The following is a 70,191-nucleotide window of genomic DNA, read 5'->3' on the forward strand; positions in this document are numbered from 1 at the left end:
TTCTCTTTTATATGCATATGTGAATAAACCCCAAAGTATTAAGAAAATACCAAACCCATAAAGTCTGAAAAATGGAAACATCTGGTTTCTTCTGGCACATTTCTAATATACAACTATGTACAGACTGCTACGGCCTTGGGGGTGGAGAGGGAACACACACAAGCACTATTACTATAAAACTGTAAACAACTGCAGGGTTTTGGTTTGGGTTTTTTTGAACCTAACCTTTCCATCCCTTAATATGGACAGTTTAAGTTCATATGAACAGTATAAGTTTATATTAACTGTAGTGTCAATCAGGATCAAGGCTGTATGAGAGAGAAAATTTTCAGTGTGATAAGATCACAGACCTGGGACCACCTCTCCTCAAAACAGACCACAAAGAGCTGCAGTTTTTACAGTTTTATATGTCAATTAGCAAATTCACAAGCCACCTAGGTAAACACTGCTAGAAAGCAAAATAGCATTAAAGGTTTTATGTAACCACCTATGTTCATATCAAAACTGAATGTGTGAGAGCAACATTAGTATGTTTAACTCACTGAATGCAAGATTAGGTTGAGGCATATGCAAGACTATTGCGATGTTTTTAAAGACAGCATCAATGTTTTCATTGTAACATTATCTTTAAATATTGCTGAACACAAGACTTTCCCTGAGGTGTAAACATCAAATAACTTGAACAGCTTTACACATCAGCCCCATTAAACAGTTTATTACAACACTACATCTACTGTAATCAGTGGTGCTGTGTACAGACATTATCATATGAACAGTTTAACATGAACAAACTACTATAAAAACAAGCATTTACTTGACTTTTTCCAATTGCTTGCACATTATAATTGCCAAATGTATATAACCAGTAATAAAGTTGCAAAAGCTATAAGGTTTAAATCACACAGGTTTCCCTCAAATAAAACAGTTAAGCAACATAAAAAAGTAAAAGAGCTACTGGTTACCATGTATGCAGATTTGCTTTATTCAGATCTATTCCTGTTCATTTTATCCATGAATCCTTACAGGCTCAGTTCAATCACATGAAGCAAACTGCTGGACAAGCATCTTTCCTTGAAGAACGTATCTTGTCTTGCACGCTGTTCCTCTTCCTTCAGCTGTAATGTGTCAAAATTTGTGATGTAGATTTTGCTAGTCCCCATAATACACAGAAAATTGTTGGCTTATCTATACATACACAAGTCGTGCATCTACTTCACCGTAATGTAAACTAACACAAAATGCCCAGAAGCAGTAGCTACTTGTTTGTGCACGAAACTGTTTTCTAATACAATAGTTAAAAATTAGTGTTGTTGTACAACAAAGTTGAAAGAATATAAAATTCACAGTTGAAGTATTGAATGATAAAGGAAGAAATAGCTACTGTTCCTGTGACTGATGGAAACATTTATATAGAACATTTCCTAAAGTATGCATTCTGCAAGAGTGAACGAACAAGCACGTAAGGTAATTTTGCCACAACTAGGTTTTTACATTTTTACCTGCCCGCTTACAGAAGTTTTAAGCTGGTTTGACATTTAAGTAATGCACTGATTATATAATGAAGTGGATGGCTCACAGCTCAGTAACATTTAAAAGTGCACAGAATCTGATACCAGTACTTCAAAATTTTCAGACTAGTGGCAAGCAGAATGGGCTTCACATCTAAAAATACACACTTGTAGTTTAATCACAAGAACCCACTTTTCAAATAATACAATATAGATTTGCAGGTTTCCTTGCCTACTTGCCTTAGAAAAAACCCCAAGCCCCTACTTCCTACTCTCATCTATTTTGGCAAATTAAGGAACCACACCATTCAGAGTTAATTACTGTAAGAGTTCACAAAATACTTGGGATGGTATAATTCCATACACTGGATTTCAGTTGAATTCCATTACAAAACAGTTAGCTATCTTCATTTCATTAATAATTCACAATTTCAACATTCAATAATTTCAAAATAGTTTAAATCAAATTGTTCAAAAAACCAACACATTAAATTTTTCATTTGAAAAACAAGACATTTAGAGGAGCAATTTCATGAACGTGCACCAGTACACAGCTGTCAAATATTCTTCAACTATAATAATTTCAAAGCAGTTGGGAAAACAAAGCACTCAATTTTTGCATGAGCAATTGACACACTTCTTCCTTTCCTCAAAGTGACTGTTAATAACAACTTTAAAAATAAACGTATAACCAAGTAGGCTCTATACACTACAGTATTCACATAAACTAACTCAAATCCAAAGCAGTGACCGGAATTTCTTTTCTTATTCGCAGACTTTGTTCCCAAATCATGAATGTATCATCCAGTAACTACTTTTGGGGAAGTTCCTTCCCCAGAAACCAAAATTTCCATAGCTGTTACGTACATTTAAAATTAATTAGTAGCAAAGTGACAAAGTGCTGCCTCCACAAGAAGACGTGTTCAGAGTTGCGAGCTAAGTTAGCACAAACAGACAGGGGAGAATCTCAGTTTTTTAAGTGGAGAAAGGAAGTATATGACAGCTGTGAGACTGCGTGTCAGAATTTGCTGCTCTCATCATACAATTGCTGTGGCAAGAATAATGGATCTTTATCACTTCTATGGCGACAGTTAACAGATCCAAAGCAACATATATATGATTTATAATACTAGCATAAGAAAGCTTCAGTTCCTGGGAATAATTTGCTAGATTTGTAAGGGTGCTTATGGAACTACAGGAACTTTAAAGAATGCATGATAAACTGGACTTAGGATTAATACTTTTCATTATAGCGTTCTTAAGATGGTCAGCAACACACTGAACCTTCATTTTAAAAAACATGACCAACTAAAATCCAAAGTGGTGTACATTTTGGTTCCAAGTATTCTGCCACTGTTCTTGGCAAAACTGGAAGCCTTTGTGGTTCCAAAAGGAAGAAATAAATCTGTATGGATTATACCTTCATGCTCAGCCCTTTTCAGTATTCTACAAGCAAGTAGAATATTGAAGTAAGAAACAATTAAAAAAAAAAAAGAAAAAGATTAAATCTCTAGTCAGTACTTCTTGGCATTGCTGTTTTCCATCTGCCTCAAGCTTGTATAAGCTATCTGTCCCAAGCATGTTTTAGGTTTGTAGAATTTAACACCATACAGCAATCGGTTTCTCAGCATTTCTACTAATAAAGCCCAAATTTCAGACTTATCTGTTAATAGTTATTTTGTGGTTTAAAAGCTAGGGGTTTATGCCAGAACATTTCAAAAATGAAATCCCAGAACTTAAGTGATCACACATTTTTATATTTATGCAAGATGCAACTTGAGCACTTTTTTTCCACAGACTCTTACAACAAAACCCAATAGATTTCTTATATATAAAGCATCTTGCAGTAGCAACTGATTTTTTCCCTTTAATTCCAATTATCCAAATAAGCATATAAAAGCTTTAAACAGCTTTCAGACGTATGAAAATTCTACAGTAGTTTAAAGCTGTATGTGCATACACCCGTCAAGTTTTTTTATCGTAGTGTAACTTCTGATATTTTCAGGGATTGAATTTCAATCTCCCAACATGTTCACATTTCAGTAAAATGCATGATACACACTTGTTATTATATCCTAATAGCTCCTAAGAGTTACTCCATGTAATTCTCCTTTATTTTATTCTATACATAAAGAAAAAAATACACAAAGCAAAAATCCCACAGAAAGCCAAGATTTGTTTTAACTTAACCTACATTCCAGAACATCACAAATCTCCAAATACTGTGATGCTTTAGCTATAATACAGTGAGAAAGAAGGAATTTCAAGCTTGACCCTATATTTGTCTTTCTGCATGTAAGCTGAGATACATATGCAACTCTGTTCATCATACATGTACAGATTATTTTACCACCACTAGCACCTTCTTCCATTTGTTGCATATCCCCCCCGCCCCCCATAATTAATGTACTTACCTGGCATCTTTGTTCAATCTTAGTGTATAATTTAATATCAACACTAGAACAATTTCCTGATTTTATAAATAATTTTACATGGGAAGAAGAAGAATGGTCCCAAACTAGTTTCATTCATTGTATGTCTTTCTCCTACTATCCCTGCCTGTCTATTCACCAAAAATAACTGATGAACAGAGGAGTGTGTTCGGAAAACTCAATCTTTAGTTTACAAATTAAAAAGATGTTAATTATTGGCAAGTCTTTCACATTAATATATGAGGAAGACATAAAAAGGTAGATCAGGCTGCCACAGGAAAACATAAAAATGAAGATCTCTCATTTCTCTCTCTCTCTTTTTCTTTTTTGTAAAAAGAAATCTTAGTTCTCAAACCACAATGAGCAAAAGGAAAAAACGGAATTTTTTCATTCTTTGGAGAACACTGCATCAAACCAACATTTTCACTTGCAAGTAACTTCTTTATGTTTCAAATACTATAAAGCTTTAAAGTTTCTTGGGGAACTTTCACAAGCTCAAATTTGTCAAAACTACTGATTTCACAAACAAAAGAAAAAAGCACAGGATGTGGGGAACACGAAAATACAAGCGTGTCTAAAGACACCTCAGAGGACAACAAAATTACAGCAACATGTTCATGGGAAAAAATTAATAGAAGTTATGCAGTTATGCATTTGAAAATAAACAATGGCATAAGATTTTCAGTTTGTTTTTCAAACCATCTTACCACCCTCAAGAAAATTAGAAATCACTAAACATTAAGAAACAAGCTATATGTTTCTATAAAGCACCAGAGTAGCCATAAAATACTTTAAGAAGCACATAAAACAGTGGCACTGCTTGCCTCTTTCACTCTATGGTGGATTTCAAATACTGAATCAGATGCAGAAATCATTATTTCTCTGATGAATGCTAGATGCAGTAGAATAGTGCCAGCCCCACATATGTGCTTCCTCAAAAATACACATTTTAAAAAAAGAGAGATTAGGTAGATAAGGTTCATAATAGCTTAATACTAAGAAGATCTGAAATAATCCTAGACAGGTACATATACCCAGGTCTTGAACAATGCTACCACATGATTCACTTAAAATTCCAGTATTACCTAGAAGCTCATTATTAAAGTAACTTACAAAAATAGACATTTTTCCTATTAATTAACAAGGTTTCTTAAAAGGCTAATTTCATACTTCACTTGATGTTTAAGTGGTTGCTAACACACTGTTACAGGACAGTTCCTACTCATACAAGCAAAATATAATGAATCTTACTTGAACTATCAGTACCATTTCCCCTCCTACTGACACCAAAAAAAATTTCAACCATGTTAGTTCTTAGATAGATCACTCCAAAGCTGAAACTATTTCAGAGAAAGCTGAGAGCAGTTTTTGAAGCATGTGAGCCTCCAACTTCAAATTATTTTGCTTACAGTGGTTTGAGAGCAGAAAAATCAGAGAAAAAACATGAAATATGGAGTACAAAGTCTACATACATATCAACTGTTACAATGCTGTGGTTTTGTCTTTGCAATTCAGTCCAAATCCAGTTTAAATAGGAAATAATCAACCCAATAACAAAAACATAAAATGAAAAATTTAACATTCAGCAGTTATAGAAATTCAGACAGATTAAGATTGGGACAATGTATCAGCTAGAAATACATCATTGAGTATCAGTTAACCTAAAAAAATAAAATTCTGTCTAAAAAAAGTCAGGACTCATGCTGATGAATTTACATTACTATTCTGTTTGTACACTAATTTTGCTTTTAATCCTTCTAAATGTCATTCTGTTGGATTCTTAGTTTTCTTGACTAATACAGGTTAGACATTTGTCTTAAATCCATTGTTCTCTTTTATCTCTATAGGCTTTCTACAAGCAAAGGCAAGATGTTTCAAGGAAACATTCAGTTCATAGTAATACTGTAGAATGGATTAACAATGTACATAAAACCTTACTCAAGCGAAGGCACAAAAATCTTGCAAGAATTTAATTTTACATCATGAAGTGTACAAACAGAAGTGTAAATACCTGTTATGGTACATCTAAACTTTATTTAATAGAGTTTTATTATTATAAACACATTTAGTAAGTTATCTCTATAAATGTAATACAGTACAAACTGAATTTCACTGTATACAAAAATGTTCACAATGGACCTTTAAAATCCTTCTAAACTAGATGTGCAACACTTTAAAAAAAATGCCAGTACAGTATCACAGTTATGACTATAGGTACACAATAAGGAGAAGTATAGGTGCCATTCATAGGGTGCAGGCACAGAGGCAACTTCATGTTATCTGGCAAAACACAGTAATATGGGGAGTAACTCTTTTCAGCACTGCTGATATTTATTAAATGACTGAGACTGTTAAATCCGTTTATGAATATTAATCAATGTAAAGAACGAAACAAAAAAATGTATGGCAACATACATCTTAGTGAAAATGAAACATACAAACCAGGAGATAACTCTATTTCCTTTATATAGGTGTGTGTGTATAAATATATAAAACCAAAACTACAATAAAGCTCTTCTTCATTAAGACAGCAACAAGACAAAATGTTTACAACTTAACTTTAAAAAAATACCAAATGCTTTCATTTACACGCAGAATACTAAATTTGCCCTTTAAATCAAGTTCTTGGGACCTATTTTCTTCTTTGCACAAGGGAACCTTACCTACACAACCCCTCTGAAAGAAAAGAGAAGTCCCAGCATACAACAAAGTTGAAGGATGTTGCGTATATAAATCTCACCCGAACAAGACTGAAACCACAGTCTCATTTTAAAACTGTGCTTTGGAAATTACAAAATGCAACCTAATGCTATTTGGTATGTTTTCTTGGGGTGACAGGGTAGGGAATCTGTACTTGGCACAGATACTCTGTATCTACATGCACAACACTAAATACACAAAAATTAAAGCTACATTAATAAAGTATGCCAAGGGTAAAAAAAAAAAAATAAAAATCTTAAATTCCAGGTTATTAACAATTTTTAGTATGGCTTGCTCATCTCCACCAGAAGGAAAACACTCTGGAAATGCATCCATCACTCAGCTCAATGGTTACCTCCTATTAGTAACAGCTATTTGCAAATATCACAAATATTTATGACAAAAAGTAAAAATCCAGTTCAACAAAAGAAACTACATTTACTTTTGTTAAATCTGTATTTTTATGCTCTGATATTTTACAGTTAAGAACCACAGTTGCTATTTTTCTGCAATTCCAGAAATATTTCTACCAATCCATTTTTTATGACAAAAAGTGGCATTAACAGATATATATTGCCAACTTAATTTCAGCTGCCACATCTCACCTTCCTATTTAAGCCTTTGACTCCCCTTCTCTAGGTCAGTTACTGCTTTGTGTGTCCCCTGTTAGTATGTGAACCCAAGACAACAACCCACTTAATACTCAATAGACTACAGCATTTAGTATCAGTTTGTTCTCTCCCAAAGGAGTTCATGACACAAAAACCTGACTGAAAAACTGACATTTAACTAATACAAAATTATATTTTCACTTCAGACTATACTACATTTTATATGATTTCTAAAAGGTTTTGCTCCATTTAGCTTCTCTAAATGAACTTCCATGAATAAATACCACATGCAAATCCGGAAACTAAACCTGAGGGTAAATATAAGAAATTAAAGTTGGGCAGACAGGCAAGTCTGCAAGCTTCAATTTTAATGTAGATGTAGTGGGAAGTTCTTCTAAAAAGGGAAAAGACCACTGCAGACAAAAGAATAGGTAGGGGTTTTTCCAATTGTCAAATGTAAGGAATCATGGGTAGCCTGAATTCCCAATCCTCAAAATGGTACATTACATAATGTGATGAACATTTCTATGTATTTTAAAGCTCTCAGCAGCACACTGAAAAAAGCATTATTTAGCATGCTACTCTGTAGCTATCTAGACATTTGATGCATGCAGGACTGCGGATATACGAGATAAAAGAACACATTAGTTTGTGAACAACCAGAAAAGAAACAATCCTTGTGTCACACATTTGTTTACTAGTCTTCATAAAACGACTTTACTGTCAAAGAGGGGAGGGGATGAAAAATCAGGGTGGTAGGGAACAACTGATCATAAATCCTATTGAAGATAACACCTGAATTTAGCTATAAGGCAGAAGATACTGACAGGTCACATGTCATAAAATAAAGAGCAAAGTCTGGCTATATTTCCTCAATTTGAGTAAAACTCACTGGGAAAAAAACCAACACAAAAACCCAAACCAAAACCCAAAAAACCCCACCGCCATACTTGTGCAAGGACAGCAACTGTATATACATGTGTTCCCTAAATTGAAATAATCCACACATGACATATGAAGGGCTAAATGCTGCAGTCCTTACACAAAGAGATTTTAAAACACAAAATTAATATTTTAAAATACAAGTAAGAAATACAACCATAAATTTCATATAATCTTCTAAGATTACAGAGAGCAGACTTACCAGTCTGGCTTACTGCTTTTTTAAGAATTGGTTCAATCACATTTCATAAAAAACGCAAACATTAATACCACCTAAAATTAAAAAGGCAGCATGCAAACTGCAGAAGATAGTCACACAAATACTCCCTCCCTCCCAAGACCAGTTACCTGTTGTTACTTACCTATGTCCATGTCAGATGCTGCAAGAAGAAAGTGATTCAGTACATACTGCAGGACCACTTAAACGCAGACATTAATGGTGTAAATAATCCCAAACCTATAGTAGTTACTTTTAGTAAGTCAGTAACAGTAAAATTCAAGAACACTCACCTTCTTTAACGATGACGATATTCTCTCTCTCTGTCTCGTTCTCTATCGCGATCTCTGTCACGATCACGATGCCTCTCTCTTTCACGGCTTCTTTCCCGGTAATAGTCATCGTGACGATCTCTACTACGTGATTTGTGGCGCCTACTTTTTTCTCGTGACCTACTGTGGTCCCTCTCTCTGGATCGCTCACGTCTTCTAAAAGAAATTACTTCATTAAATTTTTCTTCAAAATACAAGCCATCCCCATGCCGAATTTAATCAAAAAGGGGTATGAGAGAACTATCTGTTCACTGTGATGCAGATATGTTTTTGTATATAACACGAAAGATAGCTGGTATAAAAGGTGGTGGCTAAGAACTCAGTTACAGATAGTAAGGTGCATCCACTTTCTAATCTATCAAGTCAGAAAGTGCATGCTCAAAATGGAGGATGAGATAGCTGAAATCAGCCAGGGGAATGCACCATACCTCAAATGATCACTACAACACGGCTGCTAATCTGCGTACTGAAAGCATGTGCCAAAACCAGCTGTCTGTGCTTTTAATATTCAAGGCCAACTACACTACTGCTACAATATCCAAATGAACTAGAGGCTCAGTGTTTGTCCTAACACTGAAAGGGGCATTATTTAAGCTTTGAAAGAAATACCAATCTCTTACTTGTACTAGGTAGAAGAGTCCATGAATTTTAAATCTACCTACTCTCGATTTTTAGATTGTATGACAAATGACGACAGGCAAAATCATTCTGACCAACTTTTTTTCCACAACTTGAGTGTACTTCTACTGCGACAAACGTGGAGAAGATTACTTTTAAGCAAAATGAAAACTGGCATCAAATATCCTCAGTCTTAATTTTCAATAGCGAATTCTAATAAAAATTATGCACTGGACATCTTAATTGCAAGAGTACCGTGTAGGAAAGGATACTAACTAAAACTAAGAGTTCAACTTAAGCTAGTCAGATCAGTTTTGAAAAGAGGGTTAATTAGAAGGCGGCTAAGTTCTGGAAACCCCTGTTTGGTCTTTCACAGATTTCTTGTGCAACTCAGCAAATCATTATGCTTCTTACATAACTTAGTTTCTTCTCCGAGAACTAGTCCTGTGCTACACCTTCCCTTTTGTAAGTAAGGGCAGATGGAAGAGGAAAGTTTTACCTGGATCCAGAACCATAAGACTTGGACTCAATTCCATGAAGGCAGTCCTGAAGAGAGCTAATCAGAACTTTACAGCGATCATCCGCAGACACTTTGGACTGTTTAATTAAGGAAATGGCAGTTACCAAGGTCTCTATAGCACTTCCATAGTCCCCTGAAAATGATACAAGATCACGATCAGAAAACTATACAAATTAAATCAAAGATTTTTATCTGTGATAGTATTACCATTTTGAGTATCTTCTCTTCAACAGCCATCCAGATCATTTACTGTAGAACCAAATACTAAAATACTGTCCAGATCAGTACTCAGAAGGCATTCTCAGAAACTAACTGGAGCACAGTACAAAATCAGTCATATGTTGTACCTAAATTCAGCCTCCTATTAGGAAAATGTGGCTTCAGGGCTGCCAGTTTCCTAATAGAAAAGCTATAAACTCTTTTCAGTTGGGTAGAATAGCAAACACATTAATTGAGTTTTACTAACCAGCACTGGCATCCGATACAGCTCTCGAAATGGCACTGCTTGAGATCGCCCTATTTCTATTCATGATTTCTTCAAATTCTGCTTCACTTAGAGGTGTCCTTGCAGCATCCATTTCTCTGCAAGCAATAAAACTAGTATTTAAAAGGTTAAGAAAAACTCCAGCAGCTATCATTGCAGTTTTAACAATCCAAGTTTGCAACTTTAAGCAAAGTGACAAACAGAAAAGAAAGCAGGATCTGGGTTTGGTTTTGGTTTTTGTTAAGGACCATGTTACAGTATAAAATCCTGAAAGCTAGAAAAAAAAAAAAAAAAGAAAAAAGGTAAAAAACAATTAAGACATTGCTGTATAAATAGACTTATATTCTTGTTCATCCCATCTATTTTGAAGATTCAGCAGCACTTCAATACTGTGCTTTACTAATATTTATAATTTTCATAAAATCCTTGAAGGTATGTAAGTAGATATTATCCCAATTGAATGAATGTGGAAATACATGTACATAGGCAATGCGACTTTGAGCAAAATTAGAGATTATTTTTAAAACAATACTGGAATTAGAACTATATGATCCTGTTTCCCAGATCTTAACTAAGACCAGAATGCTGTAACTTATGAAAAGCAAATATAGTCTATCATCTTTAAAACACTCAATTTTCTGAATGATACTTCAATATTTTACAGCTAATTTTGTTTTTTTTATTTCTGGTCAAGTTCAGTGTGCTCCAATTTGATCTCCAGACTGGTCACAGTAAGGAGGAAGCAATAAAGCAGAATCCTCATACTCATTACACTTTTTTACTTTAATTGTTAGCTACCTATATAGGGTTTCCAAAGTAACAGAAGTTAACCTATACAAAAATTTTTCCAAAAGTTTTGCAGTGTCCTATTAGCCAGTCTCTGTATCATATAGAAAATCTGGAGAAATACGTTAGAGACAAATGTTGAGACTGTTGAACTGGCCCACTGCTTGATATTTCTAGAACAGTGTTAGTTCTTCTGGTAGAAAGAAAATGCAGAATAATAAGCAATGCTATCCTCTTAATTGCAAGAAGTGGAACAAGATCCTATAGCCAGTTTAGCATAAGAGGAAATGTCTAAAAATTCATACCTCCCTGAGTTTTGAGTATTATTTTTCGTGTGCCTCCCATAGAATGGAATATGTAATTTTTCTCTTATGGACATGTTATTTCCAGTGAAACGCCTATGATATATAATTAATGACAATTTAAATAGTTATGGATGATAGTTTTAACATTATTAATGAAAATACTGGACAGTAAGTTATACTGTCCTATTCCCACTCCTTCCCTCCCCAGACATTCTATAAACTGCAGACAACCTCGATTTTGTCCATCAAAAAACAACCAACACCTTATCATTCTATTATATTTCAGGCAATTAAGCCAAATACTTGAATTTCTATAGTTTCTGTAGGAACACAGAATGTACAGATGCGTGGTTTTTTTTAAAATTTGTGGTAAAAGAAGAATCAAAGCAAAGTGTCTTCGCAGAAAACATTTTAAGCAAGAGAAGCATCTCTCATGCTAGCAGTAAAATCACAACTGAAAAATCCAAACGTAACTATGTAAAAAAGTCTTTCTTACAATTTATCCCAAAATGTTCTATGACAAATACAAATATGGTGAAAACCAAGAACAGGAGCAAGACAGAGATACTTGAAAGCACAGATGAAAAAGATGTTTCAAACAAGATGTGAAAAACTTGACAAGTCAAGTCAGAGAGACTCAAAAACTCTGTCCCAGATAGGATTAACCATAGGAAAAGCCACTGCTACAAACATAGCAAGATTGCACCAAATGAGCCGCAGCATCTTGACAGAACAGGAAGATGAAAGTCTTGCAGTAAAATCACGCCTGGTTTTTGAGACAAAGACTAACTTTGAATTGAATCTGGAAGAAAAAAGGGACTAGCAGAGCTACTGAAAGATGAAAATGGTATGAGCTTGGTATGGCACTGTACTCAACATACACACATATTCAAAAAGGAGAGCTCCAGAGCATTCTAAAAAGACAGCTTGCAAAGCACAATGGTAAAGGTACAAGTCAGAATTTCAAGTTAAGGCAGAAGCGCAACCAGAAGCTGCTGCATAGGAAGCGATATATAAGTTTGCATGTAGAACACATGGAATAAAGACACTGCCAAATACAAACAGTGAAGACAAACAATTCAGAGCTGAAAAGGGAAAGTGAGATTACTAGTATTGCATTTCAGGATTTTCTTACTGCTACAAACATGCTTCTGAGAGGTATTTCACCGAGAGAAGTGAAAAGGGGCAAATTAGATGACTGCTGGGATCCCTTCCAGCCTTATTTTGCGTCATTTTTAACATTTGCATTAAAAAGGAAAACCAAATGCTTCCTACAAGAGTAAAATCTGCTACCAAGCACATCACACCAAAAGTACTCACCTTCCGGGTGGCCCATAGTCACCTCTGTCATATGGTGGAGGTCGGCCATATGGATCTGTCGGAGGTGGGCCACGGCTGTCTGAAGTAGGTATGCCACTGTTGGCAGGTGGGGGGAAGAAAGCTGGATTCACATGTGGTGCAGGTGGTGGAGCACCTGGAGGTGGCCCAGGGAGATGTGGAGGAGGTGCAAGAGTCAGGGGTGGCCCAAGAGGGCCAGGCGGACGAGGGGGAAATGGACCGGGAGGTGGAGGTGGACCCTGCTGAGGTGGTGGTGGACCTGGTGGTGGCCCATATCCTGGTACTGGTGGTGGAGGACCTGGAGGAAGTGGCCCAAGTGGAGGCTGACCAAAAGGCTGTCCTGGAAACAGAACTGGTGGTGGTGGACGGTCACCACGATTAGGAGGTCCAGCTAATGGAGGTGGGAGGACCTGACCAGGAGGTGGAGGGCCTGGTGGGCCTGGCGGGCCAGGAGGACCTAAAGGTGGACGTGGGGGAGTTTGTCCAGCTAAAATAAAAATAAAAAATTAAAAAAGTTAATAAATACAAAGAAAGAAAACTTAGTGAAATCATTAAAAATCTTGCTTTTTTTTATTCTTAAAAACAACAAAAAACCAAAATCAACCCCACTGAACAATTTGCAACTTACACAAGACATGCATGGTCCCACTTTGGGTCCAATAGCTTAGAAAATTTTTAACAGTTGCTTGACTATCAATATTTAAAGAGAACATTAACTTGAAAACTGGCAACCCACCCCCGCCAATCACTTCATCACCTGCTGTTGTTATCAAAACCCCCAAAAGCTTACAAAACCTAGAAAACACTGCATCCTACTTATACCTACAGCTAGTCTTTCATATGGGGCATAAGATACAATATATATTAAAAATATAGGAAAAACTATATTGGAGAAGGTAAGGTAGATGCTGTACCCAAACCGACTTTCAGGTCCTCATTAGTAATTTTTCAATTTGACCACATCCCTTTGACTGTTAGTAGACAATCTACTCAATGACATTCATTAAAACTAGTTAAGCTGAAACGAGAACTTCACTGCAATGCAAGCCTGATTGTTAAACAGATCTCTCCCGTATCAGAAACCTGACTAAACGTTAATACCTCCTCTTCAAATTTGTGGTATCAAAGCACCAACTAACTGACTTCTCAGTAGGCATGAATCAAAGCTGAATTTCTGATGATGTGCAAACCCGTAATGCAGTAAGGAACAGAGTTACTTTATGCTCTGCAACACAGGCATTCTCACCACATACAGCAAATCAGAAAATCTGAATCACACTGCACTAAAGACAAGTCTACTTGCTAACATGATCTATCTTAGTTTTTTCATACTTTAAAAATATGTACATCAACACATTATAAAGAACGTCTCTAAAAAATGTTATGACATTGCTATGAAATTCAGGAAGTACAACTCCCTGTTTGAATATCAACAAAGAAATATTGTCAAATCCTATAATCCGGCGGTGAACACCGATTATAGCACATTACTGAATTGCCTTGATCTTTTTAATTCCCCAAATAAGTATGCTGCATTAATACAAGAAAACACAAATGAAACTGGAACTCCATATATGAATTATTTTACCTGGGAAAGGTGGTGGTGGCCCTCCTGGCCCTGCTGGTCCAGGGAATCTGTCTCCACCTGGAATGGCACCTGGAAAACGACCTCGCCCTCTATTACTAGGGGGAAATGCTGCTCGTGAGCTTCCTCCTGGGGGACCAGCTTTACCTTCCCCAGACATCTGGCCAGACTGTGTGGCTGCAATGGAAAAGCAAAAGTGTAATTACATAAATCAAAATAGGTTAAAACTTTTCAACTCAATCTAAAGTTTTATGCGGCACTAAAGCATGACCTTATGAGCACCAACTTGTTTCTCGGTACCCAAACCCAAAGCTATTCGGGGAGGAAAAAGCGCTTTGCTAAAATATGACAGTGTTCCAATATCCACATACTAATGGAATAGCATCTGGGGAGACTGTCAGTCCTTCTAATGCAGCGCAAGGCCACAAAGGAACACATTTACACATGAGGACTGGGAAGCACAAGACAACGTGCTGGAGGAAAGCACAACACAGTATCTCTCTTCGCCATTTTGTCAGAAGCACAACTTATCCAGACATCAGAATTCAGTCCAATTTGTCTAGAAATGTTAAATTTCTAAATGCTGTTGTGTTGTTTTGGTTTGGTTTTTTTTTAATGAAATCCACAAGAAAATGAGAAAGCTTCTCCAACCATAAGACAAGAGTTTCACAAAGCTGCAACCTTCTTTCAGCGAGTGCTCTCTCTTGCCAAAACAACAGATCCTCAGTACATTAAGTGATTTTTTTAATTTTTACTTTTAAGAGGACCATCTTCAAACAAAACTGCAACTTCATTCACCTTACTGGAAGTACTATATAGCTATTTTAAACCGCGTAGAGATTATCAGATGCCGAGAGAAAAAGTTGCAGTACTACTTTTGGAATAAACTTCTATTTTTCCAAGACAGTACATGAGAAAGGCTTACTTTTCCTTGACTGCATTTCAAACTGACTCAGGAATTGTTTATTACATGGAGTCACAACAGGATTTTGCCCATGCAATTCTCTTTTAGGCAATAAATCCATCAACTTTTTGGAGGATGCTTCTGATCCCACACCCACAAGGGCAAACCTGAAAGAAAGAAAGAAAGAAGAAAAAAAAGTTACACCACAGTTTTTCCACTTCCTGGATATCCTGATGCCTCATGAAAAAGGTTACACACAGTAAGCAAAAGAATACTTGAAAACTAAATACAGAAACTGTCTTACAGGTCTTAGTCCAGTTTTCAGAACAGATACAGTAACTCATTCTAGGACATACAAGAACCACCACAAGTGCAAGTACAAGATGCATCAAAATATATCACAACAAAGGCAGCTTTCTGGTAGCGTATCAATATACTATATATTAATTCATATGATCAAGTTATTATTAAGCATCCAGTGTGTTCTCATTATTACTAAGGAGAGAGAAAGGCACATTCATGCAAGGAAGATTAGGTTGCCAGTGAAAAATGGGCTCAAGCGCTCACTTTCAACAGTTAATGGAAAATAAAGCACGTAAAGAAAGATATAATAATGGAGGTTAGGGGAACACTATTTACACTATGAGGAACAACAAATATCACCACCACACGAACTGAAATCTACGAGTAGAATCTTAATGAAGAGTGCCAACAAGATTTAACTCACAAATTAGTGAGACATGCAATACCGTCATAAAAAATGACGCCTGAAATTTAAGTCATTAGTATGAAATTATACACCCAGTCATTGTTAAATAAACAAACATTATCAGTTCACATACTGACAGTTATGAAAATTGAAACTCTTTGCCCTTCTCCACCCTCTCAAACTTCAGTCCATTTACAGAAAAAAACAAATGACAAGTTCTTACCCTTTAGACTGGCCATTAGCACGATTTTCAAAAAATTTTATCTCCAAAATATCATTTACTCCCAGTGAATGAACTGCTTCAGTTAAGTCTTCATCTGTTGTCCACTGAAAAATATTTTTAATATTAAGCTATGAAAGCTTATCTAAAACACCATGAAAAGGTCAACTAAGTCTTCCATGCCTTTTTTTTTTGTGTGTGTGTGAAATTGGTCAGGAGGAATACTTTATTCAGGCTGTCAATATTTTCTGACTTTTGGAGAACAGTCGTTTATATTTTACAATTCTCAGAAAATTAGTTTTAAAAATATACACACTTCCCCTTATGCTACATTGCATCAACTCCTCCACACAGAATACAAAAAAAAAATTTGTATTTGAGTAACTTTTGTCTTCTGAGAGTGCAAGGCTTCAACTGAACTATTTCAGTAACTTACTTTTTCCACACCCGATCCATTTTTTTCTCCCACTAATTCTATTATTTCTACAAAAAAGTCAGTTTAAAATGCCATATTAACCAGGTGCTTTGTGAGAGCTTTGACTAATCAGAGTTTAGTGAACTACATATTATTTGCAAAAATATAGCAGGATTTACAGACAAAAGAAGGGAAACTGGTACAGAAACTATGGTTAGAAACAACTGCTCCCACTTAACCAAACCTACTTGCTGTAACTTCCTATTAATTACTATGCACCATTTAACAATTTCACTCATATCTGAAGATACGCAAATACACCAATAATTATGGTTTTCTTCTTAGTTCTGTAACTCCATCACCTCTTTAAATTTCATATGGGAAGTGCAAAGCAGGCTTTCAAGATTCTGAACTGCTTATCTGATCTCTCTCAAATCAAGATTTCTTTCAAAAATTCAACAAATTACTTTCCTGAGAGCTAAACACAAAGAAAACAAGCACAATAGCAATGCTAAAGTAAATAAATGCACTTTTTGTGGATAATTTCATTTGTTAAGCCTAATAATGGGTAATAGGTACAAACTGCTGCACATTGGGCCACTTGCTTTAGAAATTGTGACATTTGACTTGGATGAGTTCATCTAATTCATGTGCATTTTACTAATTCCATTTGTATATTTTAGAATGGTACAACTGTTAAGTCAACTGCTCCTTTACTTACCTGTTTAGCTCCTGAAATTAGGATACTGTAATAAGCAATGAAAAGACACCTAAACACCCATAAAGCATTCTTTTCCAAGTTTAGCACTAGGGAGAAATTAATCAGATGGGAAAAAGCCTTGAATGAGAACTTTTCACGCGTGGACTTGCAATAATTTGATTTCAGGTAAACAGATATAAACTCCAGTTAGTTCAGCTACTGACCAGCTCTTGCACTTTGTTTGCCTAACTGCAATTGATTTTTAAATGCTTTAATGCTAACAAAAGTAATTGTCTTAAGGGCAACTGCAGTTCATTGAGTTATCCCAAACCTGTTACTCCTAGGACGGCAGAAATAAGCCTCAAGGCAAATACCTGAAAACAGTTCTGTTGGAAGACTCACTGCCCTGGAAAAAGGGAAGTGGAAAAAGGCGCAAAGTAATTTCAAGAAAATCCCTGAGAACCTTCCAGTTCCGTTTTAAACTAAAAACTTCAGCAAGGGTTTACTGAAAAATAGGTTCATTCAGTAGTCTTAAGTATCTCCAGACATACAGTACTTGATAATTTAAGCTTGTTCTCCTCTTTCATTCAGCTCTCTGAAAACCTTAAGAAAGTGGTAGCACAAATACCCCTTCATAACAGTTAAAACACAAGAGGAAACTTTAAAGTTCATATTTACTGAAGATTTCCTCGATCTTTTAGACATCAAGACAGCTCCAGACAGGCTTACTAAATTTCAGGTAAAAGAAAAAAAAACACAAAACAACAAAAACCCACTTGCTTTGCTGTACTCTTAATTTAAAACAATTTTTAAGCCAAAAATATTTACAAAGAACTATGTTCATAATTATAAAACTCCTGGCTACACCTAAATAGTAATAGGATACTTACCCAAGTAAGATTTCCAATGTACAAGGCAATTCTTTTTCCAGTATATGTATAGACAACATTTGGTGCAGCTCCTTTACCTACATCATCCCCAACAGATGGTGGGAGAGAATCCATGTAATCACGATCTTCTGGGGCATCTCCATTATTCGCAGATGGAGAAATTACATCATCATATAAATCAATCTGATCATGTCCACCATATTCAGCTTCCTAAAATACAAAAGACACCTTGATTATATTTAACAATAAACACTCTTAAAACTTACTTGAAACAAAATGCTGTGATAGCTGCACATTCCAGACATGGCAAGTCTGATCCAACATCTACACAACACTCCCGCTAAAAAGCTAAGCCCCAGTTTCATCCACATTAAAGTATATAAAATTCTTATGACTTCTATTATATTCTAAAGTGAACAGAAAAAAAAATCCACAAAAAGTACCTCTAGCCACTGTTTTGCAATACTTTTGCCCTTGTAATATAAACAGAAATCCGAAAATCCCACAAGCCCTACTCCCAGAATTAGAGACATAAGCAACGTGCAAAATGAGAGGCTAACATTCTTTCTCAAGCAAATCTTTTTTCCATCAAAACATTTGGTAGAGTAAACAGACCAAGCTTCAAGAACTCTACTGACAAACTCCGCATTCTACCTTTCAGATTTCTACTGCATTCCTGACTTGATTTTTATCTCCTCATTCACAGAGGGGCCAGACAGGGACAGAATTCTATTTTGTTTCATTAAATTTAATAAACCCAAGGGTTTATATTTATTAAACATTTATTCATGGGCTACAGAGGGACTATTCTACAGCATAAGTCTGCCTCTGGAACATTTTGGTTCAGAAAAGCAGCATGGGGTTTTGGAGTGAATCACTCCCTTCTCCCTTGGGTTGGTATAGGTTACAGCACAGCTCTAGCCAAATGAACTAGATTCCTTTCAGAGGGAATGGAAGCGAGTTTCTTTCCAGAAGCTCTGCTTCATGCACTCAACAACTGCATCTTACCTACTAAATGGGAACAGAGAGGTCAAGATCAATCCGTGGTCCTTCAGATAGCTTTGAATCGGAAGTGTGGTAAGAATATTTGGTCCTAAAAGCCAGACTAAATTTCATCTGAAGTAGACCATGCAAACAGCGTGTTGGGTAGACGGAGGGGCCTAAGCACTGACTGCCTCAATCTGCTGATGTGCTACTACCAAGCCATATTACTTTTTATTATAGAGACAGCTGTGCTGTCATCACCAAAGACAGACAATTAAGAGAAGGGTAAAACATGTTGACTATAAATGATAATAATCTCCTTCACAAAAACATGCAAAAACTTTTTTTAAAATACAACATAACCTTAATCAGTGGGATTGCTTAACTCCAAATATGAATGAAGCTGGGTGTTGTATATTTGCATTAAGGAACTATTTTTAAAACAAAGACTTCTTTTGATGCTTGCCATTTTTCATCTTATATAGTCACTCACCATATTCAATGGTGATCAACTCCACAATGGGACGCTGCTATCCTTTTTTACTCTCCTACCAATCCCTTACGATCGAACAGCCCGATCTGTGTGAAGGAGAGGCACCATCTAAATGTCTACTGACAGGAAGGCAATAACTTCTCAGTGAACAACAGTGGTCTGACAAAGCTTAGGAGAGCCTAGCAGTGTTTAATGTTAAGCTTCAGCTTTTATAGTGACTTTCATAGCTTGCTTTGCCACATGCAAAAGTTGGACTTCAAAAGCCTGCAGAGGATTCCTGGACTTCACCCTGATCCAGAACAGAAACCACCTCACCATGTTTGATATTGGAGATATTTCAGCATCCACTATCTTGTAAATCTCTATCTAGAAGCCCACACAAACATCCTAGATAGAATAGTTCAAGGTACCAGATATAGTGACTAGAGAGAATCAAGTTGGATTCCACAGAAATGGGGCTGCAAAGCTAGCAATCTTGATTGAAAACCCAATATATCCACAACCATCATCAGATGCTCAGCTGTCTTGAAAATAAGAAAACATTCATTATGAACTTGTATTCATACAGTGAGGGTATCGCTAAAACAGAAAAAAAAACCCCAAAAAACAGGTAAGCTAAGTTTTGGCATTGTCAATCAAGTAGATTTGATCCTCAGTAAACTGCACTGTCCCAATACACCCTAAACTTCAACAGAAAATTTATCTTAAGATAAGTTTATCATCATTACATTAAGTGTTTCATATTTTCACCTAGTCTGTCCAGTTCTCTGTCTCAGTTTGATTCCTCGTATCATCACAGCTCATGAAAGTAGGTTCAAAGAACAGCCTGGGACAGGCCTAAACATGACATCTTCCAGCAAGATTAAGGATGATGTCACAAGGCAATTAAGGAAATCCTCTGCTAAACATGCAGTAATTCTAGTCATTGTGTGTATGGATGACGACTCCAGGGAAGTAGAATTTAGTCTTGGTAGACAGATCCAAATGGGCAGCCACCAGTCTTACAGCAGATGTACACTAACCTATCCCTCCGAGAAAGCTAAAGTCAGCATTGCCAAAATACCAGAGTAGGCAGCAGTCCACAGCTCTGCTGCACTTCCCTAGTGGCAAGAAACTCCTCTGAAACAGATCAAGTTTCTGTCACATAGGCTTTCAGGTCACCATCAAAGGAGAGGGAGAGAAATAGCAGGGCAGCACAGTCTGCATGTAATTGGGGGGGGAAAGGGGGGGCAGGCAAAGCACCCAACAGCATCAGTGCCTTAATTTAAATCAATAAAAACACAACAGAAACCCTGATGTTGTTCACTATAATCTCTTCTTACATCGTGCTGGTTTTGCATCAGCATAGAATTCAGTTACCAGTCTGTCAACAAGGTGTGTGGTTAGATGATTAAGAATGATCTGAGTCAGCAACTGCAAGTGTAGATGGGAGAGAGGTGTCTCGATGGCTGTTGCAGAAGATCCCACAACCCTTCCTCCTTCATACGTGTACCATGGAAACTTACCTAAACACACCCTTCTTTCCCAGATGCAGAAGAGTAAGAAAAATAATACAGGAAGCATTACTTCTCTAGTCTTAGCTATTTCAACAAATGCTCTGCCCGTACCAGGAATCGTTTTGGACCTCTTCCGACTTCCTTAGTTAAGAGAAGACCATCAAGCACGAAGGAAAATTATTTCTACTCAATTATAGTAATTCACAATCTTACAGATAAACATGCTAAGAAACAAAGTCAGCATCGTTATTCTGGCCCCCTCTATAACCAACTCAGAGTAGCAATACATTTCCAAAGCCCATGTTTTAACTAGACCACAGTCTGAAATACCAGACCATTTGCTCTGGAAAATCAGGACTGAGATTCCACATTCTGTGCTATTAAGTGGGACTGGATGAATAAAAAGGGTACTGAAAAGATAATGCTCTCAAATATTCATGCCAGACTAGCTGTTACACTTCCAGTTACTCAGCCCTTCCTCAGTATTTTGTATTTTAATTACCCTTCACAGTGTTTTGCAACATTCAAATATGAAAGCCATAAACACATGGAACATCAAGGTCATATCTAGAAGGGACAAATTAAAAGTGTAATTTCTTCTTGGAACTTAGCAGCCATACTCCTCTGAGTTGCTGAGAAGAACTGGTCACTCCCATTACAAATGACGTTTTGGATTTTTTTTAATTTTTTTTTAAAATAAAATTTCTTTAAACTTTACATACATCTCTGAGACTTGCTTTTTCTGCTCAACTCTGTTCAATTTAAGAGTTAAACACTAAATTACACCTCCAAAAAGACATTAAAAAAAATTGGTGATTTAAATAAAATTTCATGAAAAAAATTGCTATTGTTTCGCCAAAAAACATTCAATTACGAAAAAGCAAATTATCCAGCTTCTCCCTTATTTTTTTAATTCAAGTTACAGTGTATGGGGTCAAAAACTCTAAATACACATTAGCATGCTCACTTTTTAAAGTTTGTAGATCCTGAAGAATAACAAGTTAAAGAGATAAGCAAAAATCTTTCTGGTTTCGATTAGCTGCCTGAACACATACAGGAACCTTAACAAATCAGCAGGCCTTTGATGTTTCTAAAATAGCACACTGCCTGTGGCAGAACCATCCACCATGGTGGACAAGTTTGTTAGACCATAAAATTCATGTTTACTCTACAGGCCCAAACACTCTCAGCTCTACAACTGGCACACCACTAAAATTTAAGCAATCTGATCGCTTGTCAAATAGAGTAACTAAAAATTCACAAGTAGTCAAAAGTATAAATTAAATGTAGGTGATATCACTGTTTGCATTAGAACAAAGCTAAGAGGCGCCAGATGAGATGGTTTCAAGTTTTCTTTGTAGTTTGATATTTGCAAATATACAAAGGTTATCTCTTCCCCAGGCCCCCTTCAGCAGATCAACAGAACTGATGAAATAGTATGTGCAATACCTTATTGCATATAATTTTATAATAAATGCGGGTCTGCCAGCTTATGTTTTTTTATGAACAGGACAGCTCTGTCCTTCTGAGTAGAAATTTATTATACCACAATATGTCCATCGCCTCCCATAATGAGATAACTGTCCTCCTGATATAAAGGCTGTTTTTAATAACCTGGTTTATGCGGCCATTAAATGCTAGCTTTTATTATTTATTACACAAAAAAATAATTTTTTTTCTGTGGTACAGATAAGAAGCCAAGAGAGTAACTAACACGTTCCTAAGAATCTGTAGCCACAGAGGTTTCCAGATAATTAGCCTCTTAGCTGCTTACTCCATCTAAATCACTTTTATTATCCAGTTACAAAATACAAAATCAAAACTCTTTCATTTCTAATTTGTTAGCATTTAAATATCAAACTAGAACACTATGGGCATGTTTAGACATATCTACAATGCAACTATGCAAGTATACTCACTAGAGTATAAACAAAGCAAGCGTTTTTTCCACAGCATTAGAATCCTTAAACTGTTTTGTATCCTCTGCTTGGTCAGAAGGATTTTTATATGTATACATACATATAATATGTATAATAAAAACAGGTTTTTACTGTTTAATTATGTGCATGTGTCTATGTGAAAAAACAAACTTGGGAAATGCAAAGCTGATCAGAGCATCAGAGAATTTGACAACGCACGGTCACATCTTCGTGACTGCAGGAAAGTAACTGGGTTTGCTGGCCAAAGTTGCAGGCAACCTTGAGTCAGATCCAAGCTGGCCTCATGCACCGGGCTCCTCCTTATCTCAGTATCATGCACTGATACTCTAGGCTTTTGTGTACAAAAACATACCCTGATATTTGCTAAAGCGCCCCTAATCTTACCGCGGTCTCCTGCCATCAAGAGAATGCCAGCCTCAGCCATTTGTATGCAGATAATGCAGTTCTCATGTGAAGCACTGATCTGTTTCTTGAAGAGCAAGATGAGTAACATCTAGGGAGATGGTCAAAGTAAAATATGCCATGCAGTACGTATTTCTTACAGGTTACAAGCAATGTATGCAGGATGTACTACGTTTATGAGACTCTCATCTCAAAATGAGACTTTAAATAAACACGAAAGACCACTGGATGGGGAAGCCAGCTTAAAAGAACAAAATGGAAAATGACTCAACCAAGTTCTGAAAATAAAAAAGGGGGGGAGCAAAAAAAAGCGTGCAAAAAAGGCGGAAAAAAGCGCAAAAAAAGGGAAAGCATGATTTAAAAAAAATAAATACAGCTGGTGGGAGTCAAGCTGTAGCCCAGTAAAGCTGTAAGCCCAAGGACAAAGAATACAATAATGATGAACAGTAACTTCATGAAAGAGTAAGAGGCAACACTGACAGACATAGTTTTGATGAGCTCCAGATGGAATGGGAAAGATGCATTTTCATTAAAAAGATCAGACTTCAAGTCAAGTTAGTCAGCTCATTGCAACCAACACTAAATACAACCCAAGACAGTTCTCAGTTGTCATCCATCTTAGCCAGCTTGTAAACCCATGGCTCTGTGGTCTTTATTTCACCCTTATAACCTGTGGTTCATTAAGCGCTAATCAAGCAGAACATTCCACCCTCCCTTCTCCTGGAAAAAGGCATTAAAAAAAAAGAAATCCCCGAAGAGCCTCAAGGATGAGTACCTCGAGGCCCAGAACAAGATAAAACAACCCAAGGCAGATCATCCAGCCACAAGTCCTAAATAGCCCTAAGAGTCTTAATTTACTACAGATGCAAACAAAAGTTTTGTCCCAGCTTGGGTATAAATACAGTTATACTGTACCCAGAACAACTAAGCTACACAGTATATTTTTCAGTCCCTGGTACTGGCAAAACTAGAGGAAAGGGTTCCTGTAGTCCAACGTGAACAAATATTGGTAAGTCAAATTATCGTAGCACAACACAATCAAAAAACAACAGCTTATTGCTTTACACATAAAGCAATTTTTCCCTACAAGTATGGCATTCCGTAAAATGTCCACTACATAAACAAACAAGTAATGCAAATCACCTTCTCCCTACAGCATTTTCTTAACTGTCATCTTCAGCCATCCACAGATATGCAGAACCATGTCCCGTCTTACCGATTTAAGCTGTCAGCTTCAAATCAGAAACAGTAATTCATGAATAGAGGCTTATAGAGGACCCATCACAATGATGTCAGAAGTAGTAATAGTGTAGGCAGTAAAAACTAGCCACCTTTCGTACTTGACAGAAGGAAATGGGAAAGTGCAGAGGTGTCACTCTCAGTAAAACTTTCTATTTTAAAGTAATATAGTTCAACTGAGCAGGTCCTGAGACAACATGAAAGTCACAAAAATGAAACTTGGAAAAGAACAAACAGCAAAATTTTGGGGCAAAAGAAAGACCAACCACAAAACAAAGCCAAGCTGAGGGAAAAGGGGCACCAGCCTCTTCTCACTTTTCTGCCCTATATCTTGCAAGGATCACAAACTGACGAAGCAGACTACAGAAATGCAGCCCCAGCAGGAGAGCAACTGGGGTGAATACAGCAAAAAGAGCAAAAGGGACTCCTGACTGCTGGAATAAGCCAAACCAAATTACCACAAGACTCTCTTCATCTGTACCATCACCCTTCCTTGCACCATGGCTACAGGGAGCATCAATATTAACCACAACCTGGGTAGACCAGGACCTTGTGAGTGCAACAGAGCACCTCCATCACTTTTGTTCTGGCAGCATTTGTCTGCACTACACTTACAGCACAGAACTATTCTACTGTGAGGACTTCTGCACACATGAATTTACACAAACACTACTGGATTCAAATTAGTTTTTTTCTGAAAAACTTGATTTGCTATCAGTGTTTTACCTGGAACTGATTAAACGAAAACCAAGTTATTAAAGAGACTGAAGAGATGTACTTTTATGCTAAATGGTATTTGTCCTAGGGTTCATCCCCATTTAAATTCATATAATGGGTCTTCTAAGGGACAAACCTTCATGTGTAGGCAAACTAAGAGCAAATCAGTCCTCTCCATCATCTGCTCGCTGGTATGGCATTTTTTTATAGTATACCTTTAGGAGATTACTAATCTTCTGAATTACTTTATCAATAAATATCTAAAGAATTAAAGTTTCCTGAGGTAGTTATAAGCTGCTTTCCAAATTAACTGTGAATTCCATAACCTGTTACCTACTTCCCAGTTCTGTGTAGGGCAGGCAGGCATACAACTGTAAGCCCAGTAAAGGTGTGAAAGTGCAGTTGTTCTCGGTTATTTATGTTCTAGGGCAGGAACAATGCAATCTGGGGCAACACAACCTGGAGAAGTGCAAGAGCCACAAACAGGACAGATGGCACGCAAAACCAGTAGGAACATCAGGTTTTGGTAGGAAAGTAGGCACACTGCTTTTTGGGAAAGATGAGGGGTAAGAAAAGAACTAGAAAAGCGGACGGCTTGTAATCCAGGGAAGTTGTGTTTATTACATCCACACTTCCTCACTAAAATAGAGCTCCTCCTCTAAAGAAGAGCCGTGCGACTTTCCTAACGACTAGGGAGAGAACAGCGCACCAAAAAAAAACAAACCCAAACCCACCCAACATAAAAAAGGGAGATAGTTTCTCCAGCGCTGCAGAATAAATCCGCACTAGACCTGCCTCCCCCGCAAAGAGCGGCCAAGAAACTGTTACCGCTCGGCGCTTTTTTTTTTTTTTTTTTTTTTTTTTTATTCATCTCCGAACAATGGCAGCGGTTCCCCTCAGCCGCCGGGAAGGAGCTGCTCTCCCCACCGCATCCGGGAGGGGTCCCGTCCCCTACGGCCTCCTCCTGCGCGGGGCGGGAGAGGGATCTGGAGCCGCTCCTGCCTTCAGAAGGGAGGGAAAAGGAGGGAGAAAGGGAAGGCGCTCGCTCCCGGCGCACCGCGGCCTCTCCCGCGCCCTGCCCGCCAGCAGCCTCCCCTCAGAGACCGCGGCCGGCGCTGCCCGCCAACACCCGCCGGACCGGCCGGGCCTGAGGCGCGGCCTGTTGTCTTTCGTCGTCCCCCGCCCCGATCCGCGCCCTCGGCGGCGGCGGGAAAAGCCCGGCGGCGGTAGCCGGCCGAACAATGGCGGCGGCGGCGGCGGCAACGGCGGCGCGGCCCGGCCCGGCCGCCTCGCTGAGGGGCCTGCAGGCGGCGCGGCGGCGGCGGCGAAGGAAGGGAAGGGAGAGGAAAGGAGGGGAGGGGCCGGGCCGGCCGGCGCGTACCTGGTTGAATTCCTCGCCCACGTCGGCGTAGATGTCGATGTGGTCCACGCCGTCCGCCATGATCCCGCCCGGCCGCGCCCGGACCGGAGCCGCCGCCGCCGCCACCACCGGGAGGGAGGGGGGAGGGAAGGAGAGAGGGGGCGGGGCGCGAGTCGTCACTTCCGCGCGAGAAGGGGCGGGGGAAAGGGGCTTCCGGCAACTGCAGAAGTGGCGGCTGCCCCGGGGAGGGCGGGGAGGGAAGGCGGAGCTGGAGAAGCCCCACCCACCCCCGGCGCTGGGTCCGCCCCGCCCCGCCTCGCCAAGTCCCCGCCCCCGCGTGGGCCCCTTCCCGCCACTGAGTCCGCTGGCGCGTCCGCCCTGAGGGGAGCGGCCATGTTGAGGCGGCGGGCGGGCGGGCGGGCCGCGCCTCAGCTTGGGAGGGGAGCGCGGGGCTCGGGGCCGGCGGCGCTGGGCCCTCGCCGTGTGGGGTGTCCTGCAGGGCTGGGGGGAGGCTTCTCGGTCTCGGGGGATGGGGCTGAGGCAAGCTCTGCTGGGTGCTTGCTCGTGTCTCCTTCCCGCTCAGCCTCGCTCCCCCGGGGAGCGCTGCCCGGCTGAGGAGAAGTGGCATGATTGCTGTGAATAGCCAAGGACTTAAGTTAACATCTGTAAAATGAGGCAGAGTGCCACATCTCCAAACCAGGGATGGAGAGGCTGGGCGCAGGAGCGCAGTACCATGTGCAGAAAGGACACAATCCAGCACACGCTATCCTGTGTTTAGCCGGACTCTGAAGAACTGTGCTGGTACAGAGCTCGGCTTTAACGTCGCAAAGTGAAGAAAACGAGTGTCAAATCAAGAGGGTTTTTTTTTTTTCCATGCATTCAGAACTGTTAGGGCTGTAAAGACAGCTTCAGGTTGGTTTTGAATGGATGTGCCTCTTGCCCAGATCCACGTTTAAGCCCCAGATGTTTCAAAACCAGTGAGCGTCTCCTGGAGCGTAATGCACAATGTGCATAGTGTTCTACTACATCGTAGATGATGTTCTGCGTTGTATGATATGTTGCACATCCAAAGATAAATCTGCCTTTTTTACCTTACCGTGAGCTGACAGCAAGAAGCTTGTGTTTCTCAGACTGAATTAAAATAATGTAAAAACATCACCGCAAGGAGTAAAAATGCTAAGTGTTATCTTTAGCTGGACTCAAAATTTCTTTTTCCATGACTAGCAGTACTTCTCAATTCCTGGATCAGCATCCATGTCCCAAACTGTCCTGACTTCACTTTGGGGCCAGGACTTGGGAACAGACCATCCCTGTCTATCTTGCTGCCCCCATGTTGTAGTCTCCATTGGAAGGAAAGATGAACAGACCAGAAAAGAGCTGAAAAATCAGAGAACCACAGCAAAGGATGTGCTGTGGAGCACACCTGCTGACAGTCCGGAAATACCTCTAGCACGGAGACATGTTATTCCTGGAGTTCTTATCCAGCTTGTGGTACGTTAAAATTTATCAGCTGCAGACCTCGTGTCATTCCTGGTGTTAGTAATTCTGGAATCCAGAAACCCTGTAATTGAGTTTGTTTTCAACTCTGTTGACAGAGTCTCCTGGTTAGAGGAACTAGCAGATCCCTTACCCTTTGGAACGGTTCAGCATATCACCTGAAAAAAAACACTTTAGGACAAACAAACAGCAAGTCTTAATTGAACTTTTTAATGTTACCATTATGATTGATAATCCTGTGTTTGATCACAGGTTAGAAGTACAAGTTCACATTTATGAGTGCACAAGTCAGACGTCAATTAAATGATTCATTGGTTTTGCAAGGAAGATTCACTTCTGGATTTGCCGCAGTGCCCTCAGGTACTGTTAAAGTATTTAGATCTATTGGGTTCATGTGTTTGCTTAATGATGAACTGATTTATTGACTAGTCTTCTACAGAACAGAATGAAACATTGTGAAGCTTAATATTTCTGGCCACACTGAACAAAGGTACTGAAGTCAGGAAAACTTAACCCTTGCTATCCTAGTGATCTGACAAAAATTCACAGGAGAATTCGCAGATTGTGTGCAGGTGGATGTTTTATATGCGTCCGAATATCTTAAGAATGTTATGCATAGATTGTAATGATGTTTAAAAGGGCAAGAAAATTAAATATGAATGAGAAAGTCATTACAGTCACCTCAGAAACCACCTCAGGGATTGCCAGTAGCATTTGAGGGACCCCATGGGGGTATTTGAAGAGGAAAAGGCATCACCTCTTCTTTGCTCTTTAAGATAATGAAGGGTGATCAATGAAGCCCTTGGACCCCCTGCCCTGTGCTGTGTTTCGTGCTCAGGAGGCTTTCCCATTCTGGAGCGTTTCTGAATAGTTTGACTTGCTAGATTTACTGCCCACAGGCATGTACAGAATAGGCTGTGAGCGTTTTTATTCTTGTATACATACCATTAACCAAATTCTGTAAACAATGTAGGAGACTAAATATTATGCAAGCTGTTCTGTTTACTTTCTGCTGTGTTTTCATTCTTTTCATGACTAGACTCACTAAATATATCTTCATCTTTCCCGTGGTCAGCAATAGCTTCTTTATGATTTATAATCTCACTATGGAGCATCTTAAGAGTTGATCCACTCTAGTGAAAATGTTAATGTTTTGTGTTTTGTACACGTCAAAATTATTTAGACCGTATGTTGCCTTCACCCAGCAAAATTCAGAAGGCTGAGTTAGAGCATGGGCTGAAATAGAAATGTGGTCATGAGAGAAGGAGTTATTGGTGGTACAGCTTGGTCTGGGAGAAGAGTCCTGGTAAGGTTTGCTGGGGACAGCAAAAGCCGTGGCTTATGAAGTAATTGCACAGCTTCCAAACCCATAGCCCAACATGAGAATGAGTGGCGGCAGATGAACTGGTGCCTTCCATCAGTTCCTCTTTCACACCATGGGACATTCTTTCATCTGACAACAACAGCTGGAGCTCCCTTGATATAAAAAGAGGGAGGAAAAAGGGACACTGGCAGCTCTGTGTAAGAAAGTGGCCTATATATTAAGTCCATGTTTCTCATTGTATCCACAAGAGCCTATTTATTTGTATATTGTTCCTTTGGTCTCCTGTGCCGTAACAATGCAAATTCAAGTATAATCCTCATTTTGAATATAAAAGCAGCAGCTGGTGCTCTGAGAACCTTATGACGCATGTCGTGCTGGCCTGCAAGACCTCTCCACGCTTTCCTGTCCAAGGCCTTTTGGAGCCTTTTCTGCTAGGATGTTACTGGTGCAAGACAAAGGAGAGGAGAACACTTTTCCCACTCCTTTGTATTGCGTGTGATGACTTCAAAATACATTTAAGTGTGTTACTTTGAGTGAGAGTGGCAGAACCAGTTTCAATATAATATTTTTTAAGTTATCTAGTTTTGCTAACAGCAACACAGCAAAAATATATCTTTACATTAAAAAAAAAATTATGTTAGAAATTTCCCTGAGGAATTGAGACTGACAATGGTACAGGAATTTTCCAACAGACTTTTAATTTTAATATCAGAGTAAACTGTTTATGCAGTAATGTTATAGATAACAAGTGAAAAGATAAGATATAAGATAAGAAAAAATGCTGTGTTAATCAGGATAGTACTCAGAATCAGAAGAGGCTTTGGCTTAGCTGACATCTGCACAATGTATGTTTTGTTGTATAAACTTATGTCCCAGCTATGTTAGTCCAACAGTATTGAATATGTTTTGTTCCTCTAGTTGTAGTCCTGAAGCTTTTGATCTTTCCAAAGCTGCCTGGAGCCACTGTGCACGTTCTTTTATTGTTCTAAATAATAATTAAAAAAAATATATCCAAATGGTAAAAGCCTGTACACTCTAAAGTGTAAGAAATAGTTTTTTCCACTGACGTGTCTCAGTTTATAAAACTGCACAGACAACAAATGAGAAAAAATGTTGTGTTCCAAATGAGGTGGCAAACAGGCACAAATCCTTGATTGCATACTTGCTTTCAAAGACTGAAATTTCAAGTTCTCTTAACTTCAATGTAACTGCAGGCTGACAAGGAAAGGGACGGTCATGTTTCCACTCCCAAACAAAGGCAGCAACAGCCTGTGCTGGGAAAGGAGGAATATCACCTCCTCTTCTGGTTGCGGCTCACAGTTAGATTGGATTAAGTGTAACTTGAAACTGAAGGGCATCTACAAGAACTCCTACTGACACAGCTATTGTAGGAAAATAGCTGGTATTAGTCATTTCTTGCCCAGAGTTGTCTTTCTGTAGGTATTTAATTGTTCTGGGCTCATACACGTGAGCATAGTGTTCCATCTCCCCCCCCCCCCCCCCCCCCCCCCCCCCCGCAACTGTCCATCAGCCTGCTCATTCTCTTCGTTTAGCTATTCACTCTGTGGTTCAGAGCCAGTTTGAAAATTATGGGTAATCAGGAGATGATTTGCAAATGGCGTGGATATCCCAACCCTCGAGGCAGGAAGGTATATTAGAGAAGGTAAGTATAGTGCAAGAGGTGATAACAAATTCAGTTGCCCTGTTTGAATCCACTTCCATGTGAGTTGTTAATCAGAAGGCTCAGTTACCTCCAGAAAAAGTATGAAACTAAATTTTCAGCTTTAAATCACACACTGTTTTTTGGATAGCTTCACTTTCTCTTTGCTTAAAAACCTCTCCTAAACTTTGTTTTTACCCTTAAGATCAGCACTAATCTATTTTTTGCAATACCTTTCTGCAGTTAATCTCCTCTTCTAAATTGACTGAAACCTCCTCAGTGTGTTAAGTGCATGAAACATCTCTTTCTTTCTCTGAATGGGCTATACGCATATACAGACAAAGGAACAGCACTGTCAAGATCACCTTCAGATGGTTTTGATTTTTGAAAGCATTTGAGCTCTGGGATAACTTAGTTGCATAGGTTTCTGTTCATTTTCTTTTTCCTTTTTAATTTCTGTTTACTTCTGATAGCAGGAGTCACTCTGAATTTGAAAAAAATCTTCACCGCTCACTCATGTATTGCACCTGCCTCAGCACTTTGAGCCCAGGCTGGTACAAGACTGTTCTCCAGGCTTCCTCTCTTTCAAGCTCAGCTATTTAGAGATACAGTTTCAGACAAGAGAAGCCTCCTCCATGACATTCAGGTTTGGTTTTTTGAAACTTGTACACTTCCAGATTTCAGGAGTAGCAATGTCTATAGTTACTGTGTTATAAATAAGCAGAATTAGTCTGGAACTGGAAAGCAATGTATGGTATTCAAACAGTATGCCGTCCTGTCTTACAGTGGTCCTCATCCGTGTCTATGCAGCTCTGCTGAGTGATGTCTGCGTAAGCAGTTAGCAATGGTCAGAGGGGACGTGTCCATGCCGATGGCCTCCGGGAGCTCATCCCTCCTGCTGCTGGGATGGTGTTTTTCGTGGTGTGGCAAGTCCCAACCCCTATCCCACTGCTGGGATTGCAGCAGAGGGGTCGGGTGTCCCATTTGTACCACCGAGATTTTGAGGAGTGGCTGTGCTGGGGTACGGCAGGCAGGTGCAGCGGGACAGGCTGCACCAGGCACCTTTGCAGAAGTGCAGCAGGGAACAGGGATCGCTCTTATCTGCGGCTCTCCTGGGGGCCATCCTGCCTGCAGAGAGAGCAGCACAGCGGTTCAGAGGTTTTCCTTCCAACACACCCTGAGAGTGCTGGAGGGATGAGGCTGCATAGATAGCCCAGGGGTTTGGTCTTGAGGGTGCTGCAGAATAAATCACTGCTGTAATTCAGGGTGGAGGGGACTCAACCCAGAGGAGGAGCTGTCAACCGCTGCGCATACCATAAACCACAATTATGTGTGCGCTCATTACAGTTGTTACAGGACAAAGGTTTAGATTTAAAGACAGCATAGGGAAGCAAACAAGCAGAATATGAATTGATGAAAGCTGTGTGCGCTGGTGAGCTGACACCACCAGACTTACTGTGAGAATACTTGTAATACAGCAAAGTTGCGGTTTTCAAGGCCATTCTCAAGGAGTGCTTCAGCGTTGTTTTCATGTGTCTAAAAAGAACATGCTTTGCTGTTACCAGCTTAGTGGAAGAAAAGTATTCCTTATTCTCAGCAAGCTTGTTTCTTTAGGAATTTTAAAGGTGTTTTAGGAATAAATAATTTTCCTATCTAATAATTAACTTCTGGTGTGTAAGGTCTCATTCTGAATTAGTTTTAGCCCAACTTAATTTCGTGTTACAGAAAATACACAAAGTACTCGTAATTATTTCACATTTTCCCAACACTTTAAATCTGACTTTATTATATAGTTTACAAATGTTATAATATATTCATTAACTCTCTCTCTGTAAGTTAGGTACGTGTACCATGGTTTTTATTTTAATCAAATGGGCACATTTGGACTGAAATTTCCAAAAACACCTATTGAATTTGTGAGAATGTCACACCTAGAGTGCCAGCCACTGTGGTATTAGCAGAAGTCGGTAAATGCTGATGGAATTTAGCACCTTTATGTATTTGAGCTACTCAGAATGAGTGGACAATTTTAAAAAACATTGATTTTCTCTTCCTGGAGGTGTGATGTCATGAGATATCATCACTAAAGCAGAAAAAAGAATAGAACATTTCAGAAATAATGGAAGAACACCTTAATCAATGAGAACAATCACAAAACCCATATAATTTGACTAATTTTAAATGCAAGTAAGTAAATACAAACTCCTCTTTTGTGTTTTTAACCCATCTGGGATCACTGAAGATGGGCAAACTGGGAGAACAGATTATATTAGATTCATTAAAAGGGAGATATCATCCTAATATTAATCGGATACTCACTTTATTGCAATGGAAAAGGGAAGGAAAAGTATCTATAACTGTAATTTTGTTTCATGTGTGTGTCTTTATTCCTTTTGTTTGTTTGTTTGTTTTAAACTAGAAATACTTATTTTTATTATGAACTGAGCACATATATATGAGGACCAATGGAGAATTTCATGGAGAAAAATAAAAAATTTGTATCCGTGTTTCAGGTAGAAGTTATGCTTCTGTCAGACATTTTGCATTGAAATAAAAATCAGACATGAAAGAAAAAAAAAAAGAAAGAAAAGCAAGAGAGATCAGAAGATGTGGGGTTTGTCAGCCAGATATAAAATGGCTCTAATGGCTGTTTCTATGGCAACTAAAAATGAATGGCTCTGAAGATAAACTTTTTTTTTTTCAGCAGGGACATTAATGCTGCTGTCTACTGGCACACACTCCAAATGATATTCTACCCCCCAAACTTGAGCATGTAAAGATTCAGTATCACCATCATATAATTTTGCACAGATGACCTGCAACAACCTTTAAGGACAGGGACTGGTCCCTCCCTGGTAGAGTCTCAGCTGCTCTGCCCTGAGCAGTAAACCAGAGCCCTGATCCATTTCTCTTCTGAACTAAAGCCCACTGGTGCTCACCCATCTTTTACATATGCCAAAGCCAACTCGGCAGTTTTTAACTCCTTGGAATTACATTCCCTTTTGTTAAAATCAGTTTATTACACATCATTGCTATGAGATTCATGATGTCCTTCCAATACCAGTTGAAGTCCTGCAGGCACTTGAAGTGGACACTGCCACAGGAGGAAGGAGAGCTGCCCTTCCGCAACCCCTCCCTCTCCTGTCTGCACCTCCCCTCTCTGCCTGGGAAGGTTCACGACACAGTTCACTCCAGAATCCCCCTGACTGGGCAGGATGGATGAGACTTTGCTAATTCTGGGGTCCCCTGTCCTACACAGTCCCCCAAATTTACTCCCTGCTCATCAACCCCCTCCCTGCCCACGTTATCACTGAGCGTGCAACACATACCCACTGCTTCATGCAATAAAAAAACCTCTCCTGGTAAGCTGCAACATGGCCATCTCATTCTCTCAGACTCTTTGAAATGAAAAAACCCACATAAAAGAGTAATTCTGTCTTGGGGCCACAATGGCACTACGTGTGATCTGCAGAAGACCGAGGACCAGGTGTTTTGTGGGGAGGAAGAAGCCGTTCTCCAGAGGTGACCAGCCATAAAGAGAGTAGCTGCAAGTCCCTCTGCACCACTTGGCACTCTCTTAATTAGCAATAAAGTCATAACCCGTGTAGACTGTGGCAAACTGGCTCAGAACAGTGGTCTGGCTCGAAATTACCATGGTAAAAAGAATAAAGCTGACGTGAGGCTGTATGAGCCTTTGTGTGAGCAGTGGGAGTGGCGGGGACCATGTACACAAGGGTCAGGGAAGGGCAGGGTGACATCTTTCAGTGGCAATTCTAGTTTATGCGAGTTCCAAACAACTGTGAAACTATGACCTTGCTTAGCACCTTAGCCTGCCTTTTAGTTCATTAAAGGTTGTTTTTTTCCAGAAGTTCTGGTGCCATACCCAATGAAAAACAGCCAATTTTTTCAGCTGTGGGTGCTATAAATGTGTTGAACAAAGGACTTTCAGAGAAGAGTGCCTTCAAGCAGTAAAGTGTTTTCACACAGGCTTACTAAAATGCCCAGTGTCAAACTCAACCTGCCAACATGGAATTAAATCCTTAGGAAGCCCCATCTGGGATGCAACCCATTCGCACCAGTCTTTACATGAGATGACCTCTCAGTGAGATACACTATCATGTGTTTCTTTAAGGCCTGTTTTCCATTGCTCACTAAAAATTCCAACAGGGGAATCATTCACAATACAAGCAAAAAGGAGAAGGGCATACAATGCAGTTCACTGGAAAGGGCAAATTAACCAGCTGTAAATCTCTGCTGCCTTTGCAGTGCAGCCGTCAGCTGCAAAACAGTCTGAGGAATCAGCAGAAAGGGCAGGCTGGTTTCAAGAAGTAGGTAGCAAAAAGAACAGAGCCCTGTTAGCGTAAGACATAAAGCGGTATAGTCTTGCATTGAATTTGACATCCAGTGATGCAACCAGGTGCATTTTAGGTGTGAATCCTCCTGACTTTACTTGGAAGCTGATGCAAAGGTTTTGAGGAAGATAAGAAACGTTACTTGTCTACAGGTTCAGTAAATTAGCAGATGTTGTCTGGAGTATGAACAGAAATCATAGACAACAAATGCTCACTCACTCTTCAGAGTGAAGCTTGATACAGGAGTAGTGCTAGCACCTTTTTCTTCATTTGCATTGATGTAGAGGGTCTCTGGAACATAATTACTTCTGGTCTAACGAGCATGTAGAAAAATTAGATGATTGTATGTCATTCTCTGCTCTGCAGGGCTGTCCAGACTACAGCTGCACAATGAACACATGGGCTGCAAAACTGTGGGCTGTGTATCGACTGTCCCCGTCCTAAGAGACGGTTATGTCCTAGTCGTGATACCAGCGTGCCAGAAGGCTCTCTGGAGGCTACTCCGTATCTGTCTCCACATTGCTTGAATCAGGGGAACCGTCTCTAACTAGCATCTGCCCTTGCAGCATGTTGTAGTTGTCTACAAAAAGGCAGGGTTTTGAGCCCCAGTTCTGTCTTTGAGATCTCAGTGTCAATGTCCTGTGCTATTTTATGTATGCTCATCACACTGCAGCATTGGGGGAGGATATGCATGGAAATGTACAACTTTGCATCCCTGCTGTAGCAGATGGGCACAAAATTCAACTGTATGGCATCTTTTTGGGGTGGGAGGGGATTAAGGCTAGCAGAGAGTGCATGTAATAGAGCAGAGTACAGAAAAAAATGCCTCTTGCAGAAGAGTGGTTCATCTCCCGGGGTATCCTCTTCAGCATCTGCACTCTCAGAAGCTTCAAAAGAAGCTGTGAAAACTCCAGTTCTGGCAGGCATAGGAAAACCCAACAGCAGGAAAATTTCCTTCTAATTTTAGTATTTAAAGACTGGCTTTTTTGGCCATCCTGAGCTCCGAAGCAAGTTATACACCCTCAAAAAGTCTTCACTGTAGTTCGTAGATCTGTCTGGTTTCCTAATAGCGCATTCTAACTATGTTGTTGTAGCTCTGGATGTCCCTTCTATTTATATTCATATCTGATACTATTTTGAGTGCTTCTAAATTCATAGCTTGATTTGATTACAGCTACAGTGGTAAATAATTGAAAAATAAGCTCAGGACAGGGAAATCTTATAATATATCTGGACTATCTACTACAGTAGATGGCACTATAACTTAAGTGAGCAAGTCAGCTGAACTGGGATCTTGCAAACCTCTAAATAATGGGATTCTTTGTGCAATTTTAAAGAACATTCCAACAAAGTAAGTAAGGATCAGGCCTTTGGCATGCATCTGTGTTGTGGCCAAATTCCAGTTTTAGATTTTTCAGGTCAAATTATTTCCCTAGGAAAACTATGAATCATGCATTTGCGTAATAGTTTTTCCATCTGTTTGCATTTCTCCACTCAGAGACTTATTTTTGTTCCTTTTAATATTTCACCTGAAAACACATACATCTTGTTTTCTTTATTAAATTCTGTGAAAGTCTTTGGATTGCTGTCAACAACATACAACATAATGATCTAATCTTGCTATCTTGTTATTACTAACTGAAACGATCCTATCTGGCTATAAATTGGGAAGATCACATCCTGGAATGATAACTGCACATACTCGGTATTTGCACATTAATTTGATCTATCTGAGCTCGAATGTATATCTGACCCCACACCCATAATATTGGAGCACCCCAAAATAATTTACTGCTTGTGCTCTCATAATATCCCAGGAGGTAGGGTAGCAATGTTACTCATATTTCCAAATAAAAAAACGAAGAACAGATAGACCAAATAGTTTCACCTCATTCACATAGGGACTGCCTTAGAATGGAGGCTTGCATTACATATGGAATATATCTATATCTCAGATATACATAGAGCACATTTTTGTTCTGTGTATTCCTTTTGAAGAAAATAGTTCACATTCCTCTACACTGGTGTTTATGTTGTTCTGGTGTTTTGCAGAATGAAGGCTTGGTCTGAAGCACGTCTTGCTGTTAATCCCTATATACTTTGGAAAAGGCCCTAAACACTGGATAGCTGAAATAAAGATGGTTGCTTTAGACCACCCTAAGGCATTTGTAGCTGTTACTAAATTTCTTTTCAGGGTATTGAAAAAATCAGAGAGCTGTAGATAAATTAATTCTCTGTCTTGATAATGTATTTAAAAGACAAGTTGAATCTCTCCAAGAAGCAGAGAAAGAAGTAATTCTACAAGAAAGCATAAGAGATGTAAACCTTCCCATGATGTGTCGTTTTATTGTCCAGTGTATATTGAAATACAGCTGTGGCAGCTACTGCATTCCATCAGGGTCATTGCTTTCTTCAAGATAATTTTGGATATGTATGGACCTTTGTTTCTTTAGTAATACACAGACAAAATAAAACCAGATCTTGAGGTGTAAGATTTTTTGTTAGTGCTCAAGAAGAAGTGCAGAAAGGACTCTGGTATTTTTTAATTATATTTCTCTGGCCTCTATATGATGGTGTTCATCGGTAGTAGTAGCTGCTAGTAGTACTTCCTGTAATGCAGTGTTTTTCTAGTATAAGAAAAAGAATTTAAAGACAACAAGAGCTGAATCTGAAAGCCAGGGAGAACAAGATATTGCTGCCTTAGGAATATTATTTGTTTGGTAAAGAGTTCACAGAGCCTTTCCAAAAGCTAAATCTTCTGTGATTCAAGTTTGCACTAGGGTACACTAGGTTGCCAGAATAAAAGCAAAGAGCACACTTTTATGCAAACAAGGAAAATCCGCACAACTGTTATTTACAATGTACATTTTTAGTAAGATTGATTTTTTTCTTACCTTGACACATAAACAATCATGTAGGAAACCTCAGACGAGCAACTATTCAAGATATGATTTGAAACGGTAAACAGCTGGGCCTGGGTAAGACAAATAATTGTAACAGTAAAGGAGTGAATCTAAATAAATAAGTGGAAACTGCAGGCACGTTTTTTATTCCAAAAAGACCAGTTACCAATGACTACTTTAAAATACAAATTTACAATGCAAATTTTTCAGGAAATTATATCCACCATGAAATACAGTCGAGAGAACTCATTTTTAGTTTCACAGGTGTCTCCTTTCTATGGAACCTGTCTTAAAAATGAACCTAATGAGGGTTTTCATATAGCGATATTCCCTGGGCTAACCTGCAGAGGAGCCTCACTCACTCCATCAACAAGGGTGTCCTGGACTAGATACCTTAATTCAAACAGTGTGAGTGTCCGTCTCAGGCTGCTATAATTTTATAATATATTTCACTGAATCATTACATACTATTCTAATAACTTGCTTTTTGGATGTTACATCATTAAACTACAGATACAAAATAAAAGGGTCAGAATCCTTAGATCCAGGGTGCTACTTTAAGAAATGTGTCTCTGAAAAGTTTATGGTTTAATATAAGCCATTTATATATATAAGTGAAAGAATAATCTGGAAAATATGTTCTTATAATAGTAGTTATATTAATTTTATAGGCATAATGATTCTTTTCATCTGCCCATAACAGACTTACAAATTAAAACAACCTCACCATGGTTGTACTCAACGTACTGTTTGATTCTGTTTTGCCAGAATTACCTAACGTCCTTTATTTCTTCCACAGGTACTGTAAGGTTATGAAAAGACTTCAAAAAAATTATTCACTATCAACTCTGTATCAGTAGGCAGCGTAACTGCCCTGCTTTTGACGCCCTGAACAATCTGGGATGACTCAGATTCACAACTTTACTTTTGGGAAGGTTAATTTTAGAATGCTTGTATCATTTTTTTTTTTAATGTATTATTTGCACGTGTCTTTTCTGATCCCTCACAACTTGCATTGCAGTTTGTTTCCTAAAAAATAAACTCATTTAGACAGTGCCTATCCCTGATCTTAGCTCACTTCTTTTCCAGTTCTTCAGCTTTCTCATCATCTGGGGCTGGAAAATTTAGTCCTTTATACTTTTTTTGCAGGAATGTAACACCTACTCAAAACTGGTATTAAATTGAGGCCTTATGATTTAAAAGGTTGGCTAAAAAGTTGAATTTATGTACTCAGCTGCTATATGCTTGGTTTTAATCTGACAATAGGTGAAATTTTCTACCAATATGATCAGGGAAACATAGCACATAGTTCAAAATGAAAATGGTTGTGCTTCCTATTATGGAAAGGAAACACATTTTCTCATACAAACAAAGGTGTTTCTTTATCTAGAATTATTTTTTTTTTTAAGTAAAAGTAATTACAAATGTTTTATGTTGCATTTAGCACGTTTATCAGAAACAGTAAGTTTATAGTAATTCTTTGATTTCACATACTACCTGCTACATGACAATATTGACCATGACTGACATGGGACTTACTGGCATTTGTTGTTTTACTTTAATTTCTAAGGGAAATTCAGCATTTGAGTCCTCAGTAGATGAATGTTTTCTTGTAGACATATTGATATCGCACCTGTTATGGTGAATTTAACAACCATAAGCCAAATGTAGCACATTCACTTAACAGAAAAGCTTAAGAACTGTACAGGAACAGAGGGAAGACTTCAGTGTGACACTTGCATTTGGAGACAGTGGTAACAGGCAATCACATGGTTTCTTGCATTTGTAATGCTTGGTGCCATGCCAAAGTGATCAGAGTTGTCAACTGATTTTTTTTCCCAACTTCAAATGCACCTCCCAAATCTTCAGCAAACTCTTAAGCCTTAATTGAAAACACCTCATTGCCTGCATTTTCTGAAAGGAGGAAAAATGTCAAAATATTTATCTTAGAGACAATTTACTGGATCAATGTGCCCTGTAGATAATTTGTTGGGACAACAGGATACTTGGTTGGGAAAAGGATGTGATTATCTAAAAAAAAATTATTACTTACATGGTTGTCTGCACTGGAGTCAAATCTCCTAATAAATGAACTTTTCTTCTGGTTCTGCCACATGCCATGTCATTTTAATGCCTACAATGATGGAGATGGGGAGAATGTCACAGGGAAATATTCTGAAGAAACAGCAGACATTTCTGTTTGCTTTCAGACATTTTAGTTAATGTTTTCTACCTTATAAGAACAGGTGTGAGCTTTTAATTATTAGTAGGATCTCCAAGTAGGCTAAGCACAGGGTAAGCAGATAGGAAATAGGAAGAAAAACTAGAAACTAATACAATTGTTCTGGTGATTTAGCAGCAACATTTCTAACTCATACAAAGCTTAGGAAGCAAAAGGGCTTCTTGCGGGAGATGACAGACACAGATGGTTGATTAAATCTAGCAGAGGAATAAAAGGGCCACTTTTGTAGGAGGTAGGCGATACCTCTCCCAGTTACAGCAGAGTGCTTGAGTTTCTTAAAAGAGCTTTTGTTATGTTCATGCTCACAAGGGGAATGCTTAATGTGGATAATCTCTCTAATCACTATGCAATATGAAAGTTTATTTTTTCTGGAAAGGTCACTGCCAGAGCTCTTGAGAGAGAGGATGAAAAGGGTGTGAACTCTGAGAAGTTGTAAACTGAGGGGGGAGAAGAATCCTGACCTTGTAAGGCCGTGGAAAGGAACAAAAGGAGGAAGGAAGATGAACCAGAGAACAGAGGGGAATACAGCAAAAATGTCACAACAAGCATGAAATGTCTTCTGTAAGGGAATCGGTGGGAGTTGCATGCTATCAGTGTCTGAAGCTGGCAACAGCGACTCTCAGGACAGCAATGAACACTATTTAACTGGGGAAAGATATCACCAGATGTTGTTTCTTTTCTCTTGCATTCATCATTATTTTGTCTGTTCTGATTTATCTCTCTCTGGTTTATATCCTCTACTTTTACCCTTCTGTGTGTGAACAGGTACATCTTGACTCTAAAAGCATCCTTAGTCATATATAGTGTGAACTTGCAGTTATGGTGACTAGAAAGACTGAAATATTTTCCCTACGCATTTCGGGGAGGGGGGGGGAAGATAACCTTAATGTGTATTTTTAAACATATTTTATAAAAATATTTACACTCTACCATTGTTAGTTTGAATAGTTAAATTATCACAAATACTGTAACTTCAAAGAAAAACAGAATACTGTATCAATTTCTTTGGCTTACACAACCAGGACTTACAATGTGGCAGTGTGAAGATTATCTAGTATTTGATAATGAAAGTCCCAAACCCACTGAAAGAAAAAAAGTGTGTGTGTGTTTATATATATATATATATGTTTACTGCAGAGTCCTAGAATCCCAGGATTACATGGTAACTGAGGCTGGAAGGGATGTCAGGAATTCTACAGCACAGCCTCCTGCCCCAAGCAGCATCAGCCATGAGACCAGAACAGGTTACTCAGGGCTTTATCCAGTCAGGTCTTGAAAACTTCCAAAGATGGATACTGCACAGCATCTCTGGAAAACCTGTTCCAGTGTTTGACTCTCCTCAATGTGAAAAATGTGTGTGTATTTACTGGTGTATGCCAGTGAGCCAATATTGTTCTTCAGAAAGATGTACAGGTCAGAAGCATACAAGAGCTTCATGTCAATACTTCAAAATATTCATACCAGGATTCCAGAATTATGTTTTATAACTGTACTCTGTGTGTGTAAGTATATATATTTGTAGAAGGCTGAAGCGAATGCAGAGGACTGCTGATTAAACAGAGAGCCTCAAAAATGCCCAGCTGGGTAACACCCAAACCAGATTAATGTCTAAAAAAGGCTAGAATTTGTACATTCAGGTGAGTATTTTATGATATGTAATACAAGAAACATCTGTGGCTCCAGCCAGCTTCTTGTGAAAGGAAGTTCTGATTACAAAGCTGTCATAGCAGTATACGCTAACATATATACTTAATGACAATTTCAAGTCGAGGAGAACACTGAACAGTTCTCACCCTCTGGAGCTGGGAAGTGATGTGAATCGCAACCCTTCAAAATCCCAGAGGCAGAACCTAATGATTCATGAGATTAGTTTAAAAATAGGGGGGTTAAAAATAGTAAATGTTCTTTTTGTTGGTATGCTGGTTTTAAATCCATATAGTTCACATTTTCTGGCTACACAGCCCTGAAATCTATTGAAAAATGCAACTACTTAAAAACCAAACAAATAGCAACTGACATCGTTGTATAATCCAATGAAACTACGAGCTTGGCTTTATACTGACAAATGGGGCCTTTACACTGCAAAAGGGCCTTGGTGTAAATAAGAGTCAGGTCCAGGAGTTTTAGTCCAACCAGATCAATATCTTCTACAGCAGGATGATAATTAAACCCACTATACCTGAAGCATGAGTTTCTGCTTTTTATTACAGAAGTCACAGCTCAAGAGAGAGGAAAGATGACGCTTTCTTCTGAAACGCTGAACTCCTGATCCTGCTTTATGGATCATCCCTCTTTCCTAAGGAATGTAGAGGAGCCAGTGTGAGAAGATGGATGGGTCTGACATGGACTGTCTTCTGTGTGCTAACCTGCTCTGTATTTCTGCAGCTGTATTTCTGACATACCATCCTCTGCTCTGTCCTTGCAATACCCTTTGCACTGTGATTTGGTGGGGTTACTGGAAGACAGTCCTACAGCTGTTTTCCTTCGTGCCTGCCCGTGCTCCAGAAACCATCTCAGTTACAGAGTGTTTAGGACTCTTCCAAAATACTCATTTTTTTCAGGGCAGAAAGGTTTTAGGGTGCTGGTGAAAATCTTGTGACAAACCAAGTCCTAACATCCCTTCCTCAGATATTTAAATTTTACTCAGTCAAAACTCCCACTGACTTCACTAAGTCTTTTGAGATTTGGCCCTATCACATAAGCACATTGCAATCAGCTATAAAAGAAGCAACGGAACTGAATCCCAGAGAGTAACATCAGAGTAACATACATTATTTCCATCCAAGTAAAAAGATCTTCCGGGATTTTCTTTTCTGGCCAAATCTAAAGCTAAACACATTACTCATCTGTGCACAAGTCTGTTTGTTTTCCAAGCCAAAACGCACTAGAAAAACAGGAAATAAGAAGATTGTGATATATAAAACTAGGTTGCTCTGCTCTGTTAATTTGTCAAAGCCACAAAATGTGTTTTCCATTAGCTTTCAAGTACTTGGTGAAATGTTTTGTGCATCTGTCTACCCATCAATCCATCCATCCATCCATCCATCCAGGCATCTTATTTTTTCTGAGCGGAGCAGAAGTTCAGCATGGTTTTCAGCTATATTTCTTAGAGGCTTTTGTTTAGAGAAAGCAACTGATATCAAAATTTAGACTGTGTTTTGCTTGTACTGATAAGCCTGTCCCCTTGAAAGGGGAGTAAAACAGTGTTAAGAACCTCATGCTGAAAAGTGCAGTTCTGCTGGTGCTAGTCCCAGCGGTTCAGGAGGTGCAGTCCTTCCTAAACTCCTTCCTAAGGGCAGCTAAGGGCGAAGGAAAGTTGTTGGAAAAATCCCATTGATTTCCAAGTGCACTGCATTACTCCCTAAACAGCAGTGTTCACCCTTCTTTTCCACACTCCTTAACTTGCATTCTCTCACCAAACCTCCGTGCAATAACAAACACCTATAGCTCTTTATTTTCTGACCATGTTTTCAGAACTGAATGAAGTGATTTGGTGACTGGTGATTTTTGAAAGACTCTTAGAGAAGTCTTAAGAGTATGTATACTGCATTTAAGCCTTGGAAACTGTGGCAACTTTGGCAGACTGTGCTGCAAATGGAACTCCAAAAATTTAACATAGCTCTTTCTTTTTGTAAACTCCAAAAATGTATAGATGTGGGAAATGATCATCACCGAGTCTCAATACACCCAAACACTCCAATTTTTAGCAATTATTTCTACTAGAAAGACATGGGTTTTTTCACCTATACACCTATATTCATTGTGCTTGTAATGACTATGTGTGAGAAATCAGAAAGTCACGTTTACTTGTAAATATATTAATCCTAAATATAGAGCTCAGGCAACTCTAGTTCAAGTTTTCCTCTTAATTTAATAAACCTTTGGACTATACTAAACCTTGCTGAAGTGTAAAAATGTTCCTGATCTTGCTGTTATAATAGCACCTGAACAGACAAGCGGATGTATTTAAGCTAACTTTAGCATGACTTGAAAACATACACAGTAATTTTAAAAGAAAAGTAATTATATCCATGTGCTACATTTGTACAAGTGCATACCTTGTCCTGTACTGAACTTGCTCACGTAGGTGAGCCTTCACTGGTGATATAGGTCTCCACGTCTGCTATCTGATCCAGTAATCTTTGGACATCACAATTTTCAGGGATAAAAACATAAGAATCCTCTGTGAAATTAAGAATGGGTCAGGCAATTAAATGGCCAATGCTAAACTAGTGGTCAAATGGTTTATCAGTTTCATGAAATTATTCCTTGTCTTCTTCCTGTGTTCCCTCCAAAGTTTTATGACAGAAAGGTGGAATTGCAACACCAATATGTATGGACGATGGGGTAAAACACAAATCTTCGCATACTTCATTGGCTTCCCAAATCCACAAAAATACAAATTCAGTCTTGTGGATTAGTATTTACAATAGACAAAGAAGAGATAGGAATTACAGCTAACATACAAATTGTGTGATTGCTGCTGGCAGTCCTTATAAAACCAAGTGAATTCTGGGAATGCTGAATGTGTCTTTAAACAAATTTCTTGAACATGCAATAGAGAATACAGATATGAAGTCATTGAAATAATGTATTAGCAATTTTTCCCCTAAAAAAGGCAATTTTAAAAAACACAGAACCTATAACGAATTTCAGGACTTTGATGAGGATCACGTGGTGATGGTACAGCTATGATTTTGCAATTAGGTGAAGCCAGAAAATGTCATGACAGTGGAGAGTCCGTGGACTTTTTGTCAGGACTAACCTCATCTTTGTCAAGGTGAGCTGCAAATGCAAACCTTGGTATAGGCTTGGCCTTGTATTGTGGAACAAGCTACATTTTAATATATTAAGTAATTAGGTATTTAAGTTCTTATGCCAAATTTCCGACTGGCATGTACAAACCTAGGTGCCAATAAACATGTACTACATATACCCTAGCCATGTAATCGCTATTATTAATATTGCTAATTTTTTAATAACCATTTAAAAACCAAAACCAAGGTTTGCAGCTGATGTATGTTGCGAAATGCCATACACTGCAAAGAGTGTCCAACAGCATTAAGCAATCCACAATTCTTCACAGAAGCAGAGTTGCAAGACAGGACCCAGCAGCAAAGCCAAAGTATGTCCAAAATTGTACCTCATTTCTGTGGCAAGAACATATTCTTTCAATGGTGAATGAGTTCAAATGTGCTATTGTACTTTGGCTTGGATTCCTCAAACCTGAAACATCATATATTGATGATCACATCTGTTCCTAAGGCTGAAAGACTAGATCATGTGAAGGACTTTGCTACCCCGAGTGGACCCTGAACACCAGCACCCAAAATTGCTACCCTTCAGACCGGTGATCAGATATGACCTCAGCTGGGAGGCATCTAAAATCCTTGGCTTTTCAAACATCCTGAAGGTTCAGCCTCTCTACATGTGCAGAAGCACCTCAGTTTTCGACAGGGCTCAGCAAATTGTTTTGTGTCTCATGCACGTACTGCGTGTACCTCACCCGAGTTCAGAAACAAGAGTTCCTCTGCCGAAATCTCTTTGATGGTGTGCTCCAGGAGGTGTCAAAGCCTCTCTCTCTCTCTCTCTCTCTCTGGTGCATCAGCAGGAACAGTCTCAGGCTACTGCTTCCACTTAAATCATGATGTGGTTGGTGTGGCAGCATCACTCCTTTTTCACAGTTGCCCCAGAGCTGCAGTTCTCTCCTTTGCCAGGGAGCATTGACGACTCCTATTTCACATCTCCCATCTCTTTCAGAGACTGGCTTAACCACTAATCTGTGAGTTACTCCACCTTCCAGTTGAATCTGTGCTCCTGTGAAGAAAAGAATTAACAATTTCTGAGGCCTGAGGGAATACCCAGACAGAGCCTGCCTTTGTGACTGCAGCCCTCTTGCTGGTGGGCAGGATGCTACTGGTCTTTTGGCTGTAAATGAGCAATACAGGAACCATAATAAGGCCAGTATGGGAAGGGAACCTGCCCTAGAGGCGGCTCCTGTGATACTGGAGAGACACCAGTTCCCACCAGTTGCTCTTTCTTCAGACCGTGGCTACTTGCCGATGTGAGCAGCAGGACAGCTGGAGGAAGATGGGAAGGAGGACACTGGGGAGGGGGCCACCAGCAGCAACTGGAAGTGGCTATAAGGAGACAGAAGATGTATCTGAGGGAGGAGCGTGCCCACCTTCTTCCCCATCGCCCTGCTCTTTGCAGCCTCCCTGGCACTGGCAGCAGTGTGGCCAGAGGTGCTGGCTGGGGAGGAAGGGCATTAGAGACTTGCATTTCAAGAAAGGCAGAATCAAAGCAAGCCACTTTTTATGGCACTGTATAAAACAAAAACGTCTATTCTGGGAGCAGACGCTGGAGCTGAGGTGACGGCCCTACCGCATGGGCAGCGCTCACCCATTCGCTGGCTTTTTTGCTGCCCTTGGACGTTGCCTGCACCATTAGGAGCTAAGCGCTTGAGTGGTTTGCACCCTGTGTGAGCAGATTCACGCTCTGCAGGCGTGCTTCTTAAGGGAGGATGTGTCTGCCTATTACACCGGCTCTGTGATTTATCGTTTGCCAGACTGAATACCCTCATCAACAGCCTTGTGTTCTCAGTGAGATGTTACGTGCTGGGGGAGTGGGAGGGTTCAGCAGAGGCCTCCTTCCCCATTCCTCATAAGCAAGCAGTCTCTTTCCTTCCCCCATGCAAAGCAAACATTCAGCTATCAGGGGAAAAATTTAACTGCTGGGACAAATTGTAAACTTCTGCAGCGAAAAGCGCAGACAATTAAGTCCAGTAACTGGTTCTTTATTACAGGCTTTTCACGCCAGGTTCATGCATGGGAGGTCTGGATTCATGCGGTGCGTGAAGTTGAGCAAAGGGGGCAGAGAGAATGAGGGATTAAATCAAAGAGAGGGTGGGGTGATGGAAACCGTGGGAGGGAAGAACGAGTGGGAAGAAAGACGGGAGGAAAGGGGGGAGATAGGAAGGGTACAGGCAGCTGAAGAATGGGAATGGGTTAGTGGGTGATCATACAGATGATGTGAATCATCCTGTGCTGATCTCTTCTTCCACTCTGTTGACTGCTGAAGCTATCACTTGACATTTTTTCATGATGTCTTACTGAGAATAGAATTAACTCTCATGTTTTCAGTGAGCAGAAGGTGAGCTGTTAAAAGTTAAAGACTAGAAACGAGTAGCTTTTGGAAAAGATGCAGCTCCTCACTGATCTGGAAATAGAGCTGAACTGGAAACTTCATTAAAAAGTTTAAGTCCTTGCCACCTGGCAGATTTCCTACTTTTTAAAGGGGCAATTACAGTCCAGTAACATGTTTTGCTGAATTGTGGGAAATGATTCATTTTTAATGTGGCAGCCCCAGAAGAGAATTCTTTTCACTGAGTTATATTTTTCCCCTCTCATAATCAATTTGAGATGTGTAAATATCAGTACATGATATTGGCAACTGGAGTCAGTTGCAGAGCTTTTTCTGAATTAAACTCACCATCTACCAGACATCTGAGCATTTTTGTAAGGAACAGGAAGACAAGCTTTAAGGATTTGCCTTTCCTTGTGGGCTGCAGGATTTGGCTAGTCCAGCTGTACAGAGGATATATCTGTCTTGAAGACTTTTCTGGATCTGGGCAGGGATCTCTTGTACTTCATCCTCCACCACAAATATCCGCCTTGAGGTTCATTTGTCTGTCCCACTAGTGTTGCCAAGAAGAAGTAATTGGAGTAGCATCTAACAGTATTGTCGGACACTGTGATTTTAATTTCCAAAGTGACTACAGTAATTTTTTTCAGCTGGGCCTCAGTGCTCTTGTTGGCAGCCATCTTGTTTGAGAGGATGACTCTCCGTTCTCGTCTTTCAGCAGAGTCTTCTGTTGCCAGATACTTTCTTGATGTTAGTTTTAGAGGTTTTGAGGTACCCACTGATTTATTCTGGGGGGTCTGGATGGAAGCTCTGGAGGTAAGCGGGTATCCAGACACCCCTGGCCCTGGCAGAGTGTGTCCCTCTGGGCCATGTGGCCCACCTGGATGGATGGAGTCCCTCCAGCTGCACTCCCCAGGGTGGGCGACAAATCAGACAGACGGTGGCTTCATTTTGCTCCTGCTGCCAAGTGTAGCAGCAGTCTAAGAGCAGCTTTTACTATCTGAGTGTGTAATTTCCTATATATTATCAATTAGAGGAGGTTCTCTTGGCCACGATTTTGCTGATGAACCACCAGTGTCACGTCAGGCATTACAGAGGAAAAACCCTGTCAACTAGATCACCATGACTACATCTGTACATTAGAAGGAGCTATGTACGTACACTATAGGGAGGTCATCTAGCAGCCAAGATCTGAAAAGAATAAAAGATCTGTCAATAAAGGCAAGGAATATTGCCTTGTTTTTGAACACACCCAGAATGTGCATGGCAAAGCTCCTGTACAAACAATACCAAGATAAGCCCTCCCAGATAGTGCTGGTGAGACACAGCAGAAACAGCCTTCACAGTCTTTGGGTGTTAGATTTACCTCCATGACTTCGGAATGAAGAGCTCTGGAAACCAAAAGACATGCGATCATAGAAGCACAGCTCGTGGTGTATTTCTAAATAAAAGCAGAAGAATCATCATGTTAGAGGATTAAAATTATTTATGTCTTCTTCATCAAGTTGGTTTGTCTGAGGTTGCATTTTATCTGTATCTCATCAAGAAGAGTGAATAACCTATAGTCATGACTGGATAGTGCTGCATGGGCAGGTTTTCCCATAACTCCAACATCAACATGTGGAACTGGTGTAATCCAGGCCTGGAACTCTTCAGTAGACAAAAATAGGCCCTCACTTTGGTTTTGTTTTTTAAACCTGACTGCAAATCCCATATCTTTTTTTTGTTGAAATGCTGCTCAGCATTCCAGTGAGACTGGAAATCTTAATTAAGTTATCAAATTTACTTTATTTCCAGCGTGACACAGGGAACAGTTTAATCTATGCCTGCTGTCAGAACTTGTCAAACTGGAGATGTATCAACCAAAATGATATCATATGTTCCTCATTGTTGTGAATTGTGTGCTTTATGACAACAAGATAGAAGAGGAAGATTTATCAGGAGAATATTGCCAGATGCTGTCCAGAGAGTAGAGGAGGTCTTTAGCTCTGAACTAGGCTGAGTGCTTGTTCCTTACCAAGCCAATAAAGTCCTGGCACTGTAACAAATGCTGCATGTGTATTTGGGTTTGAGAGGGAGACAATGAGTAATAAAATATCCTAACTGAATGGGGACAGAGTTAGCTTTGAAAGCTAAAACACAGGTTTTTTGCAGATGTCCAAATTAAAGCACATCTCATTATCTATATAAAAAAATAATCTTGAGCATTCCAATTATCTATTAAAAATGTGAGTCTCTCATAATTTGTGGAGACTGTGAATTTTAGAAAGCTGTTTCCCATTCATCCTCCTTGCTGTTGCTGCTGGAATAAACTACAAACTTTGACTTCCAAGATAATAGCAAAGTAGCAATTGGCTAGTGATTGGTAAAAGTAGTTCATATGAAAGATGAGGTTTGTTCCTGTGCTGACCAGGTTGCTGTCTTCCACTAAACACACAGACCTTCCAAGAGAAGAAAATAATTTTTCTACTCCCTATTCCTAGAGTAAAAGGCACAAGAGAGAAACCGTGGGAGAACCTATCAATAGGAATAAGAAAAGCTGTACCAGCCTGGAGAAAGATGACCAAGTAAAAGACAACCTCCAGAGAAAGGAATGATCTATTTATACAAAGGGTCTTCCTGGGGCTTCATAGTAAAATTACAGTTTGATCACTGTGAAAGGCTCACCATTCTGGTGGAATTATGGGGTGAAAAGGGAACAAGAAGCCCTTGGAGGCTGCTGGATATTGGGATATTGCTTGATACTATAAGCTGCAAGATATTGGCATACCCAACAGCATAATGAAGAAACCTGGATACAAGATATCTACTCTGATGAAAAAAAAAATTGAGGTAGAAAAAAAAAAAGAGAAACATTTGCTTTTCTTGGGGTTGGGGTTTTTTTTCATCTTTTCATTTGGTGTTTTATTTTCACATTCATGGAATCTCTAACATGGCTTCCAAAAAGTTTTGGAAGAAAAAGAGAGCTATGCACAAAAAAGTTCCTGATTGTTAGCAAATTTAAGACAACTAAAATGAGGGATTTGAGATAAGCAAATCTAAGAGGTATCAAGATAAAAAATAGTTCAGGCTTAATGACAGTAGTATTATGAAAATCAGTGATGTGTTTTCAAGTAAATTACATGCATGAATGATATCTTGGAGGACCGTGTACATTGGCTGCACAGTAAGCAGTGGAAAGAAAAGAAAAAGGAGAAGTTTAAAATGAGAAACTGAATAAGTGCTGTTGGTACTGAAGTGGTTAAGAGCCAAGAGACTTGTGAATTTAGCATGTGTATTTGAAGATCTGAGATGGAGAGAATGAATTATATTCTTATTGAAGAAGGATACAGTTGGCTTTGAAAGCCAGAAGTCAGCTCTGTAAATGTGTGTTTCTAACTGATGTGTTAAAGCCAATTTTTCTGATTATGTAAAGAGGGACTGTTGATTTAAGTTAAGCCATAAAGTTCATGTTTTGTTATAGAGAAGAGATTGAAGCAATGGATAACATACACAAAGTAAAGACTGATAAACAGATCACCAGAAACTCACCAGTGGAGAGAGAGGTTGCTTAGCTCTGCTTTAAGTGTTTTTTTTTCTGGTTTTATTATCATAGATGTGCAAGTTAAAGGGAAAAGATAAAACATTATTATCAGACTGATTGCTATAGCTGAACTTAAAAACAACAGAAAAATATTAACAAATTGAGGTAGCATGGAGAAATAGAACCCACTTTAACCATGCCTCCATCTCCAAACACATTAAACTGTTTCTCTCCATGAGGATAAATGTACCTCCATTACTGATAGAAGTCATGACTAACAGATCTCTAATACATAAACAAACAATGTCTGTGTATGTAACAAATACAGGTAATCTACATACAGGTAGATGTGACTTCATATCTGTAAAATGTTGAGCACAATGAAAAAGAAAACGTGAGTCAGTTAACTGTAGGAATGCTTATTATGGTAAAAAGTACTTTGAAAGATTGTATAGCTGCACATGTAGTTTTGCAGAATTAAGGTTAGAAAAACGTCACTCCATGCAGGGCTATATTGAGAATGTTTTTTAAACGCTTATGGGAGGGACCTGATGCAAGGGAAATATCGTATGGTCAAAAACAGAGAGTTGTCATTTGAGGTGGCTGATAATCAAAACTTTCTGTATGTGTACAATTTTCAAGCATTCCAATTTCATGAAAAAGGCTGGGGGCAGGGGGGGCTGTGCTGGTGGTGGTGTTGCTGAAAAAACTGACCAGGTAATGTTAGAAATGTACAGCCAAGTTAAAAGAGAAATATGTTGCCGCTGGGGTCGTATAATCGCAAACCCACCTGCTCACTCAGAGTAACCCCCAAAATGTTCTGGTTTAACCTTGTTATTTATCAGTCAAGGTAGATTAGAGCAAGGCAAAACTTTCTGGATGGTTTTACTGGTAGCTTAAATTGCCAATCAGCCTGTGCAAAACATCTGTGAAGACCTGCACCTACAGCCATCAGATGATTGCTTATATTTTAGCTCAATCATGTGTGGCCTTGTAGATTGTTTAGAAATGGGTCAGTTGTGTATGTGAATCTTTTCAGTGCCTAAAGTGACAAAAATGTGTGTATTTGTAGTGTAATCTCCATGAAGGGTCATGATTACAATTACATGATATGCATAGAAATGACCATCAGACTCTATCACGTAAAGGCAGTTGTCTGATAACTTTAAACAAGTGCCTTTAGGTACCTGCTAAACTACTGTGGTACGTGCTAAAACGCCCTACCTTTACTGGATTCGTCAGCTGGGTAGCTTTCCAGAAATTACAGTCTGTTTGAATAAGACGATTACTCATGCAATAGCAGCCATGGTGGGAATCCCTCCTAATGGTGGCTTCCTACAGCTACAGGCATTTTCAGATGGGGCTTTCCCTTTTACAGTTGTCATTTTAATTGTTATAATGATTTTGTTAACTGCGCAAATTGTTTTGGCTGTAAAAATGAAATGCTTACCAAAATGAGTAACGGCAGTACACCAAAGCTGTGAATTACAGGCCATGCCCAGGCCTGTGACCATCATTACCAGGCAGGACCAGGTAGGAAATAGCAGATGGCTCCTAGGAGAGCCTTTACTCAGTCCTGATCAGGAGCTTTTAGCTAAAAGGGTGTTTGCAGTACCCTTCCTGTTCTTGGGAGTGATATAGCTTGCAGTTTGCAGATGATCAGAAGGGAAAGTTTTGGTTGCCCATAATAACACTGGGTTTGTAATGTTAGCAATCATCCTGGCTGTAGGACGGGTGACAGTGAACCAGGTTTCATGGGCTGGCCCTGCAGTGGTTTCTCCTGGAGTCACAAAGCACTTCTCTGAGCTTCCTTGCTTTTCAGAGCAGTACATTTGTGATGCAACAGGGCAGATTTTTGTAGAAATTTGCCTTCAACTGTAGAGATTCTGGGGCCAAATCCCTGTGTGTCAGAATGGAAAGGGTGTGCTGGTAGAAAACAGCATCACAAAGCATATAGTCAGAAAAATGGAAACAAAACTGCAGTGTCCCAGACCTCAGAACAGTCCAGATACCATCAGTGAAAGAACAAGATTGGCTCAGAGTGATGTGCATCCCAGAAAGGCAGGACAACAGCCCTACTGTAGATTATTTCTGTGAATACAGAGGACTAACACAGTAACAGCCCGTACCAGAAGGCAATAGTGTTGTGTTAGTGGCTTACAGACAATATTAAATCTTTCAGAACATAGAAAAATACCCCTGCAAAGCAGGGTGATTTTGAAAAGACTCCTTGTGAAGGGTAAGGGAGCCTGACATGTGAGTCTTCTCAGGAAACTTGTTCGAAAAAGTATCTAGAGAGTCCTCATCATTACAAAGATATGCAGTACCTGATACTGGTTTGTGGCAGCCACACAAGCCATCACAGACAGAAATGATCATTTATTGATGCAGGATGACTATTATGTCACTCTTCACTCAATGAATTTATTACACTGAATTATTGACACCATAGTTTGCAAGAGCCTGGTGTTCCCAAATTAGCCTCAGCAGTCTTAGCACCATGTAGCAGTGGATCTAACACTCTATTTCCCAGTAAAATTGAAGGTTGACCTTAGCCTCCTGTGTCAGGGCCTGATCCTGTACTACAGTGCCAATAGTCTTCTCAAATGTAAGAACACTTTCTGGGAATTGGAACAACATTTTAAATGGATAAATCCTCCTGAAGAATATGTTCATACGTTTTAAATCTCCTGCCTGCATTTTTCTTTCTTTACCTTGACCTACCGTTTGCAGAGCTACAGTAACATCAGCGGAGCTACTGCATTTATTATGGGATAAAGTGCAGAGCGCCTGTAAGATAAGACCAAATTGAATATATGGCAGTTTAGGCAAAATAGCAGCATTTTCAGCACTCGATACAGGGCTACAGTAAACTTACCCTCTTTTTCTGTGTTTGTTTGCAGGGTGTAACCACAGGTTCAGTATATAATAGACTTCTTGTGGTTTTTAATTTGGTATCTAATTTTCCAAAAGCATTGGGCAGATCATTTTGAAATGTCCATAAAACATACATTTTAAGCAAACAGAGCACCAAGTTGGATTTCAGTCTTTGCTTACATGTACAAGCTGAAAGAGCCAAAGATGCAACAGGGCTGCTGCAAACTCTGTTCTGTGCCCTGGAGCAATCTTACACCAGCAGGATAAGCGGTTTATTTGATGATTCAATTTAAAGCCTTTTCTGATTGTAGTGAAGTGACAGTATCCTTCTGTAATAGCAGAGTTTGTTATAGGAAATTTTAGTGAAAGGCTCTTTTGTTCTGCCTTTACTATTTTTAAAATCATTTTGTACTAAATGCATTTATAAGCCTTCTGTCAATTTACTTCATGCACGGCCTGGGTGTTTTAACTAGAGTTGAAACGAAAGTTCTGATTTTTTATTTTTTTCAAAGTATGAAGTGTTGGGTTCGTCCTTTTGTCGGGGGATGCAACGGGTCTGCGGGATGCCTGACAGTTCGAGAACAGCGTGACCTTGAGCAGCTTGTAGTGTATCCTTGAAAGTCTGGAAAGATCCGAGAAGAGCGGTACAAAAACAAGATAGTGCTAAGAAGAACCGTCCTGATGAACTCGCCAATCATGAATTGTTAGTTACTAACTAAACCAATCATATACTAACACATACTCTGAAGAAGGGGATAAAAGGTGTGTTAGAACAATAAAGTAGCCATTTTGCATGATCTATTACTTGTCGTGTCTGTCTCTACCGCGACAAACGGTGACCCCGATGCGTCTGAGCGAACAGATCATTTACCGGCGATAAATCCAGCACTACCAAGAAGTATACCGGCGGCGACAAGAGCTGCGAAAAGGTATACTAGCGGCGAGAAGAGCTGCGGGGACGGAGCCTGGTGAAGCTGAGAGCAGTGGGAATCTGCCTGGTCCGGACCTGAGTCTAGACGCCTAAAAAGGTGAGCCACCGGGGACCAAACTGTTAGAATGGGGAAGCAATTAACTAAGGAAGAGGAGACAATTTTGTCTACCTGGAAAGCCCTATTAAAACGAAAAGGGGTTAAAACCCCAGAACAAAGCCTGAGAAGGATTTTATTATGGTGTAAGACGCAAGGCTTTCAAGCCACAACACTTACTGCGTTCAGTGTGGGTGCATGGCAATCAGTGGCCTTGAAAATGTTTGATGAGATCTCTAAAGGACAGAAAGAGCTGTGCGAGTTGGCTATCATATGGCGTTTATTAACTGAGACTCTGAAAGAATGGAAAGCAGAATGTGATGCGAAGGATCAGCAAAAGAAAGATGAGAAATCAGAAAATGTTAGCAAGGAAAAAGATCCTGATCAAGTAACAACTGCGGCCGATGCTGCAGTATCAGCAGTTGCAGGCAGAAAACCCCTCACGGGCAAAATCAGATCATACCCTTATCCACCTCCTCCTCCTACGCCATTAAATACCTTACTGGGCGATGAGGGGCCCTCCTCACCTACTGGTGCAGCAGCGGAAGGGGTGACTCCATCAGCCCCCCCCGAGGAGAAAAATACGGTGAATAACACCGAGCCGGAAAGTGAGAGCCGAAATGAAAGTGAGGCAGAAGACGAAGCTCTAATTGACGCTATGCGATCTCTGCATCTCACACATAAAACCATAACGAAAGAACCTCTGCCATGGACTCTCCCCCCATCCACAATAACTGTAGTCCCAAGATCCCCTGATCAATTTTGGGAGGGAGTTAAGAGATATGCTGCCGACACTGGCAACTGGGATCTAGTAGAACGCCTCAGCCCGTGCTCTCTAACACCAGCTTTTCTAAAGCCTCTAGATAACGCAGCAGAGGCTCCTGCTAAGTTTCCTGTTTTCAAAGCTGCTGCAGGCACAAACCAGCACGATGAGCACAATCCAATCGGCTGGAAAGTAGTGCAGGATTTGCAGAATAAAGTACAAAAATTTGGAATCAATTCTCCTGAGGTGATGCAACTTATTCGAATAATCAGCACAGATCTGCTGTGTCCATATGACATTATGCATCTTGCACAAGTGCTGTTTCAGCCCGTACAATTGCAAGTATTTCAATCTACTTGGAGGCAGATGGCACGCACAGCGGCACAGCATAATTTACGACTGCCACAGGGTGACCCGAGATTAGGCCTTGGAGAGGATGCTTTGCTTGGTGAAGGGCCGTTTAGTAACCCTCAGCTGCAGGCTACATGGCCTCCGATTGTTCTCGAACAGGCACAAAATATAGGGCTTATGGCATTAAAGCAAACCATGGAAATGGCAGCTCCGAAGCAAAAATACATCGCTATCCACCAAGGCCCCAGAGAACCCTTTTTACAGTTTGTAGAAAAAGTATCTGCCGCACTGGAAAAACAGGTAGAAGATGAGGTCTTAAGACAAATACTGTGCAAACAGTTGGCAAAAGATAATGCTAATGAGGACTGTCAAAAGATAATACAGGCTTTACCAGGAGATCCTTCTGTTGCCGACATGGTGGCTGCATGTTCTAAGGTTGGGACAGTGGAACACACAGTGGCTGCCCTAGCCAATGCTATGAGAAATTCAGGAAAATGCTTTGGGTGTGGCAGTGAAGGGCACATCAAGGTAACTCGTCCACATAAAACATCACCAGGTAAACAACCGGTGAACAACCCACCGGACATTAATTGCAACAAATGCAGAAAATCAGGACATTTTGCAAAACAGTGTCATTCCAAATTTCATGCTAATGGGCAGCCGCTACAGGGAAACCACAAAAAGAGCGCGAGAGTGCGCGCGAGGACAACAAATCCCCTCCCGACAGCCGGCCAACTCCCCTCTGCAAACAACTGTCAGCCGCAACAGCTGGCTCAGCAGGGCTGGATGTATCCACCGCCGACACAGTCACTATAGTCACAAAAGACATCGTTAAGGTCCCTCTTAATGCAAGGGGTCCTATAGGATGAGGACTGAGTGCATTGCTACTGGGAAGATCAAGTAGCACATTAAATGGACTAATTGTGCATGTAGGAGCTATTGATGCTGATTTTACAGGTCAAATTTGCGCGATGGTTTCAACCCCCTACCCACCAGTAACAATCCCAAAAGGTACTCGCATTGCTCAATTTATTCTTTTTTCGAGTTGTATTTTGAAAGCAGAACAGCGACCACGATGCGATGGAGGCTTCGGCTCTACGGGACCCCCTCAGGTCTGCTGGTCTCAGACTGTCTCATCATCCCGACCACATATGACGTGCATGCTGTTGAATCACGGAAGATCTCTGACTACAGTAAGGCTTGCAGGGCTCCTGGACACCGGAGCCAATGTGACTATTATTGCTGATTATCTGTGGCCGTCCACCTGGCCGACAGAGGAGGCTGGTACGGGAGTAGTGGGGCTGGGAGGATCCGCGCGAGCAAGGACGGCAGCCACACCAGTTCTGATTACCAATCCTGAGGGCCAACAAGCAGTCATTAAACCATATGTGACGGCAGCTCCCCTCAATTTATGGGGGAGGGATTGCTTGTCACAATGAGGGGTGAGAATTACCATGGATTTTTAACGGGGGCCACTGTGCTGCAGGGTGTTAGACAACCCACGCTTGTTTTAACCTGGTTAACAAATAACCCTGTGTGGGTGGATCAGTGGCCCCTACCAATTGAAAAATTAAAGGCCCTGCAAGAATTGGTAGCAGAACAACTAGCTGCCGGACACATCAAACCATCTCACAGTCCATGGAATACTCCAGTGTTTGTGATAAAAAAGAAATCAGGAAAATGGCGATTTTTGCATGACCTGCAGCAAGTCAATGCTGTCATGGCCACGATGGGGGCTCTGCAACCAGGCATGCCTTCACCTGCCATGATCCCTCAAGATTGGGAAATCATTGTCATGGACCTTAAGGATTGTTTTTTTACAATTCCATTAGCTTCCCAAGACAAAGAAAAATTTGCATTTTCTGTGCCTTTTATCAATCATGCAGAACTGGCAAAAAGATATCAATGGAGAGTTCTGCCGCAGGGCATGAAAAATTCACCAACAATTTGTCAATGGTTTGTAGCACAAGCTCTGTCACCTGTAAGGGAAAAATTCCCTACTAGTTATTGTTATCACTATATGGATGACATTCTGTTAGCATCAGACAACAAAGAGCAGTTGAATGTCATGAAAAATTTGGCCACGAATTCGTTACAACAATATGGGTTAGTTATTGCCCCTGAAAAAGTGCAGAAAATAGAACCCTGGAAATATTTGGGAATGACAATTACAAGCAAGCCAGCTGTGCCCCAACCTGTGAAACTTAACCTTGCGGTTAAGACACTCAATGATGTACAGAAATTAATGGGATCCTTGAACTGGATCAGGCCCTATCTTGGACTGACTAATTTGCAGTTACAACCTCTATTGGACTTATTAAAAAATTCCAATGATCCAACAGAACCCAGGATCTTAAATAAGGAAGTGTTAAATGTAATTCACATGGTGGAACAATGTATATACAAGAAATTTGTTTCTCCAATAGATCTGTCTCAATTGGTACAATTCTTTGTACTAATTGACACAACTGTGCCATTTGGTGCTTTGGTGCAGTGGAATTCTGAGTGGGATGACCCATTACATATTTTAGAATGGATGTTTTTGTCATTCCGGCCATGAAAAACTGCTCCTGGCTTGTTTGAACATATTGCTGATGTAATCATAAAAGCCAGAAAACGATGTGTAGAACTAACAGGACATGATCCAGCTACGATTGTTTTACCTGTTCAAAATTGGTATTTTGAATGGTGTCTGGCAAACAATTATGAACTGCAAGCGGCTATGGCGGGTTTTCAAGGGCACATCTCATATCATCTACCGTCACACCCGCTACTGAAATTTGCTTGAGAAATACCATTTGGTCAGAAAAACTTAAGCCAGCCGGAACCTGTGAAAGGCCCTACTGTCTTCACAGATGGTTCTGGAAAAACAGGTAAAGCAGCAGTAGTATGGTATGAAAACAACAACTGGAACAGCAAAGTAGTATATCAAAATGGTTCTCCACAAGTAGTAGAGCTGCGTGCACATGGCACGTTGAAGCAGCAGCTTCAAAAACAAAAAGGGGGAATGATTGGGGAACCACCACAGGCATGTTTAGATAAAGCAGTTTAGGTTCTTAACTTTCTCCATTATGGGGATAATTCTTCCCTACCTCCTGTTTTTCAACACTTCTCTTCTTTCTTTTCAACACAGAATTTACAAAAGGGTATCAAGGTACATGTTAAAGATTTAATTACCGGTCAGTGGAGTGGACCATGTGAGCTATTAACCTGGGGGCGAGGTTATGCTTGTGTTTCCACAGATACAGGCCCACAGTGGACTCCCGCTCGATTTGTACGACCATCATCATCTGGAACATCCCAGAGGGTGCGGCAATATGAATACCACCTCAACCAAAAACTAAGTGTGGGTCACCTTGGCCAATATAACAGGTCAAGATTCTCTGTGCATTGCAACCGCATCACAAAGCCCATGAACCAATAGACAGGATGGCTATGACTCGTGCAGCACGCCTGGCCGGCGAGCGCATGCGTCATAGGTTGCAACTGAGGCGGATTTTGGCACCCGCTGGCCACGTGTGCTGAAATCCGTTCCTCTGCAAATGTATAAATACCAGGATTTTCCGAAGAGCATCGGGCTGGTGTACGGCAAGGCCATCGTTGCCTCCGTGGGGACGCCCATGCAAAGCTGGCACCTACCGATTGCTGGGCTGAGTTAGCGGAGCAAGACAGCACAAGAATGTACGGATGGTTCATAATCCTCACAGTCCTCGGATGGACGTAGTCATGGATACCACTGCAAACCAAAGAAAACATCTGGATGACCCTGGATGACGTGACCGGACAAGATTGCTTATACCTCAGTACAGCAACACCAAGCAATCCCTTTTTCACAGGTTTAATAGGGGGTTACACTGACATCAACAAAGTTTAAGAACTTATTGATGGAGACCCCTGTGCAGCAGGTCATGGACTCAGTGGATGGGAATGCCTGGTTTCCACGGATCGGGCATTCACCCTCATTGCCACCCCAAGAATCACAAATTCTGGGGTCCCTGAATACAGACTGGTGTAGTATTATCTGATATACTGTTAGACGTTGATAGTGTTAGACATGCTATGCTACAAAATAGAGCTGCAATTGATTTCTTGCTTTTAGCACAAGGACACGGTTGTGATGAGTTTGAAGGGATGTGTTGTATGAATCTATCCGATCACTCAGAATCCATTTTCAGTAGTATTCAAAAATTAAAGAAGGGAGTCAAGAAGCTGACAGCGATGAATTAGATTGGCTAACAAAGCTGTTCAAGGGTTGGGGATTGTCTGGATGGTTGGTATCTCTGCTCAAGACTGTGGGGGTAGTTATCCTGGTTATGATAACTGTGCTCCTAATGTTGCCCTGTCTTTTCAGCCTTCTGCAAAGGGCCCTGCAGAGGGCAGCCGGGACAATATTTTTAGCACAAATACAAAAAGGGGGAATTGTCGGGGGATGCAACGGGTCTGCAGAATGCCTGACAGTTCAAGAACAGCACGACCTTGAGCAGCTTGTAGTGTATCCTTGAAAGTCTGGAAAGATCCGAGAAGAGCGGTACAAAAACAAGATAGTGCTAAGAAGAACCGTCCTGATGAACTCACCAATCATGAATTGTTAGTTACTAACTAAACCAATCATATACTAACATATACTCTGAAGAAGGGGATAAAAAGGTGTGTTAGAACAATAAAGTAGCCATTTTGCATGATCTATTACTTGTCGTGTCTGTCTCTACCGCAACATCCTTTTTACAGAGAAAAGGATGAGTCAAGATAGCCAGTTCTGAGACTTGATTTAGTCTTAAGGTCTGGGATCTATCTATTCTGTCTATTACTACTATTACAAAAACACTATTAGTGTTTTTGCCTTGAATTTTAATACTAGTATTTGAGTTTCATTAATATTTGAGTATTTTTATTTTAATGTCTTGGTAATGTATTTCTCTGTGTATGTCTTGTCATTCTTTATATTCTAGTATTTAATATGAAGACTTTCTTTCTACTCTCAATATCTTCTTTATGAAACTTATGTTTAATCTTTAATTATATATATATTTAGACTTAATTCAGCCCTTACATAAGTGGACATATCTCCCAGGAACTTGAAGGCACTTGCATCTATTTATGCAAACCTGAATTTGACCCACTGCTTTCTTTGTGAATAAGGAACAAGGAACAACAAGGAGCTTAGGTCATTAGTCATGAACCACGTCATTAGTTATACAAAATTCATCAGACCCATTTCTTTGCTGATATTACATAAATACACCGAAGCCTTCACATCCATAAATTGCTTAGCAACACCTGCTTTTTGTGTTTTCTTGATAAGACTCTGGAGTGTTCAGATTTTCTGCTGGGTGAATGGTATTGAATCAGAACCCGAGATCCTTAGATTACCAGCCTGATTGCTGTCTCCAGTTGTATGGGTCTCCCACAAATCAGAACTGTGTATTCAAACCCCAGGTATGGATGGGAGCATAAAAAAGGTGAAAATAGTTGGATTTTGAAGGCTGGGGAGAGATATGTTCACACTATGCTCAGAAAATGCTCTGTATTATCAGTGGGCAGTTCCAAGTAAAATTTTCTTCTTCCCTCACTTTTGCTGGTAATTTGTCCTTTTAAATGAACATATCTGCTCTCCCTCAGTTCATTTAGATACTTTTTGTACTTTCCTAAGGCTTATTAGCACACTCCATTTTAATAGCTTCTCCTGACTGTTTCCTCCCTGACTTCTGTCTCTTTCACAGAAGTAATCAGAGTTGGCTGAAGCTCCCAGTCCACACTGGTCATTCCCACTGAGTTAATGAAATAGATTAGTTAAAATATCAATGACTTTTAATGTTACCCTTCCTTAAAATCCAAACTATCCAACTTAAACATTTCACTGATACTTCTTATATTAGTCGAAGTAACACAAAAGAACTTTAAAAATTACTGAAGGAAAGATTTCTATCCAATTTTAAAGATGCAGGGAGGAAGGCACCTAGTGAACTCTGAAAAGAAGATCCTTGGGTATTTTTTGCTAGAAAAAAGCCTATTTTAGGTAAATGGGGGCAAACTGGGCCTAGCAATTGTCTTTGGTACATCTTGTGAGTCTTGTTAAGTAAAGACAAATGGAACTGGAAAAAGAAGCCAAGCACCAGGACGCATCAGAGCGGAAAAGAAGGTGGTGGATGTGCAGAGGGTATGAGAAGTCAAGCTGGTTAAGAGCCACTTCTGTGCCCTCCTCGAGGCCAAGACCAGATCCCTGAGGTTCCTAAACCTCAGCTGGTAACAAATATCTTTGAAAGGTGCTGGCGCTGTCCCAGGTGTAGCTGTTGACACAAATGATAATAAACCCTTGCTGGTCTCATTAACTCAACTGGCAGAAAGCAAATAGAACCTTGTTCATGAACCATATAGAGGATGAAATTTCACTGGGCTGAATACCTGTTCTTTCTACTTGTTTTGGATTTTTCATGTGGAAGATTAAATAAAAAGTCCCTTCGCTAAAAGAGTATCAGTGCAAACCAGAGCATCCATGCATCCTTTTCCTGGCTCCTTCATGTCTAGGACCTGTAACAGATTTACTAAGTGACACTTGAATTTAGGCTGTAAATACTGGTCATAGCTGAGTCTAGTCTCATCTGCTGCTGAAGCTGGAAGGGATTATCTGAGACCACAGAGTGTGGGAAGAAAACACAGTTAGTGTTTAAGGTTGCAAATACTGTCTGGTTGAATAGGATTATGTCTCTGCCTCTACTATGTGATGCCACTTCGTAAAACCACTTACCAGATGTGCTGTGTTCCTGATTTTGGGGGACATAGACTGATATGGAGGGGTCAAATTTGTAAAAGTCTCTAGTATTTACAGCTGCAGCTGAAGTCAGTGATAGTTTTCTTTTAAGCAGAAGAAAGTAATATAATGCTAACTATCCTCAAAAATCAATTTGCTGGTGTTCAGACTGGCTGCTAAGACTGATGAAAACTTTTGATCCTGTTTTTTCTGTGCTTCAGTGCATCATCTGTAAAATGAGGATAACATAAATCTTCAGAGAGGCTTATATATTAATGCTTGTGAATTATTCATGTTCCATTTGTATGAACATGACAAAAAAACCTGGGGAAATTAATGATTTGGTCATCCTAACAGGGCTTGGGATGTCTTTTTCTGGTTAAAATAGTGGTTTATTGAAATGGACCAGTATCATGTAAATTAAATTGTTTTTAAAGTTCACCTTGAATACAAAATAGGAGGGTTACACTTCTTTTGAAAGTAAGTCAGCTGTAAATACAGGTCATATACAAAGTTGGTCAGAAGCTGAGCTCCCTGTCTAGATGAACGTTAGTTGGAGGGACTAGGTATTGTTTGATGGAGATGCCAGCGGAAGCAGAACAGAGACTAACAGCAGCAGAGTTAATGCTAGTGTTGCTTGAAAATGTAAGAAAAGAAAATGCTTCTTGACTAACTCCTACTGAGTTCAGCAAAATATCACTTCATGACCATCTATTCTTTCTAAATGAAAGGGACTGAATTAACAAGATGCTTGATTCCATCACTAGTCTCCCCTTTTAAAGGGAATGCCTACAAGATCTTGAATGTTGATTGATCTCTCAGGTGCAAACAGGCCACTCTCTGAAAAATTAATGTAAACCAAAATATTAAATAGTTGCTTTTCAAGTGGCACTAGTTAGTGTGTACTCTGACCAAAATAGAGGTCCTGGGTACAGAAAAAAATTTAGATCATATAATAAATATCATAATACAGGGACAAAGTATCAGAGTAACTCTTGCACCAGAAATCTTTATTCTATGCTAGATTTATTCTTTAAATCTTTACTCAAGGCCTAATTTTAAAACTCTACTACTATTTTTTCAATTCTGTATATATATCAGGTAGAGGATCACTACATAAACTGAGATCAACACACTATCAATTCTCTTCAGAGAACTTAATCCTATATGTAATAAGAGATTATACATAAACCTTTATGAACACATAAATAGAAGAGACTTCAAAGGGAGAAACTAAAATATTGTATTAAAAACTTCTCCTTTGTACTTCTAACCATATTGAAATTAGAATCATGGATGAGATTTGCAGAACAGGGTGGAGAATATAAACTAAAGTCCTCCATTAAAATTAGTTAAATTCAGAGTGTGTCAAAGCATTTTAGCCATGTATTCTGTCTCATTAAAGAAAAAAAAATTAGTGGAAATACATCTGTTTTCATAACATTTTCCCGTGGACATTTTTTGAGGTCCTTTCTGACCAGACAGAAAGGAAGAGAGTGAGAGATGCTGCAGACTAACCGTACCTGAAAACCTGAGGGTTCATTTAATCCCCAGACAGCTCCATCATCTCCCACTGGCCAGGGACTCCAGTCCCTCTGGTCTCAAGTTCATTCAGATACTGGAACCGTCCCTCAGCATTGTGGCAAGTAGTAAAAACAGTAGTAAAACTGTTCGTCACAGAATACATAGACAATAACATGGTGGTGTTTGGCTTTCCAGCAGCCAGAAGCAAAGACCATCTACCACAGCTTCCGTATTCTGTGGAGGGTGATGCAGTTGCTAGTTCAACATCAGTTATCCATACACATGAACCAGCGTTCTTACCATGTTTATGATACATGCATTGTTGCCTTGTTTGTAGAGCATTTTTGACTTTCAATAAACCTTTTGAATGAGCTATTGCTACCTACAAGTTCAGCTAAAGTCAGCAGAAATACAAGCACCATGTCTTTCTAATTAACCCTATTGACATAATTCAGCAATTAAATAAATACAAAGCTTCTGCAAGCAGCTCTCTTTTCATTTTACTTGCCCATGGTCTTTGCAGAATGTCAAATGATAGTAGACTTATTCTCCACGGCCCCATCAACACATCAGTGCCAAATGTGTGGAAAAATACTAATTTACCACTTTTGCACACTATTCAATTACTCTATGTACTTAAATGACAATACAGGGCAATGCAAAACTGAGTCAGTCTAGAGAGTCTAGAATCTTGAATGGAGCAGAAAGAGAAATCATTCCCACTTCTTTAATTCTTTGAAGAGACAGGAGTAAGATTTTTTTCCATGTTAATCAGTTCTGAATGGAACATAATCACAGAAATGAAAAGATCTTCAAAGAAGAGTAAACAACAATATCATATTTTAACCAGATAAAATGCCCATACAGGACAGGGAAAGTTCATGAAATCACTATTAGCCTAGCAACTCACTAAAATTTTGTTTCAAAGTAGGGTGGGAGAAATTAATGATGACCAAAATTCTGAGCCCAAATCATTAAAAGGAGACACAATAGAAATTACAGATGTGTATGTCTATGGATCAGCTCTGGTTTTATATAAAGCAGTGTAAACTCTAGAGTGACTAATGAAGACAGACATTTCCAGAACAGTAGAATGCCAACTATGAAAGCTCCCAGGCTTATTCCTTCTCCTACAAGATAGCACACATCATCTTAATAATATGCTTAACTGTGATTGAAGTCAAGAGAACTTTGGCATAAGTTTAAAGTTGTTGAACATATGGTTGTGTGATTTACTGGCTCAGATTCTCTATTTGCAGCTGGGTAAGGCTGGACAACAGATAGAGATAAAGATCTCTTTTGTAATTCTAGATCTAGAAAAAAGTACCAAAAATACTGAGAGTCATTAGGACAACACTGGCTGGAGTGGAAGAAGGAATAATGTCCTAAATATAAACTTATGTGAGGAATAATATCTTTTGTGGTCTTTTCTCACATGCAGTGAAAAGAAATAATCCTTTGTTTGAAGATAAAGAAAGAAGTCTGATAAAATGACCTAGTAGAGTGACCACCCATTTTGGTTACATTTAGAGTAAAAAGGCCAAATTTAGAGGTCCAGTCTCATGAAATGTGAATCTAAGGGAATCAAGACAAGTAAAAAATCTGAGTTTACATTAATACAGCTTACATCATAGAGTCAGGAGAAGATGCAAGTTCTGCCAACTCAGGTTCTCCTTTAAGTTTAGTCCATTATTAAAAATTATTATAGGTAAAATAAAACAGAGAACTTTCCTCAGTTCATGTAAGAACTGGCTAACATTCCAGTCCTGTAAAACATCTATCTGCCACCATGAAGCTAAGATCTGTAGCATGAGTCTGTAAGCCAGCAATCACATTAGGCTTATATCGTGTAATTTTGATAGCCACTTCGAAATAATACCAAGTGCCAGAGCACAACAGATCTATGAATATTAGGAAAAGATGAAATAATTTATGTTCAAAGGTGGCAGATATGGGAAGTGGAAATTTTTGAATGATCGAATATCTATATCCATGGCAATCTATGGCAATTTTTGTAATATATAGTGCAATTTGAAGTATTACCCCACAACCAGATAGTTTTAAGGACCAAATAATTCTCTGAACAGTCCAATCTGTGATCAAAGACAGAATCCTTCATGTAGCTAGGCTTGCACAGGAGCAGTCATGGTAAATGAAAGGCTCAAAAAAGTTACTCAGTGTGTAATGAAAAGGGCAGATTGAGGCTCCATAATAATCCATTAAAAACCCTGTAGGATGAACAATAATTAACACTATGTGAAAAACAACTGACTACCGAAAAGCTTTTGCTATGCAGTATGTCAATCTTTGCAGTGCATGCAACATTCAGCCTTGCTATCTGTTATGGAGATTTGAATAGATGTCTTGAAATGAGGGCATCCTTCAAGTTATCTTAATTTAGTGATCTCTCTACCACAGGCTCTCTGGGGAATTCATGTTTTTCTTCTTGTGTATTTTCAGGCTTCCTGTGTGGGAGACTGCCAAAAAGGACTACTAATGCAAATGAGATGAGGCTACTCTTTCTTAAACACTTGAAATCTCCTCATTCCCAGTGGAGAATTTTATATTACATTTACACAGTCATATATTAACAAAATAAAAATGAAGACATTTGACCCCCAAGATTTGTCTCCTTCTGAAGCTGGTACAGGAAATTCATTCAGTCTGGGCCTTGCTCAGATGTCAGTTTGGTGCCTGATGACCATGCTTAAGGCTGCTGTAATGTATGTTGTTTTGAAACATCCATTCCAAGGGTGTGCCAAGAATGCAAGGGCATCCCTTATCCTACACGTCTTCTCTAACGATGGATTTGACAGGAAAAAATGCTGAGTGGTTACTCTTAGGGAAGCATTGTGGTAGCAAAATGTTTCTTCTTACACGATTTAGTTTAAGAACAAAGCATTCTAAAGCAAGAAATCACTTAAAAGTCACTTAAATAAGTGACATTAGAAGAAGCTGAATCATATAAAAATTCAATGACCCAAGACAAAATTAAGCTTACCTGGTCTTTCTTGCTCCATATCAAAGCTTGACTACTTTTACAGTTTTCTAATCATTCCGTAGAACATTAACTAGGAAAAAAAAAAGTTCTCTTCTGTCAGCAACAACTTTTTTAATCTTGATTTTTGATTTTCTGATAAAGTTATGCATGACCTTCAATAAACTACCTTCAAAGCCTGAGGACTGGAAGATTCATTCTTCCCAGGTTGTGTCTTGTTAAGGGCTGCTCTTTAGCCAGCCTCCATAAGCACCATGGGAGCAGCTTTTCTCCGTGGACTTACAAAAATTTAGCAATAAAAGTTATTATTTCCAGTGCTCTTTTGTGCAGGCTATTGTGTTTGTAAATACTGATCGTATCAAGATAAGCTTTCTGTCACAACAGGTTGCCTTGGAAGGCTCATTTGGCTGGACGAACTATGCCTGTATTATCGCTTTCCATACAGAACAAGAAATAGTATCAGACTAAGCCTGATAGAGGTTTCCATATGTGAAAAAGCATTCTCTTTCTCTAATTTTTATTTAATTGGCATTACAAAACTGCTTGACATGCACTAATAATCTACAGTTAAATTCAGCATTACTATTCCCATATCATCAGTTGGGTAGGAGAGTAACAGTATTTCACATCCAGCCTATCTCTAAGGAACGAGCCATTGCCAGAACTGAGGCACAGCACAAGAGTCTCTCTCTTCTGTGCACAGCTCATTCTTCCAAAGAAACTCTCTTCTGACCTGTGGTGTCACACACCTAACTACCTCTAGCCAGCAGTTCACTCTCCGTTCATTCTTACTCTGCATGGGCCATCTAGCCCTTCTGCTCCTTCAGCCAGGGTCAGTGCTTGTATGGGCTGGATCAGGGAGCTGAGCCAGGTGAAGATGAAGAGATTTTTTTTTTGGATTGTGTGTCTATTTGGGTTAGCTTCCAGATGCACCGGTTCCCCAGTCCAGCTGACCACATGGCTGCTTGAGTGCTCACACTGGCAAAAAGGGAGGCAGCAGGGTTGGGTGCAGGGTTGCCTTGCTCAGGGACAGCTCAGTTTTAGGCTGGTTTGAGCTGGCCACAAAACCATACCCATATCTTTGGAGAAATGGAGCCTTCACAGAGCCCTATGGTTTAATAAATGATAGCGTAACCAGTACAGATTAATCCAAGAAAAGACTTGCCAGCTGCTTTCAGTGAGGTCAAGTGGCATATTTGTTTATTGCACCACTAAACATTCATTTTTAAATTGCTGATCAGCAAATTCATAGATATTGTATATCTAGAATGCTCCCTTTTCATTTCTCTCCCGAAAGAAAAAGGTTAGTTCAAAACATCACAATGTGTACTTTAGACTGATGGGAGAGTTCAGTGCATACTGTTTACTTGGTTGTCTATGTAGAAGCCCATTATGCATAAATCAGTGCAGAGAAATAGAGGATTGTTTTATTACACAATGAAGTTTTCCAAAAATGTCTTAATTTCTTGTTCAGGAAATGGGACCATTGTTTACTTGAAACAGATATGTTAAGTGGCCTGGAGGACTTTTGTTTAAGGAGACAGACTAGCCATCATTGTGAGTAAGAGTGTTGCATTGTTCTTGACAATGGCAATTAGGAAGATATTTTGATCTGAAGGTAATTAGCAAAAATGGTGAAATGCTATTCCAAAGCTTGACTAATTTTCCCAATGTTGAAAGCTGAGATGAGTCCAGTTCTTGGGACAAATTTCAGATTACTCAAAAGTATTGCTTAATATCAACAAGAAATCAGCTATGAAGAATCTCTGTAATTTCCATGGTATGAACCGCAATGCATTTCATATACAAATTAGCAGACCTGACAAGATGCTATGTCAACATCTTAAATCCCTCAAATTTTATTATCCTGGGGTCAGATTAGTGAGATGTTAGTGAGCAGAAATACTACTCTCAGTCCTTTTCCATATGACACCCCCACACACTCCCCAGTCCTCTCAATTGCTTTTTCCCAACAATGGTATCTGTAACTCTTCCACCTTCCAGCCCCTTCTTCCCAGGCTCCAGTCCTCCCACCTCTTCAAGACCTCTAGGGACATTCCTCACCTTCCTTTTTCTCATTTACTTCCCTGAAATCCATCGGTCCCCATCCCACTGACCTTCCCATCAGACCTTCCTGGCTTTCTCCATTCTTAGTCCTGTGCTCTTACTTACCTAGGGACCCATTATGCCACAGATGCAAAATTAAGTTCTGCCATTCCAAGGATAGTTTATTTTCAAATTACATCTAATTCTGTGTGAACTGCTGAAAGGGCAAGTGTAAGCCAATTTAAGAGGAGAAAGATAAACCCAAAACATTTTACAATTGTATTACAATACCCAACACACAACACAAGACATTTGTCTTGAACAAGATCATGTTCCCATGCTCCAAACCCCTGTGGAGCAGAACTGAC

At 39.6% G+C, this 70,191-nt stretch overlaps 1 protein-coding gene across 5 annotated transcripts; it reads right to left on the reverse strand.

The window, feature by feature from the left end:
- Positions 1 to 695: 695 nt before the first annotated feature.
- On the reverse strand, positions 696 to 27,000 carry CPSF6 (cleavage and polyadenylation specific factor 6). Of its 5 annotated transcripts, none has more exons than XM_075058114.1 (11): positions 26,869 to 27,000; positions 18,217 to 18,426; positions 16,215 to 16,318; positions 15,304 to 15,449; positions 14,382 to 14,555; positions 12,776 to 13,280; positions 11,456 to 11,548; positions 10,347 to 10,462; positions 9,860 to 10,013; positions 8,704 to 8,895; positions 696 to 1,115 (listed from the first exon to the last, which is right to left on the reverse strand). In XM_075058114.1, the coding sequence occupies exons 1-10, from the start codon at positions 26,926 to 26,928 to the stop codon at positions 8,709 to 8,711; spliced, it is 1,749 nt and encodes a 582-aa protein (XP_074914215.1). In that variant the 5' UTR covers positions 26,929 to 27,000; the 3' UTR covers positions 696 to 1,115; positions 8,704 to 8,708. The 5 variants fall into 5 exon arrangements, with proteins under 5 accessions (XP_074914215.1, XP_074914213.1, XP_074914217.1 ...); XM_075058112.1 differs by having other exon boundaries at positions 8,704 to 8,898; XM_075058113.1 differs by lacking the exon at positions 696 to 1,115 and adding an exon at positions 1,122 to 8,573 and having other exon boundaries at positions 8,704 to 8,898.
- Positions 27,001 to 70,191: the final 43,191 nt, after the last annotated feature.

The sequence above is a fragment of the Buteo buteo genome, chromosome 26 (genome assembly GCF_964188355.1).
Source record: "Buteo buteo chromosome 26, bButBut1.hap1.1, whole genome shotgun sequence".
In the NCBI taxonomy this organism is placed as follows: Eukaryota; Metazoa; Chordata; class Aves; order Accipitriformes; family Accipitridae; genus Buteo; species Buteo buteo.

What these genes read in the sequence shown, in the direction of transcription:
- CPSF6 (XM_075058112.1), bottom strand. Translation starts at nt 26,928, where the DNA reads ATGGCGGACGGCGTGGACCACATCGACATCTACGCCGACGTGGGCGAG. An exon ending in ACATTGGAAATCTTACTTGG is followed by an intron (nt 16,319 to 18,216) that starts GTAAGTATCCTA and finishes AATATTTTTCAG; the next exon opens with TGGACAACAGATGAAGACTT. An exon ending in AATACTCAAAACTCAGGGAG is followed by an intron (nt 10,463 to 11,455) that starts GTATGAATTTTT and finishes TATTGCTTGCAG; the next exon opens with AGAAATGGATGCTGCAAGGA.